At 36.4% G+C, this 72,089-nt stretch overlaps 3 protein-coding genes and 2 long non-coding RNA genes across 6 annotated transcripts; 2 read left to right on the forward strand and 3 right to left on the reverse strand.

Annotated features, from left to right (window-relative positions):
- The first annotated feature begins 474 nt into the window (after positions 1-474).
- Positions 475-2,214, forward strand: LOC103454651 (NAC domain-containing protein 6-like). The gene is made up of 3 exons (XM_008394252.4): positions 475-817; positions 1,018-1,286; positions 1,424-2,214. Exons 1-3 carry the CDS (start codon positions 628-630, stop codon positions 1,847-1,849), a joined length of 885 nt encoding a protein of 294 aa, XP_008392474.1. The 5' UTR covers positions 475-627; the 3' UTR covers positions 1,850-2,214.
- A 9,240-nt stretch (positions 2,215-11,454) lies between these two features.
- On the reverse strand, positions 11,455-12,661 carry LOC103454679 (uncharacterized). Its single transcript, XM_070806241.1, has 2 exons — positions 12,545-12,661; positions 11,455-11,976 (listed from the first exon to the last, which is right to left on the reverse strand). Exons 1-2 carry the CDS (start codon positions 12,659-12,661, stop codon positions 11,455-11,457), a joined length of 639 nt encoding a protein of 212 aa, XP_070662342.1.
- A 5,355-nt stretch (positions 12,662-18,016) lies between these two features.
- On the forward strand, positions 18,017-20,868 carry LOC139188773 (uncharacterized). Of its 2 annotated transcripts, none has more exons than XR_011572052.1 (2): positions 18,017-18,606; positions 18,668-20,868. It is a non-coding gene; the product is annotated as an uncharacterized lncRNA (long non-coding RNA). The 2 variants fall into 2 exon arrangements; XR_011572053.1 differs by having other exon boundaries at positions 18,017-18,386.
- Positions 20,869-38,034: 17,166 nt separating this feature from the next.
- LOC139188855 (uncharacterized) lies at positions 38,035-42,883 on the reverse strand. The gene is made up of 4 exons (XM_070806859.1): positions 42,742-42,883; positions 40,659-40,811; positions 39,463-39,546; positions 38,035-38,317 (listed from the first exon to the last, which is right to left on the reverse strand). Exons 1-4 carry the CDS (start codon positions 42,881-42,883, stop codon positions 38,310-38,312), a joined length of 387 nt encoding a protein of 128 aa, XP_070662960.1. The 3' UTR covers positions 38,035-38,309.
- Positions 42,884-62,581: 19,698 nt separating this feature from the next.
- LOC139189061 (uncharacterized) lies at positions 62,582-64,889 on the reverse strand. Its single transcript, XR_011572549.1, has 5 exons — positions 64,593-64,889; positions 64,383-64,447; positions 64,203-64,259; positions 62,904-62,996; positions 62,582-62,801 (listed from the first exon to the last, which is right to left on the reverse strand). It is a non-coding gene; the product is annotated as an uncharacterized lncRNA (long non-coding RNA).
- Positions 64,890-72,089: the final 7,200 nt, after the last annotated feature.

Here is a 72,089-nt window from a genome sequence, read left to right on the forward strand (position 1 = left end):
TAACTAGAAGGTTTGTGGTCATAATGCCAGTTACTATTTAGTACTGGATTCCAAAGTAACAAGGGAGACAACTCAAGAAATTAGACTTGCTCAAACTCCATACTAAAACATTGAATGGACCATGGACTAGCTTACCACCCCCTTGAAGTTTGAACCTCTGCAACTTTTCATACTTAAATCATTTCATTTGCTTCAAAAAATCAAACATTTTGTGGCAGATATTTCTCGGAAAATAGCATTGATCGATCTGCGTCATTTGTGGAATTTCCAAGTAAAAGTCCAAAACGCCCAGAAAATAGAGGTCAAGCAATTGGCAAAGACTCCACATGTCCATGTCACCATTTTCTCACGACTTTTAAGAAAACCGTGTGGGTCCATCGTGTTTGCTAGGTCCCAGTTCCCCACATAACTCCCGTTTCTATGGACTGATAAATTGAAGACTTGGTCTAGTGGGTCCCATAGTCCCCAAGACCTCTCCATCGTCCAACATTTGAAGTCATGGGGGCACCTCCCACCCCTTATAAATGCATCATTTAAGAGTATGTCTTCAGTGCACCAAACATTCATTCTCTGAATTATATAGTCTCTAAGCAGTACACTATAATTTAGCCACTAATTGCATCTCCAATGGCAGCCAACACTATAGAACCTGATCACCAAATGACCCCAGAATTCGAACTTCCAGGGTTTCGATTCCATCCCACAGAAGAAGAACTCCTTGAATTCTACCTGAAGAGTATGGTTTTTGGCAAGAGATTGCGTTTCGACATAATTGGTTTTCTCAATATCTACCATCATGACCCTTGGGACTTACCTGGTACGTACACACATTTCTTATTATTTTTTTTTTTTTTGTACAAATGATATTACCTATATTAAAGGATTGAGGGAGTAGACTAAGCTTATGGTTAAAATTTTGCTCATGCATTTATACCGTCTGAATTGTACTAATCACTGCATGGTTGTGCTTAGTTATAATGTATAATTAATTAACGGGTGATTGATTAATTTATATAGGGTTGTCAAAGATTGGAGAAAGGGAGTGGTATTTTTTTGTGCCCAGGGACAGGAAGCATGGCAGTGGAGGAAGGCCTAACAGAACCACTGAAACTGGGTTTTGGAAAGCCACAGGCTCTGACCGGAAGATTGTGAGCCTCTCGAATCCAAAGAGGATCATAGGGTTGAGAAAGACTCTTGTTTTTTACAAAGGGAGAGCTCCAAGAGGAAGTAAGACTGATTGGGTCATGAACGAGTATCGTTTGCCTGATAACTGCCAGTATCTCAAAGTAATTACTTGTTAATGCTCAAAATAAAATTGATAGGTGTCACCTTCACATTTAAGTAATCTTGATTAGGTATTTTTATGGTCAATTCTTGGATAGTGATCTAATGAAACTTTCACTTTTTCTATTTGTAACTGCAGGATATTGTGCTGTGCAAGATATATAGAAAGGCAACTTCCTTGAAAGTGTTAGAGCAAATGGCAGCAATAGAGGGAGATCAGATAAAGAACTTGCATGCTTCCCCTAACTCATCACCTCCTCCAACATCCATGGATACCATCTCATTTTGCAGCCAAGCATTACAGGAAGATCTGACTCCGCAAATTTCCACAAACCATGTGGTATTCAAGCAAGAAATAGAAGATGCAGCTCTGGTAATAGCACAGGAGCAAAAGGATGAGAATGCAATGGAGATCAAAGGGTCTCCTCCTCCTCCCATGTACAATCTACCAGAGCTCCAAGTGCCTAAATTTAGCATGGACTGGACCCAAGACACAGTTTGGACCCAAATGAATAGCCCTTGGCTTCAAAACTTGACCCCTTTGGCCAATATTCTCAACTTCTAATTATTTCAATGCGTTATGATAAAAGTTTGGTCAATGTTAACCTAGACGAAAATCCATTATTTAGGCTTTAATTGGTTATTTGAACCTAAACGTGGTAAGGCATATAATATTCGGGTCCAAAAATTCCTGTAGATAGATTTTTTTTTCACAATTTAGGCATCTGGTTATCCCTTATCCTGCGAGTGATCACGTGTTTTATTTTTTCTAGACTTCTAGTTAAGGAACAACCTCTCTGTTTTTTCTTTTTTCATTCTTCTTGTTTTTTTCTTTTTCTCTTGAGAGAGGGAGAAATGGCATGTTATCTTATATCTCATGGACAAATAGACCTGCAAATATGGCAATTAAGGAATTTTTATTCTGTTCCACTTTGAGCTTTTCTGTTTTTCTTTTCTCTTTTGAATGCGGGCTACTACAAGTACATAAGTCTATTTGCTTTGTACGAATAATATTGCTTACATCTTGGGTCTCGTGTCTTAAATTAAATTGGATAATTGATGAAATTTATGATATTTATTGAAAGTACAAGTTAGATTTTTTATTTTGAGGGAATTAGAAGGCATTACACGACAGAAACTTACCCTTTCTCATCCTTCCATTTTTTAAGGATTCTAAAGGAATAATGCTTTTTCTGCCTTTTAGTTGGAACGCATTTCTTCATTTCTTCACTCAACGTACTTTAAATAGTGAAGCCGAATTAAATTTACAAGTAAACAATAAGCATTAAGCTATAACCGAACTTTTTTTTGAACGGGGGCTGACCAAACTCTGAAACACATTCACTGGTAAAATGTAACTCTAAGTTTAACTATGAGAAGTAAACTAATGCAAGGCATAAGAAATGTTCTCTTCAGATAAGAATGCAATACAATTTAAAATGCAATGTAACTATACCTCTCATATCAATGTCAAACAAGTTGCTTCTGTCTTCACTTTTGAATCTGAATTGCCACTACTTAAGTACTGTCTAATCTATTAAGTGATTTAGCAGATAAACAATTACAAGTAAACAGTACAAATATCTAAGGTATATTATTAATGCACTAGCATGCAGGTGGTTTTCCACTTGTAAGAGACATCAGATTCGACTAATTTAGATGGCAAGTTTGATATCTAATGTAGAATAGCTAGCAAAGACGTATCAAAGTACACAACAAAAAACGGAATACAAAACTATGAATAATATTTTACTTAACGAAACAAAGAAATACTATGAAATTTGTTGAGAATCTGAGATGGCTACATAACTTGAAGGACTAAATCTTGACAAACTTATTATTCAAATTAAACTATACGCTATATTTATACAGAACAAAACCTAGAAACCTTCATTCAGATGGGCTAGGCTCAAATCCTAAACTAACAAGCAAACCCAAATAATTAAATAACCAATTTTCCAAAATGCTAGTCAAACTCATAGCGGATAAGCAGGCAAGCATATGTTGCTATACGGACAGGCTGGCGAACTAAACTGGCTAACTGAACTTGACTTGATTTGATGAATTGGCAAATTGGCGAACTAGGGAACTAGCGAATTGGCAAACTGATTATGGCTAGCAAGCTAGTTTTGATTCACACATGATGATGTTGAGAGTATGAAAAGAACGTATATGAGTTCTCCCCATCACTAAACGGATGAGATTTTCATATCCTAATTGTAGTAATGAACAAACAGAACAAACACTATCACTTGAGTGGTCATAACTCCAAGCAGTTGAGTGACAAGCACGAAAAATCGACAACCAAACAAACAGACCTCAAACAAATCACTAATAGCCCACCAACAAACCGTGTGGGCCTCAAACAAAAAAAACACAGTATGCTGTAAATGATCTTCTTGTGGCACGATAACCTCTCCAACAGGAATCACAAAGGCCTTTCAAGGAAAGCATATTAGAAGCATGAAATAACAGACCTTGACCAGGAGTGCCTTTGATGTATATGAGGACCATATATAGGTAGTGTCCCAATGTGGTTTCCGAGGCTGATGCATGAATTGCCTAAGCATTCGAATAGAGTATACTATATCTGGCCTTGTGACAATGAGATAGGTTAACCTGCCAACTAGTCTCATGTACTAAGTTAGATTAATCAGCAGCTCTCCTTCTATGGGAATGAGTTTTAGATTCTGTTCCATTGAAAATATGTCCGGTTGTGCACCTATAAGTACTAAGTCTTGCAAAATATCGAGTACGTATTTGCGTTGAGACATGAAAATACCTTTCTTGGAACAAAAATATTAAATGACGAAACAATACTTCAAACCTCCAAGGACATTGATATGGAAGCGTTTGAGAAGAAGTATGTCATCAACGTATATAATGACGCATGACAGAATCAAGGGTCTCGAGGAGGCAGGGGATAGAACCTGAGAATCACTCAACCAGGGGCAACCGAATCACTCGACGTCGCTAATCGTGGATTCACTCAACACGACCAAGCCAAACACTTGATTGGAGAAGGAGAAATCACTCTCTTCAAATGCACTAGACAAATATAATTTTTTATTAATCAAGTCTCCTTTCTCAAAAGTTTAGTACATGATATTTTATATTTATAAGGAATACAACACAATGAAACTCTAGTCCGAATTGGACTTTTACCCTACCCCAAAAATATTTAAAATGTTCTTAAATGACTACTTAATTATTTGTGTTGCTCTAAAACTCAATTAAATATATTTGATGGTTCCAATACGCATGAGACTCCTGTTAGATTGCAATACATGCAGAAGAGCCTTGATTACTGCATCATTCTCCTTTTCTTTGAAGAAACTCATCCTCAAGTTTAAATGTTTGTTGACTCCGTTGTAATCTTGAAATTGATTTTTCCCCTTCCACGCGAATAAATACTTGGAATATCTTCGTATTCTTGAAATGGTAGATTCATGCTCCATGAAAAATCTTGCAATCCAACTTATATCAATCTTCATTTGATTGACTACAACTAAAACTTGAGAAGCCTTCCAATTAAAAATATCAAAACCAACAAAATCAATGTTTTCATAAATACTACCTTCTTTCATATCAACAATATCTTGAAATTTGATATCTCCCACTCCATCAATGTCATCTCTCATATATGCAATGCGGTATTGACCTACTTCCTTCAAATATTCTTGAAATGAAGACCCTTCTTCTCTACCACCGAAATTTTTGTAAGATACCCATTTAGCATGTCGTGGGTTAAGCTTTTTCTGAGCACTAAGAAAACGAAGTGCCTCATAATCAAACTTCAATACGAATTCCGCATTTTCTCATGCCTTTGCAATAGGCAGCACCGAATAACGTACACTGGAGCTCGACAAATCATCATCAACATAATCATCGTAAATTGGAGGAGAATTCCAATCTACCAAGCTAATCTCTTCAACCATTTCGTTTTCAAACGGATAGAAAAAATCATCCATGGTCTTCTAATGCAGCGGAAAAGTTATGATAGTTGGTGTGTCTTCTCGTTCTTCAAAGAATATGATTAAGGCTCTCTTAATTAGGTTGCATTGTAAGTACAAGATGCTTTCTTTAGTTTTAATTATCTCTTGTATCAATGAGTATGTATCTCCCTATTTAAAGGGTTCCATATGTAAGGTTAAGTAGTGAATTTAGTGAATTATAATAAGTCTAAGAAGAGAGTGAGTTTTTCCTCTTAAATTAAGTGTTAGACTTGGTCATGTTGAGTGAATCCACAATTAGCAACGTCAAGTGAATCCGTTGCCTCTAGTTGAGTGATTCCCAGGTATATATTTCCCCATCTCCGCAAGACCCTTCGTCCCCTCCGGCGTCATATCAGAACTGCAATAAATAAAGTACCTTGTGTCTTGGTAAACAGAGAATAATCCGCTTTTGATTGATGATAACCAGCTCTGTGAATGGTATCAAAGAAGGTGGAAAAATAGTTTCTGGATGCCTGTTTGAGTCCATAGAGAGTCTTGTTGAGCCAACATACAACGTTCTCCCCCTATCATGAAAACCATGAGACGGTTCCATATAAACTTCTTCATGCACATAACCTTGAAGAAAAGCATTTTGGACATCTAATTGGTGGATATGCCAATGACGGGCAGATGCAATATTGAGGAGACATCGAAGGGTGGTGAGTTTGGCGGTGGGCAGAAAACATTTATGGTAATCAAAGCCCTTAACTTGAGTGTAACCCTTGGCAAAATGACGGGCTTTGTAACGGGCAGTGATGTTGTCGGATTTGTATTTTGATTTTATAGACTCATTTACAATCTATGGGTTTATGACCAACTGGCAGAGGAACCATACCCCAAGTGTCACTGCGTTGTAGAGCCTCTGATTCTGTTTGCATAGCTCACTGCCAAATTGGATCGTGGATAGCTTGAGCATGGGAAGTGAGTTTAGTGTGACCTAGAACGTTAACTAGAAAAGCACAATGTGCAGAAGAGTGTGCCCTTATAATATTTTTGTAACATAGAAAATGATTGCTTATTGTTAACTTGGAAAATTCAAATGGGTATATAATTAGTGCAATCCTGATAATTCCACAAAATTCTCATAACATATTACTGTTCTGCAATGAATACTTAAAATAGGAGAGGGTAAAAATTTACTCAATAGAATGTATCAATTTGATATCAGATGATGTATACATGTATAATTTTCATGTGTGAAATTTGAAATCTATTTCTAGTAGTTTAGGACGTTGAGAAATGAGACTTTTGTTTTGATCAACTGCCTATACAGGGTTTCAAGTCGTTCTTCGTGATCTTGAATGCACGACTCCAGATTATCAAGCTGGTTTTGGGGATTAGATTTGCTTGTCTTGAATGTATTGAGAAATGATTTCATTTCATTGATTGAATTATAATTAGTTACACTGAGGTATATATATAATCTAGATTTACACAGGTAAAGAAAATAGTTACAGTGGTAACTATTCTAACAACTAACCAACTTTTACTAAAGCTAGCTTTTACTAGATTCTTTTACAACAGTAACTTGCTCTTCATACCCCCTCAAGCTGAACGGAGAAGATTGAAGGGAAAGCTAGGATCTAAGCTGAAGAAATCTTGGTCTTGGCAGAGATTTAGTGTGAATATCTGCTAGTTGATCTGCACTACATACAAACTGAACAGTAAGAAGCTTTTAGCCAAAATGAGCTCTCGGATGTAATGATAATCAATTTCAACATGCTTTGTTCGAGCATGAAAAACTGGATTGGAGACTAAGGCAATAATAGAAACATTGTCACTCCATATTTGTGGCAAAGATGACAGTTTGAATCCAATATCAGTGAAAAGTTGACAGATCCAAGTAATTTTAGCAGTGGTATGTGCTAGTGATCGATACTCAGCTTTAGTAGAGGATCTTGCAACTGTGTGCTGTTTCTTTGCACTCTAACTAACAATGCAATGACCAAGAAAGATGCAAAAACCACCAGTGGATCGTCTATCCCAAGAGTAGCCTGCCTAATCGGCATCTGCAAAGGCTTTGAGAAGTAGAGGAGATGTAGTTTTGGGAAACCATAATCAATAACCAAGTGTCCTTTTTAGATACCTGAGTATTCGTTTCACTGCTTGAAGGTGAGGTTATCTGGGAGAGTGCATGAATGGGCACACCAAGTTAATTGCAAAAGACAAATCAGGCCGAGTCCATGTAAGGTATTGGAGGGCTCCAACAATGGATCTATATTCCTCTGGATTTGATAATAAAGAACCTGTGAGATCAAGCTTGGCTGAACTAAGTGGAGTGGCATATGGCTTTGCCCCATCCATTTTGGTTCGCTTGAGAAGGTCTAGTATGTATTTGGATTGATGAATGAAAGCTCCTGAGGTTGATTTCTGAACTTCCAGACCAAGAAAAAAAAATGAAGATCTCTGAGATCCTTGACTGGAAATTGAGAACTCAACTAAGAAATGATGTTGTTACAAATAATAGAAGAGGGCCTTGTCACTATGATATCATCCACATAAATAAGAACCAAAATCAGAGTAGGTCTGTGCAGCACAAAAAGACTATGATTAGAGTGCGAAGCTTTAAATCCCATGGAGAAAAGTAGATTGAAGTTTTTCATACCAAGCATGAGGTGCTTGCTTTAAGCCATATAAGGATTTCTTCAAGTGACAGACATGAGTGGGATTATCTTGATCTATGAACCCTGATGGCTGAGCTATATATACATTCTCTTTCAAATAACCATGCAGAAATGCATTACTTACATCCAACTAATGTAGAAACTAGTTTGATTGTATTGCAAGAGTGAGAATGATTCTTATAGTCACATGTTTAGCAATTGGGCTAAAGGTATTACTATAATCAATGCCCTCTTGTTGATTGTAGCCTTTAGCAACTAGCGGAGCCTTGTAGCGATCCACAGAGCCATCTGGTTTCCTCTTAATCCGGAAAACCCATTTACATCTAACTAAATTATGATTGGAGGTAGAGGGAACAAGCTGCCAAGTTCCGGTATTTTGTAAAGCATTGAATTCATCTTGCATTGCAGACTTCCACTGAGGATGTTTTGAAGCTTCGATATAAGTAGTGGGAATAAACTCATTGTCTAAATGAGATGGCACATGATGTTCTGTGGCAATAAATGCCTTAGGTTTGTGTATCCTTGACTTGGATCATGTTTGCATCGGGTGAACAGATGAAACAAGAGGTACAAGATGTGGTTCAGGGTTTGGAGAATGAGGGACTTGTATAGGAGAAGATTGAGGTGAGGAAGATTGAGTAGGTGCAGTAAAAGATGTAGGAGAAGAAACTTGCTCAGGTTGAGTAGGTGAAGAATGTATGGGTGTTGTAACAGGGGAATTATTAGGATTAAGAGAATAAAGATTGGGGAATGTGAGTGAAAAAGGTGAGTAAATTTCCGTGGTATTTGGAGTGGAGGATTTAAGAAGATGTGGATCATGAAAGAGAATAGTTTGTTCATCGAAATGGACATGTCTAGAGAGATAAACCTGATTAGTAAAGGGATCTAGACATCTATAACCCTTATGAGCTAAACTGTAGCCAATGAAAACACACATCTTGCTCTTAGGTTCTAACTTGGATTTGGTGTATGGTTTCAGCCAAGGAAAACATTGATATCCAAAGACCCGGAAAGAATTGTAATCTGGAACTTTTTGAAAAATTGTTCCCAAGAAGAGGACTTGTTGATTGGAGGTAGGCGATTAATAAGATACACTGCAGTAAGAAAAGCTTCAACCCATAATTTATGAGGAACTTGTGATGCAATGAGAAGAGTTCGAGCAGTCTCAACAATGTTTTTGTGCTTTCTTTCAGCATAGTTATTTTGCTGAGGAGTGAATGGACAACTTAATTGCTGCTGAATGCCATGTAAAGACAGATGATGCTTGAATTCAGAACTGATAAACTCACCCCCTGAGTCTGACCTTAAAGTGCCAATCTTGTGTCCAGAAAGATTCTCAACAAGAGCTTGAAATTGCACAAAAATGTGAAACACACCTGATTTATGTTTGAGAGGATACAACCAAGTATATTTGGTAAAATCATCTACAAATATGACATAAAAGCAATAGCCACTAACAGAGCATACTGGAGTTGGCCCCTAAACATCCGCATGAACTAATTCTAGAGACTTAGAAGTAGTACAGAGAAATTCATGAAATGGTAACTTGGCACATTTGCCTAAAACACAATTTGAGCAGAAAAATTGTTGAACAATATTAGAAATAGGCAGTGTAGACTTTGATAGCAGTGACCAAAAATTCTTAAACGTTGGATGTCCCAAACGTTGATGCCAAACATGAGAGGAGGTCCTTATTGTAGAATGAGCATGAACCTTTGTTGCATAAGATGCATAAAATGGATAGAGACCACAGCTGACAGGAGCTCTAAAAAGCATCCTCCCTGTAGTAAGATCCTTGACATTGAAGTAAAAGGGATTTAGGGTTAATGAACACCAATTATCATGCAAAAATATTTTGGCAGAAAGAAGATCATGCTTCAATTGTGGAACATGTAACACATTCTTTAATTGAAAGTTTGCAGAGGGTGTTTTAAGTAAATTAGAACTAGTATGGAGAATTGGCAAACCTTGGCCATCTTTTATATAAACTTAATTTGGAACAGTATAGGGCTGCAGATTCTGAAGATTTTGAATATTGTTGGTTATATGAGAGCTTGCTCCGGAATCAAGTAGCCATGGTGGAGGAGAAGAAGTGTTGGAAGATGCATACATCGCAAGTTTAGCTGGCGGAACACGCCTTTGAAAATTTGGATTCATGCGGTTGGAACAATCAATAGCAAGATGTCCAGTGTCCTCACAAATTTGACATGGAATTACTACAGAGTTGAAAGATCTGAAGCCACGATTTCCACCTCAATTTCCACCACGGTTGGTTGAGGTATTATTGTACCGATTGTATCGATTATGGTTGTTGTAGATGTAGTTCCTCTGAGAGTTGTTCCGCTGAAAATTACCTTGATTATTGCTATTGTAAGAATTTTGAGAAGCATTAGATTGAGTATTGTATGCTTGAGGCTGTTGAGGTGTAGGAAGCAAAGGAGGAGCATTTGAAGCTGCTGGAATAGAGGTGAAGGCCTGATACGGTTCAGAGGAACCTTGAGTTTGCTTTCGACGAGCAAGAGCCATTTCTTTGCTGAGAAGAAATCCATGTAAATCATCAATATTAGTATCAGCAAGATGAAATTGAATGGAATCCACGAAGGAATCATATTCATCAGGCAATCCATTAAGAATGAGGTGAAGGAGATCTGAATCATCAACTGGTGCACCGGTAGTAACGAGAGCATCTATAATTTCTTTGAGGCGTTGCAAATATTCAAAGATTGTGGAAGTTCCTTTTGACATCGATAGCAAATTCGATCTCAATTGATGAATGTGAGAACGAGAGACTCCACCAAATCGCTTTTCAAGATTTTGCCAAAGTTCACGCACTGATTGAACACCAACAGTAAAAGGAATCAAATCCTTAGAGAGAGTGGAATTGATCCAAATGATGATGTTTTGATCCTTTTCATACCAAATCTCAAAGGCTGGATTCGGAATCAAGGACAGATTTCCAGAAATATTAGCAAGAAATTGAGGTAGTGGCAGTTCAGATCCATCAACGATGCGAGTTAGCTTGTAGCGGCAAAAGATCGGCTCGAACAGAGAACGCCAAACAAGGTAATTATGACGCTTGAGTTTTGTTTGAATCATACTCCCGATGTTTTGGATCGTGATGGAGTTGATTGAAGCTTGAACGGAGGAGTTAAGGTTTGTGTTCATTGGAGAAGAATTGAGATTAGTAGGCAACGAAGAAGAAGGATTCGCGATCACCGGAGAAGAAGCAGCGTGTGCGGCCACTGGAGAGGAAGAATTAGAAGAATTTGTTGCCATTGATGAACAAGATTGAAGGTTTGCAGACGGAAGCTATGGTGTTTGGTAGGTAGGAAAATAAGCAAGAAAATAGCCAAAGAGGATCGGAGTTGGTGGACTTAGTCGAGAGATACCATATTGAGAAATGATTTCATTTCATTAATTGAATTATAATTAGTTACACTGAAGTATATATATAACCTAGATTTACACAGGTAAAGAAAATAGTTACAGTGGTAACTATTCTAACAACTAACCAACTTTTACTAGATTATTTTACAACAGTAACTTGCTCTTCAGAATGCAACATCCGCTTCAGCAAATTCATTTATTTCTGTTTCTTCGTCACTAGCGACTTTTTTCGAGTGCATCGTCTTGGAGACCAATGACCAGCTGCTTGGCTTTGACTTTGGCCCGGAGATGAATGACAGTACTGATTCAAGCACCATGACGGTGACTGCTTCAACATCTCTCAACTTGCTGACAATGACAATAGCCTCTTGGTCCTTGTTGAGGGCAGAGTAGGTGGATCGGTTTTCGATGCCCTTAAGATTCTTCAAAGCCTTTCGTATTGCCTTTTCCACAATCTTCTTGGAGCTTAGAGATTTGTTAACCTCACTTGTGAGAGCTCCTGATTCACCCCCTCGTGTTCTTCGTAAGGTTGATTGAAGATCCAATATGCATTCCTTGGTTTGCAAGACGACATCCTTGGCAGTGGCACAAGCATCCAACAGTCTGATAGAGCCATCTAATAGCTCGTTAGTCCATTTCTCGTTCTGCTCTTGGGCTAAGGCTTGCTGAGTGAGGGGCAAAGCAACCTATAAACACAATCTTGCAAATCTTGTAAACCATTTAGCTTGCGGCTAATTGATGATGATGTAGAGGTGGCATCGGAAGACCTCAATCTGCACAAAAGTTCATCAACTTCTTGAGCGATCAGGTGTGGCCTTGAGGGGAAGCTGTTTGAGAAATTGAGAGAAAATAGAAGAGAAGACTTTGTAGTTATGTATTATTGTGATTGATGAGTTTTTTTTGCATATGCGTATGCTTAATATAGTGTTGGTTGAGGAAGGGGACATGGAATTTCATCCACTACCATCACTAGCCAAAAGGATAACATGATTTCGATTGGATCTATTTGTTTCCCTAGGAATGTCTATGCCATGTCTCTTCCTACTCCAGCATTCCAACTCAAGAAGTGATATGTTTAGCATGTATTATCTTAGAGTATCAATATTATAATTTAATTAAGCATTCATTCATTGATATCTAACACATAGAAAGTTCCAGCCATCCTTCCTATATGCTTGATCATTATTTAAATAAAAAATCATTTATGATGATCTATGTGATTAGTTAATTCATCTTATTTTGCACGTCCCTGACATGATTGTTGCGCACGGAGCAGACAAGAACTGCAATCTGTATTAACTTGTGACTGCGATGTAGAAAACTGGTAAGTGCTGGATTAGTTAGGCGATGTCCATGCAGTGTTTCCCCCATCACTGGTTTCTCAGCTCATATAAAATCACTTATCATTCAAGCTTTCGGATGATGCTCCATAATATTTATATTTAGGTTGACACCTTTTCCTCACACAAGAAAAAGCAAACACCTATTATTTTTCTCTTCTGTTTCATGCAATAGCAATGATGGGATGACATGTTTGAACTTTCACAAGAAAGTAAGTTTAAAGCTTTGAGCTAACTGCCATTGTTGAACTATGTTTGCATGAACAAGGCAGAGATGAAACCATCTGTGAATGTTTCCTAAGTTTACAAGGAGTAACTATAATCTGTGGTCATAGTCCTTAAGGTTTGACTGTGCTTGTTGTGAATCATACATGAGTTTTTCACCATCACGTTGATATGCTAAGAAGAGAAATTAAAAAAAAAAATATATTCAAACATGCCAACATTTTTCTTTAGACAAATATAAACAGGCTGACTATAAGCACAAAATCCTCCATGAGACTGGTGTCAAAGAAGGTGAACAACTAGTGAGGAATCACACTCAATCCATAATGAATGCATATCTATATCCCAAGCTAAGGATACAACATGAATAACATCATGTAATTCGGCATCCAAAGAAGAGGACAAACATATTGAACCCAAAACATAACCAAGAGAATGGCTCATAAAATCCTGAAAGATACCACCAAATGCAGCCAATTAGGGGAACCTCTTGCATCGCCGTCAATATTTACTTTGATCCAAGAATGAGAGGGAAGGCGACACAATACCTCGATAATTTTGAAGCCTTAGCATAATGTCTATGAACGCCAATAGATGAATAATGCAAAGCTCGTCCACAAAATTCTTCATAAAGCCAGATTAGAGAGAATCATTTTCAAATAGTTGGAATTTAATAGATCGTACAACAAAATTAATGGAAGCGACCTCCGTTTGACAATGAAGAGCGTCGCAAGCATGCTTAATAGAATAAAAACCAAATCCAACCACACTCCAACAAAGTAGCTTTACTTCGGCACCAACTATTTTGTAAAGGAGAAAAAGCTAAAAATATCTTGAAAAATATATTGAACTCTAAATAAGTCCAAAACAGTAGATCAAATTTGACGTGCACAAGAGTACACAAAGAAAATATGCAAACTAGTTTTCATACGTTCACAACAAAGAGAGTACATAGACACTATAGAAAAACCTATTCACCACATGAGATTGTCAGTTAAGATCTTACCATTAAATACTTCCACAGTATAACATAATTACAAGGATGAAATCAAGAGTGCCAAACCCATCGATCCTATTGAACTGCTTGTTGTTTACTACGGACCAGGATCCTCTCCTGAGCTAAGGATGAGGATCCTCCCCATCAATCAGTGTGGGCCGTTGGATGAAAATCAACGGCTACAAACAGGGAGGTCCCTTTAAAGTTATAATAATTGTAGCCGTTGGATTTTCATCCAACGACCTACATCTCTTGATGAGGAGGATCCTCATCCTTAGCTCAGGAGAGGATCCTGGTCCGTTTACTACACTTAAATATCATAAGTAAAAGATAAAGAAATATCTCAATTAGAAGTAGACATCCAAACCAATTAATTTGTCATCAATCCTAGACACCGAAGGAAGTCCAGTAGAAGAAATATCATTCCAAATGAGGGCTGGCCATGAATGTAGAATAGGTGGGGAGTCCAACAACCATCTACAATATAGTAAAGAATTTAGCTCGTAAAGTCTTGCATAATGCTGGTGGAATACCAAGCCCATCAACAATTGGAAAATCTATATCACACCCCAACCCATGAATAAGGACTATTCACGAGTTAGGGTGTGAGCCATATCTTAGCTATATAAATAAATTATATAACCAACACATGGTTGGAAAGAATGAAAATTGATATTATTGTAACTAAAACAAAGTACACCAGACAACACTGGTTAATAACTTTTACATAATAAATGCTTGAATTTACCAAATAAAAATTATCGAATACACAACGGAATTACAGTAGGGCACAAATTACTTCACAAGTGAAAGTACTAACCAAATAATAATTGAAATGAGTAATTCTTGCAAATGCATAAAATTAATATATGCAAATGAGATGGATGAATGTACTCACTCCCCTCTAATCTCGCTAACACAAACCTAAGGCTCCCAAGCCTGCACATCTCATACCATGCTTAAGTCACTTTGCTCCGAATACCTTAGAATGTAAGTCAACTGCCGTTCATCCCTTAAGCCTAATTTTCATAATTTAATTCATAATTTCCACTTTATATATAGGTACTTTCCCCAACGTCCAATTGTATACTCAAGCCCTTTCCCCTACACCTGACAAATACAGGATTCAAGATTGAATAAATACACAACTCCACACTTTAGACACAACTCAACACCACCAAACACTTGAACACAATTTTTCTTGCTTTGTGATGCTTATGCATGTGTAATGTAACATAGATATCAATAACCACATTTTATCTAATTTTTTTTTTGTTTTTTTTATAAAACCTCGATGATATGAGGGGAATTTTATTGATATCAAAAAGAAGTTACACCTAATATGGGGGGAACATAAACCTAACCCCTCATAATATAAGAAAAATGGATAAAAATACATGACAAAGAAGGGGGGCATAAACCTTACCCTTCTAGAAACACAAACAATTAAAATACAAGGAAAAAAGGGGGGACATGAAACCTATCCCCTCTAAAACCAAACCTAAAAGACTAAACCTGCAAAACAAATTAAGCAACATCACAAGGTTAAGAAAAAAAAAAACCAAGAAAGTGAGTCAAACATGTATGCCGATATGCAAAATAATTTATGAAGCAGTAGCCAGGAAATCCACCATAGTCTGAAAACAAAGCAGCACGAGCCGCCAACGGAGGGGAATCATGCCATATTAAAGTTGGTGAAGACAAGCCCACGTTAGCAAAATTGTCCGCAACAATATTTCTTGGGCGACATGTGTGAGAGGCATAGAAAGTCATCTTCCGAATGCGGTCCAAACAAATAGACCATTGCATACAAAGAGGCCAAGGAGGATCAAAATCAGTTAATTGGAGAGCAGAAATGACACTAGAAGAGTCACTTTCCATCTAAAGGCAATGCCAACCCTGCTGATATGTAAACTCTACACCAATAATAATTGTTGATAATTCTGCAAAGAAAGAGTTGCAATGACCAATCCCTTGGTAAAAGCCACCAAGAAATTGACCATGGCAATCCATAAAAACTCCTCTACAAGTAGTAGGACCAGGATCTCTTTTGGACAAATCATCTGTATTAAGTTTAATCCAAGGAAACCAGGGAGAAGACCAAAGCACATGAAGAATAGTTGGCGCCTTGCGAGAGATAGGTTGGATCCCCAAAGAAGAAATGATACGAGTGTCAAAACCTTGGGAATAACCAGGTATAAATTTCCCACCATGAAGGATCCCATAATTGATGGACATGCAAAAAATAAACTTATTTCGAGCTTTCCAAATATCCAAAATAGTATAAAGACCCGCAAAATCTACTATTGGAAAAAAGACTTATGTATGTAGGCATCCCAAAAAGAAACCAGAGAATATGAAAAAAGACAAAGAGGTACCAAGTTGGTATGCTAAGATATCCGACAACTGAAGAAAAGATGAATAGTAGATTCCTCAGAATTATGACAAAAAGAACAAATGGACGCTAAAGAAATACCACGTCGTTGTAGTGCACATTCGGTAGGAAGTTTATCATGAAAAAGCCGCCATGCCAAAATAGACAGTTGAGGTGGGATAAAATGTCACCAAATAACCTTTGCCCAAGCACAATCACTATGTTTTCGTCGAATAAGATGATAGGCAGAAGAAAAGGAAAATTTCTCAGTAGATGTAGGCTTTCAGATCAATTTGTCATCCTTTTTATTTAACAGCAAAGGTAAATGTAGAATCTACTCTACTACAGAATAAATCTACACAATAATCTGGCAAAGACCAACTTTGAACTTCAATAACATTTGAAACCCTAGGAAGAACTATAGGTGCATGATCGAAGATAATGAAGAACCAATAATCGGGCTATCCACCCATTTGTCAAACCAAAAGGAAACTGACTTCTCGTCACCAATAACCCAATGACTATTATTATTCAAAATATGCAAAGCACGCTTCAACTTGTGTCACATAGAAGACCATAAAAAGGTATCTTGTTTTTTATAAGGTGCAAGAGAAAAATGTTGACGAACGAATGAACCCCACAAAGAAGAGGATTGTAAAGCATCACAACCAAAACTAATCAAAGCCGTCAAGTTCAAAGTAATCAAATCACGAAGACCAAGGCCACTTTCATGCTAAGGTCCACACATCATACTCCAATCAATAGTTACTAGCTTTCGTGAAGCCAAGTCCTCTGACCAAATAAAATTCCATGCACAAGCAGAAAAATGCTTTAAAAGGCAAATGGGCCATTGATAAACTGAGAAGCTATGGAGAAACAAGCTTTGATAAACACATTGCACCAATTGGAGTTGTCTATCCATTAAGAGAAGTTTACCTTTCCAACTTGAAAGACGAGCTTACCACATTTTATTTGATAAGCTTGCAAGCTTCAACTTAAATCAATCTGATCGAGTTTTATCCAGCTATAAATTTTCTTTGAACTAACAGTGCATGTGATAAATTAGAATGAGCTTGTAATTCAGGCCCATAACGTTCATTAGTAAAACCCTCAGTGACATTTCCAAAGACATTAGCATTCCAAAGTTTTAGAATAAGTTTGAACAACGTAAGCTTTTGTTGAAGAATAAATATAGGGCACCTATAAATTTGAATAGATTGCCGTGAAATTTTAATCAAAATAATAAAATAAGGATGGTCTAACCACATGCGATGAAAGTGAAAGGAGTAGGACCTTGAGCTGCAAATTTCTGATAAGAAACTAAAAGAGGATTATGGTCTGAAGAATGACGAACCAAAGTAGAGCAATTGGTGATAAGCCATGCATACAGCCATGCAAGAGAACAAAATCACCGATCTAATAACATTTCAAAATGAGATGATATGCCATACCCATAGTCCAAGTGAAAGGAGATCCCTTAACATCGGAACGAAACAACACTTATCCACCAGAGCTTGAAACTTCTCACATGCTATTCAATGAGGTAGAATACCCCCTGTTTTCTCATGGATGCCAAGAACCGCATTAAAATCACCCAAAATAAGTAAAGGACCAGAAAAGCCAGCACAAATTTGAGAAATAGAAAGCCATAGTGGTCCACGTTCCACTGCTGTAGTAGCACCTTAAACAAAAGTATTACAATGGCAGTGCCAGCTACCCAAAGTTGATAGTAAATGTTGACTTGAAGAAGATAATACCGTAGGGGATAGAACATTAGTTGTGTGAAAAACCCAAATATTAGGTAATCTTATTAAGTCATGCTTTGTTGTGTAAGCTGATCTTGGAGTGCCAAGTGTCACAATCCTAGAAGGGGAGTTGGTTAGATGATTAGCTTAGTCATTAAGCTAACTAATATGTATAAATAGGCGACTGAATAGGATTGTAAATACTTTTGAGACTGAATGAAATAACTCTTCTTCCTCTCTCTATTTCTTTCTGTAAGTTTTCTTACTCACAAAGCATCAATGGCGATACTTTCTTTGGTCTGTTATGATGGTATCAAGAGCCAAGGTTCATCAAGTTCCTGAATTTTTTGCGGTTGGTAGTGATAGCAGTGGAAGATTTGCGGTTACGAGGCTCCGAAAGTTGATCTAAAGTCAGGTATGTTCTTCAGAGGATCTTGAAATTTTTTTTTCTCTTCTTTCAGTTCGAGTTGATGTGGTTGATAATTGCGGCACGAAGCTAGAATTAAATGTGTTTAAGGAAAGATTATGTGATATATCATGATGAATTTTAAGCACAAAGCTTGTTTGTTCTTGGATTTGAGTCGGTGTCTGTGTAATTAGGGCACTGAATTGAATATTGGCCTTGAAATGATTTTGTTTGTGAAATTTAAGAAGAATTGTTAAGCACGAAGCTCTTATTTGCACATAAATTTACAGATTTGGAAAATTTAGGGTAGGAAGCTTGTCTTATCTATATACGAAGATCAGTTTCTTTATGAGAAATTTGGGGATTCTTTATAGCACGAAGCTCTCATTTGGTTTGATATACAATGCACGAAGCGTGTAGATTGATTCTTTCTGTATTCACAAATGGAGTCTTTTTCTCTCAAAATTGAAGGCTTATTGAGAATGCTCACGATCCGATTACAAGATGACAATTTTGCAAAGTGGTCATTTCAGTTTCGATCTGTCCTGGAAAGATATGATTTGTTTGATTTCTTTGATGGAACTAATGTTTGTCCACCAAAGTATGTGATTTCTCTGGAAGATGGTGTAACCAAGGAGATTACAAATGCTTATCGAGAGTGGGTTAAAACAGATAAAGCCTTGTTAAGTTTGTTGATTGCTGTTCTGGGTGATGAAGCCATTGAGTATGTGGTTGGTTGCAAGACCGCTTATGAAGCTTGGACCAGTCTTACTGATAGATATGCAATAATGTCTTAAGCGAGAATCAATCATCTCAAGACTGAAGTTCACACTATTAAGAAGGGTGCTGACACTATTGAGAAATACTTGCTACGTCTTAAAAGTTTAAAAGATCAGTAATTTGCCGTAGGGAAAACTGTTTCAGACAATGATCTAATTGTAGCTGCTTTGGCTAAGTTGCCATTTGAGTACAACATGATCAAAATTGTGATTATGGCCCGATAGTCTTCCATTACACTTAAAGAGTTCCGTGCACAGCTCTTGAGTGCTGAGAAAATAGCAGAAGAAGTTCAGAGTGGTCCTCAATTCCCTATGATTGGCATGTATTCACATGGAGAATCTTCCAATGCTGCAGCTCAACGAGGACAGGGATTTAATGGTGGATATGGAGGTGAACAGTATTATTTAGGAGAGTTTTCAAATGCTGCAGTGCATCATGGACAAGGGAATAAGGGTCGTCAGTTTTATCCAGAAGAATCGTCCTATGTTGTTGCTCAACGAGGACAGGGGTTTCATGATGGAGGTTTTGGCTTTGTTAGTCAAAATCAGAGGGAAAAAGGTAGTGGTCCTACTGGTGGGGGCTTTAATCAAGCTAATATACCACCACAGTTTCATTCCAATCGAAACAATGGTAATGGTCAGAGGTATAATTCACGACCACGATTCAATGAAGGAAACGGGTTTAATTCTGGCTATAATAACAGAGGAAGTGGCTATGGTAATTCTGGTGGGAGTTTTTAGAATAAGGGAGGTTTAAGTTGGAAAAATTGGAATGGTAATAATGGTCAGAAGTCTGCAATTATTCCTGAATGTCAGATTTGCAACAAATGTGGTTGTACAGCTCCGAATTGTTACTATCGAAATGAACAGCCACCTGTGATACATGGTACTATATCTGAATGCCAAATTTGTGGAAAGCGGGGGCACACTGCTCTCACTTGCTTCCATCGCAGTAACTATGCGTATCAAGGTATTAATCCACCCTCAACCTTGACTGCCATGACTACTCAGTCTTATTCCCAATTTCAATCCTAATCAAGCGTGGGACATCGGCACCAATCATCATATGACTGGAGATCTTAATGATCTGGACATGATTGCACCATTTGAAGGCGATCAAAGTATCACGGTTGGCAATGGAGAATGTCTTCCAGTGAAGAATATTGGTTCCCATTCTTTACATACTCAGTCTAAAACATTATATCTTGCTACTGTTTTACATGTTCCTTCCTTAGCAGCTAGTTTATTATCTGTGTATACATTGTGCAAGGATAATAACTGCTATGTGATTTTAGATGAATATGGTTTTTGGTTGTAGGACAAGGCAACAAAGACAATATTAATGAGAGGAAGGAGTAGTGGAGGTCTGTATTACATTCCCAAAAATATGTCTTTCAAGAATAACAAGCATCTGTCAGTTACAACTCCAAAGGCATTTCTTGGTCAAGTGGTGAAGGCTTCTCTTTGGCATCATAGACCAGGACATCCTAGTAATGATGTATTGCATAGTATGCTTTCTAATTCTCAGATTGTGTATAAACCAGATGTGAATAAACATGTATGCAGTTTCTGTCTTAGTGGGAAAATGTCTAGGCAAGTGTTCACTTCTAGTTCACATTTGTCCGTAATACCATTTCAACGGATAAGTAGTGATGTATGGGGACCATTTTCTGTTGTTTCACTTGAAGGATATAAATACTTTGTTAGTTTCATTGATGACTATACAAAGTTTACATGGTTGTTTCCTTTGGTATATAAATCTCAAGTTCTATCTGTTTTTGAGACTTTCTATGCCTTTGTTTAGAACTAGTTTCATGCATCCATTCAGTATTTTCAGTCTGATGGTGGTGGAGAGTATATGAGTCTTGCATTTAAGAAATTTTTAAAATTCTAAAGAAGTCGTACATGTTGTTTCTTGTCACCATACACCTCAGCAAAATGGAACTGCTGAGCGAAAACATCGCCATATTATAGAGACTGCTATTACATTACTAACTGCTGTCTCTTTGCCTCATAATTTTTGGATGCATGCTTGCTCTCATGCTATCTTTCTGATTAATAGAATGCCGTGCAAATCCTTGGCTATGCAATCTCCTTATTTCAAGTTGTTTGGGACTCATCCATTAGTCACTTCACTTAAAATTTTTGGAACTGCTGTATATCCATATCTTAGACCTTACACTTAGCATAAATTGTATCTTAGAATAGATCAATGTGTTTTCTTAAATTAGTATCCGGTCCCTAGTTTTTAGGGTTCATTGACTAAGACCTTATTAGTTCTCAAATTTTGATTCAAGTCCCTAGCATTAATGTGATAATAAATTTACTTGTTTATTATATAATTTTTTAATATAAAAATTAGTAATTAATTTAGGGTTTAATACTCACACCTCTATTAAACTTCTAATTAATTTTCAATTCAAACATTTCCAAAATAATAAAAAATTAAATTAAATTAAGTTTGTACCTATTAGTTTTTTTTTTATATATAAAAAGATTCTTAATGTTTTAATCTTAAATGTACCCATTCATATAATTTTTCAATTTTTTTAATCTTAAATGTACCCATTCTCAAATATATCAATTTGTTATATGTAAAATGTACCATTTTTTTAATATAAAATCCATTCAAATTTTTTAATCCATGTTTAAACTTATATGGGTACATTCTTTTTCGTTGATTTGAGAATGTATCCATGTTTTGGTACAATAAATTTTTTTGTTAATTTTGGTTAATGTACCCATACATATATGTACACACATACACAATATAATAGAGAGTATAATTTATATTTTATTATTTTTAATCCCATAAATTATGAGTTTTATTTAAAATCTCATTAATATAAACAATTACAAATTCAATTTTTAATTTTTAATTAAAAAAATATAGTAACTTACATTATTACATTAATGTCAGGGACCTCAATCAAAAACTAAAAACTAACAAGGTTTCAATCAAAGAATATTGATAGCTAGGGACCGCATCCAAAGTGTGCGATGGCAAGTGCCTTCGCCCATGAGCGGTAGGTCTCGGGTTCGAGACTTGAGAGCAGCCTCTCCATAAATGGGGGTAAGGCTAGCCGACATTCACCTCTCTCAAACCCTGCGTAAAGCGGGAGCCTTGTGCACTGAGTACGACATGTTTTAGGATACAAAGGGGTTGTATATTATCACAGAGGGAAGAGAAGGGTGTTTATCTCGAGGCATGTGGTTCATGATGAACACGTATTTCCATTTCAACAAGGTTCTATAGTGCAACACACTGTTCATAACTATCAACCTCAGTTAACACATCCAGTGGTTGTTCCAGTTGTGTTACCACAGTCTTCAGTTGGCAGATTTGATCACCATAACCATCATGCAATCTTAGTGCATAGTGGTGTGAATTCAATGGTTCAGAATACATCCTCAGTGCATGCTAGTCCAGTGTCATCTGATATTAGTTAGGATGTAAACTCATCTTCTCATATACAGACTTCCTCTCTCAATACTACTCCACACTCCTCTCCTCAAACTGCATCTTTGTTGCCTATCCACCAATCTGCACCATTGAAAGTATCTCTTAATCTCACAAATACTAATGCACTGCCTTCTGATTCTGTACATACTGAAAATTCTGATTCTTCAAATGTTCATCCTATGACTACTAGACTTAAATCTGGGGCTATTCATAGAAGAGATTATAGTGCATATGCAACAACAACTAGTCCTAAATCTTCTAGTTCATCTCCTTATCTTGATGATACTATATGTCTTGGTTTCACTGCTGTCCTAGATATATCTGAGCCTATTGAACTTGTATCTTATAAACATGCTATTGTGCATTCTCATTGGAGAGATGCCATGTTAGAAGAATTTTCTGCACTTCAAAAACAAGGGACTTGGGATCTTGTTCCTTTGCCTTCTAATAAGAACATTATTGGTAGCAAGTGGATTTATAAGGTCAAGAGGGATCAAAATGGTGCAGTGTCTAGATACAAGGCTCACCTTGTGGCTCAGGGTTTTAGTCAAGAACATGGCCTAGACTATGATGAAACTTTCATCCCGGTTGTTAGGCACAGTATTGTACGAATTGTATTGGCCCTTGCATCTTCTAACAAATGGTCTTTAAGGAAGTTAGATGTCAAGAACGCCTTTCTTCATGGGGATTTGCAGGAGGAAGTGTTTATGAAACAACCACGAGGGTTCCAGGATCCTCAATATCCTGACTATGTTTGTAAGCTCAGAAAGTCTCTCTATGGGTTGAAACAGGCGCTTCAAGATTGGAATTCCAAGTTTACAACTTATTTGCATACATTGGGGGTTCAATGTTTCAGATTTAGATCCCAGTTTGTTTGTTAAAACTTAAGAAAGTGCAGTGGTTATTCTTCTCTTGTATGTTGATGATATAATCATCATAGGTTCTGATGTAGTTCTTGTTTAACAAGTTATTGATGAATTAAGCATGGTATTTGACTTGAAAGACATGGGTCTACTCACTTTCTTCTTGGGTTTACAAATCTCTTATCAAGACAATGGTGACTCGTTTGTGTCTCAATTAAATTATGCTAAAGAGCTCATCAAAAAGGCTGGTATGGTCTCTTGTAAACCTTGTCCAACTCCGTGCAAGCCACACACTCAAGTACTTAAAGATGAGGGCATAGAACTTTTTGATCCCACTGAATTTCGAAGTTTGGTAAGAGCATTACAGTATCTTACATTCATCCGGTCTGACATAGCTTATGTTGTGAATTATGCTTGTCAATTCATGTCCAATCCTACTGATGGCAAATGGCCTTACATACGATATCTTCAAGGTACTATGGCATATGGCCTTACATACTCATCTGCACATACTTTGGATTTGTTAGCATTCAATGATGCCGATTGGGCATCCGATATCAACACAAGGTGATCAACTATTGCGTATGTGGTGTTTTTAGGACATAATTTAGTATCATGGCAGTCAAAGAAGCAAGGAAGTGTCTCGAGAAGTTCAACAGAGGCGGAGTATAAAGCTTTCGCCAATGTTGCTGCAGATGTTGCATGGATAAGATTAATTTTGAAAGATTTACAGGTCTTTCTGCCCTCATCTCCGGTCTTGCATTGTGATTATATTTCAGCGTTGGCTTTGTGTTCGAATCCAATGTTTCATACTAGGATTAAACATTTGGATACAGACTTTCATTTTGTTCGTGAAAGAGTGAAAAAATGAGACTTACAAGTTGATTATATCTCCACTAATGATCAGGTTGCTGATATTTTGACAAAGGGTCTTCATGGTCCCTTATTTGTTCAACATTGTATCAATCTCAAATTGGGAATTCCCAGTTGAGATTGAGGGGGGGGGGGGTAATTAGTCATGCTTTGTTGTGTAAGCTGATCTTGGAGTGCCAAGTGTCACAATCCTAGAAGGGGAGTTGGTTAGATGATTAGCATAGTCATTAAGCTAACTAATATGTATAAATAGGCGAGTGAATAGGATTGTAAATACTTTTGAGACTGAATGAAATAACTCTTCTTCCTCTCTCTCTATTTCTCTCTATAAGTTTTCTTACTCACAAAGCATCAATGGCGATACTTTCTTTGGTCTGTTATGAAATCTCTGGCCTCTGTCATTTACCTCACAAAACGCATATGAATAGATTTCCCAAAAAGATGGACGAATTTTCATTGTAGAAGTCATAGATTCTGCCAAAAAAAACATGTTTGGAGAATATTTTCTGAGAAGGCTCTGTAAAGCTTGTTGAGTGGGGTGATCCGCTAAGCCCTGAATATTCCAATAAATGGTCTTCACGTATCATGAGGAGCCATAGCAGAAACCCTAGCACGAGTTTGAATAGTCTCACACTTGTGCGTATGATAACCAAATTCCTCCTATTTTTTTTCGTAAGTTTCCTTTAAATGTAATTAACTGTTCATTATTAGTTGTCTTCCCTGCGACAAACAATTGAAATCTTAACGACCTTGACATATCTGATATGATTTACACAAATCCATGTGGGCTCGTTCATAAATCCTTGTGAAATCACATTTATTTGATTCTTTTGCAATTGTAATTAGACAAAAAGGAAGTTCTTGTCTGAATTAATTTCTATTATGGTACCGTGGATATTATTATAATTTGAACATTTGTAACACTACTGTAGAAACAAAAGTAAATGAGTTTTCAAAGGTATTTGCTGCATTCCTCGCAAGCTGCTTGGTTGTGATTTTGGCCCAGAGATGAAGGACAAAAGTGATTCAAATACCGTGACTGTTTCAACATCTCACAACTTGCTAACGATGGCTATCGTTTCTTGGTGATTGTTGAGGGAGATGGGTTGGATTTCGATTCCCTTGAGATTTGACATAGCCTTGTTGATTGTCCTTTTTACCGTCGTCCTAGATGTTAAGTACTTGACCTTGCTTGTGAGTGCTCCAGATTCAACTCCCCGCCTTCTTATGATTGATTGAACGTCCTGAACACATTCCTTGGTTTGCGAAAGGGCATCCTTTGCACTTCCACAAACATCCAAGGGCCTGAGAGAGCCATCTAATACCTCAGTAGTGCATTTCTCATTCTGCGCTTGTGCCAAGGCCTGTTGAGTGAGGGGCAACTGATACTGAAGCAACCTCTCAACAGAATCATGCAAGTCTTGGAGACCACTTAATTTTAGCTGATTGATGTTGATGATATGGAAGTGGCCTCGGAAGACCTCAATCTACACAAATGCTCGTCAATTTCTTGAACAATCGGGTGTGGCCTAGAGGGGAAGTTGTTAGAACGAGTGGGAAAGTCATTTCTTCGCGTTTTGGTTGATGTACAATTCAAACTTGATGTGTTCCTTTCCATCTGCATCTGGTTAATATATAGTGTTGGTTAAGGGAAAGGGGACATGGAATCTCATCCACCTCAATCTCCAGTGAGAGAAAACGCGATTTCGATCTGGATCTATACGTTCCCTATGTAATGCTTTTGCAATGTCTCTTGTCCCACCAGCATACCAACTCATTTTTGTATATAAAGTTTCTGTTTGGGTTAAAACTTAAACTTTGGGCTCAAAAGGGAGTTGGCCCAAAAAGATGAGAGAAGCCCGAAATCCAGCCGAAGCCCTGAAGGCAGAAAATGCCTTTCTCGACTAGGTGCAGGTCATTTGCACCACTTGCTCACCTACCCAAAGACCAAGTGGTATAGACTAGCCATCTAATTAGCCCAAAAGTACTTTACAGTGGCAGTACAAGTAAATAGCTAATGAGTCACTATCCTTCAAACCGCATTCGGGCAAGATTACTGCTACAGGAGGCCAAGCCAAAGTGTCTATAAAAGAAGAAAGAGAAATCAGAGTTGAGGACACTCAAACAAACAAACAAATACAAGCACAAACTCTGCTCAAAAGCCAGATTTGCTTTCAAACAAAGCTGTAGTCAGCCCAAGCCTTCATCCATTTCGGGATAAACCCTCACTCAAGCCTTTGTAATAGCTCTGCTACCCTGTTCAACTCTTGCTGTAGTATCGATTTCTTTCTGTAAACTTATCTCCCTACCCCTCTTATAAAGCTCTCAACCCCCTTGATAAACCACAAAGATAGGAAGTTGCAAGACAATCAGCCTTGCCCGACCCTCTTTGTTTTTGTTTTTTTATTCATTAGCCTAGCAATATGTTGTATACTTCAAGTTGTATTCTAGTTATTTCTAGTAAGATGACTATTAAAAGACTCTCTCAGTGCTTGAATTCGATTTGAATATGTCTTCACAGTTCAAACCAGATCTAAGTTCGAAGCCCTCGGGCATGTAAGATTTGATCATTTAAAAGTCATTGGCCTCAAGGCATAAAAAAGAACCTTATGTGGACTTAACCCATCCACGACAAGCTTTGATAACAAGAAGTCCGAAGTTACTTGGGGCGCAAGTAATCGACCTATTCCTTAGTTTTATTTCTATTATATTATGATTACCATAAAACGTTTGAGTATGGAATGAATTCTGATAGGAAGCATCAAGGCCTACACCTAAGGCCCTACAAAGGCACCTATTTGGATTCATTCTATTCCTCGGGCTAGAACGTTTGAGTATAGAAGTAATTCTGATGAGAAGCCTCAAGGCCTATATCTAAGGCCCTACAAAGGCACCTATTTGGATTCATTCTGCTCTTCGAGCTCAAGTAATCGTATAATGGTTATAAGACTCATACAATCAATGAAGAGGACATTATATGTACGAGTACTTAGTTATTGACTGGAAGCCTTAAGGCCTACACCTAAGGCCCCACAAAGGCACCTATCATAACTAACATAGTCTCTCGGATATATATACAACTAAAACTCAACATCCGTTTTACATCTGCCATGTTGAAGATGGCAGTGGCACGCCTGAGCACTTAAAAGTTAATCTTGATTGTGAGCCTCAAGGCCTACACCTAAGGCCCCACGAAGGCACCTTTCAAAGTTAACTCTGTCCTTCTCTTTCAGCTTTGCCCGACAAGCTTTGCCCGATAAGTCCACCAGTGAAGCAGAAGCCCGACAGAAAGCATCAACCGGCGCCAACCTCTCAGGGAGCTGTGTGCTCATCGGCCAGGGAACATCCCCGACGGAAATTCCTGCCACGAACAGTTTCATAGTATGCTTTCTTGGATTTCTGAAAATAAATTATGTGATTGCACGAGTGGGATCGACCCTTTGTGCAACAATATTCATCGAGAGGCGAGAAACCATCTTAGCCAACCTTCTTATATGCTTAAAAGCCTCATCTAAATTATGCTAATGAACCCTTTTAGTCCACTTTGTTCGTGTTAGGGCTATTCACTAATTATCCACATCAATCTTTTTATTAAAATGTGATAAATGTCATCCCTTAGGGCTATTCACTAATTATCCATATCAGTCTTTTTATTAAAATGTGATAAATGTCATCCCTTATTTATAGGTTTATCTTTTACTGAATTTAGAATTGAATATTATTTCTCCTTTTTCTTGCTCCTTATTTGTATATCAATTTTTTCTTTTATCTCCATCATAGGTTAATTATGTTAACTAATTTATGTGTTGTATCACAAACCACTTTTTATAGCATTTTTATAGCATTCAATAAATTCTATACAAAGTGTGTTAAAGAAATCAACCCCATCTCATTGAAATACCCTACACAAATCTAGAATAAAAATTTCTAGAACATTCACTAAAGTTGGTTAGCTAGATTATCCAAGTTATAAAGTAGTCCTTTGTAGAAAGGACTAGAAGGTTCTTTCTTAAGTTGGTGGAAGAGTCTAGAAGAATGGTGAGGTTTCCACCAACATGCAAGATTAGTGTAGGTAATTATAGCTTAGGAAGTTACTGGAATTATCTACATATCTCTAGCATTATGTTTCCATGCTTCTCCAAGATTCCATCCATGCCTATAAAAGGAGAAGGCATCCACACCATTTGTATCAACCAATGTAACCAACAAGAAAGAAAGAAGTAATCAAGCAAGTAGACAACCAAGTGAGAGTGAGAAGTAAGTGAGTAGTCTTGTGAAGAGTGTGAGTGGTCTAGAGTGTCTCTAGAAAGAGTGAGTGTCATAGCTTCTAAAGAGTGTCCTTGAGAGTTTGTGTGTTGCAATATTTTGTGTGTGTAATACAAGTAATTTGTTTACTTGTTTTGTCTTTCCAACACTTGTGTTAGAGTTGTGTACTCTAATTTTTCCTCGACAAAGTGTTCTATAGCATTTTCTTTAATGCTATGGTGGACCGCGCTATAGAAAGCTTTACACCTTCAATACTTTTTCGATTGCTATAAAGAAATTGCTATGAAATGTTTTCTATAGCATTTTCCAAATGTTATAAGACAATCTATAGAATTTTTTAAATGCTATAATCACGCTTTGTAGCATTTAAAAATACTATGAAAAATTTGTCATAGCAACTTCAAAATGTTACAGTAGACTTTTTTATGGCATTTTCAAACATTTCATAGCATTTGGTAGCATATAGGAAACATCTATTACATTTATGATATCGTTGTACAATCTATCACTTCGGAAACAATAAGTGAACTAAGAAATTTTTTTTTATTACAAATCACCAATGTAATATCACCATTCAATCATTTAAAATCATATGATATCTATACACAAATAGAATTGAACTAAACGAATACAACCATATTTTAATTAACCATTGCATCTCGCGCTTATTGTAATATAAATCAACATAAACAGACATGTTACGCTCAACGAAAGCTTAATTAAAAGGGAAACAACCAGAGCAAAATTCCAAGAAGTATTTACAACAAGAAGCAAAGATTGAAAATAGATATGCTACTAGGTCGCTCAACAAAAAATAAAAAATAAATAAATACCAACTACATAAAATCCTGACACATTATGACTTACCAGAGATTGAAAATAGATATGCCAACATATGTATGGATTAGAAAAACAATTTGGACAAAAAGAGGAATAACAAGTCGGAACCCAAAATACAGCCTACACTCTTACATTTCAAATGTCATTTTGACAGAAGCTACAACCTGCAAATTTACAGAGAAATATATAAGAGGAATTATTTGGCCCCATATAACCTCTTTCTGCACCCAATTTAAACTTTAAATGTAAATTATTTTTTTCTTTTCCTTATTGCATAATTACGAACAAGCACAAATATAATTAACAATAAAACTAATATTTATCCCATCCCAAAAATTAAACCCTACCATCATACAATGTTTATCCTACCTCCATTCCGGCTGAAACCCTATGAGCTCTCATAAAAAAAAACAAGCTTTTTTTAGAATGGAGAAGATGAGTTTTTGGGTTTCAATTCATGGCTATCAACGCTAGAAGTTGAGAAGTTGGGTTTTGAGTTTCGCATCGTATATGGTGGCGAAACCTCCCCTGCCAATTTGGTTTCCTCGAAGGTTTAGGCAAATCTTATAATTCCAAGTCTCTCTCATCCCTTCATGAAGTTTGGTTTCCCCTGCCAATTTGGTTTCCTCAAAGGTTAGGCATATACTACTTGCCTCATCTCTTTCATGCATTTTTGGCAAATATTATAATTCTACGCTTCTCTTATCCTTCCATGCAGTTTTGGCAAATATTATTTTCTTCTTCCTGTTTTCTCTTTTTTACTTGATATATATGGAGAAGTACACAGAGAAGTAGCAATGGCATTGAGTTAATGAGGATGGAGGCTGAAGGATTTTCACCCTTTTAACCTAATGTTCTTTCAAATTCAACCAAAAACAAACTCTAATATTCTTTCTGGATATACTTTTAATTACTATGAAGTTTGTTTTAACTTTTTTGCCATTGTCATGCATCTAATATTCTCAACAAACACAACAGTTCCTCAAATTCAAGCCGTACAATCTGAAGGGGAAACTAAAAAAGAAATTATTATTAGTATATGGAAGATTCATAAACAAGTAGAAACTTCATCAAATTATTCAGCTTGTCCACAGAAGTTGAACTCCATAAAGCTTTCATAATTCCCATAAACAAGTAGAAACTTCACCAAATTATTCAATTTGAGATTTTATTTTCTAAATGGGTGTCAAGATAAATTTACATTTTGAATTGGGTTTGTGCGGTTAGTTTAGGTAGTAAATGTGGGTTTAAAGAGATATTAAGTATTGAGAGATACTAAACCCACTCCATTGTCTTATTTCCCCACTCATGTTATATTTACACCCACTATAAAAAGTTACAAAATTAAAATGTTATTTTCCCACCCACTATTATTCCTAAAATAACCCTATATATAATTAGGTATAAATTTCTCTTAAAAAAAGAATATAAACAAACCTTCTAAAAAAGGGAAAAAAAAGAAAAAAAAAGAAAAAAAAACCATGTTTCCTTTCCAAATTCCAATTTGAGTGTCCTTTTTGAGATGCATTGCAATTCGCATTGTCATTGACGAATAGTATTTTCAAGCTACTCAGCATCAATTAATTTAGGGAGCTTTAATGAAAAAGGTTTGGGTTAACTTTTATTTAATGAAAACCCACCCTAAACCATTATTTAATAAAAATGGCTTAAATTTTAATCAGAAGGACACAAAATTTTTATCCTAGGCCCTACAAAACTAAAACACACGGGCTCACCAAAAAGCCCAAACCGCATAACAATTAATATTCCAAAATTGCCCCTAACAGAGCTTAACCCAGGCCCGTTAGCCAAAGTTACAGTTACTAAAATTCATCATCCCTCCCAACGCCATTAATGTTCACCAACCCCTTCACACCGTACCAAAAAATCGAAACCTCCATTGCTCCAAACGTCAAGATCTCAAAGCATTTTCAAGTTTGATTCAAGTTTTCAAACAATAATCTACACATCAAATCCGGAATTTCTCAACCCAAAAACTTCATTTGAAGACGAAAAACTGAAAACATTCGAATTGTATGTTTGCAGAGTCGAAATCAGACAAACACAAGTACGAACCTATAATTTATGATATTCTTGATGATTTCTTACTTTAATTTACTAAATATGTACATTTGCATGTTTGAGATTTTAAAAAATGAAATATGTTTCTAGTTTAGAGTTCTGATTTGCATCCAAACGAAAACACACAAAAAAATTGGGAAATAAAAGCAACAGAGAAGAAATAGAGGTATGTACCACAAAATGTCTGATATTTTCAGTGATTTTACAGTAATATGTAAGTTTGCATGCTTCGAATTCATTGAATGAGCAATGTTTCTGCAAAATGGTGTATTTTTACTTCACTTTGATAACTGCTCATTTTCTTATAACCTTTAAATAGTATTTTCTTGCCCTCATATGTTTGTTTCTTTGCTTAAATAACTTCAATATAAGAAAAACTAATGAAAAGGGTTTTAAAACTTTGAGTTTTAACGATAAGGACAAAATAAAGGGTAAAGTGAATAGTACCAATATTGATTTTTTAGTGTAAAAATGTGGTTTTTCGTTAAAGTGAACAGTACTGGGAGCTTTTCGTTAAAGTTCCCTTAAATATAATCAACATTCTATTCCGGTGGTGTTTTAGTTTAATAGATAGTGTTTACAAAATAGTTCACGATTTTTAAGTTTAATAAACAGTGTTTACGAAATAGTATACAATTTGCTTCATTTGTAAATAGAATTGAAATGTAAGGAAATAGTAAAATCTGAGATGCATTCACGAACGAGTATAAACATATATTATGCTATTACACGAACTAATGTGATTCTCTGTTAATAATTTGTACATTCAACAAACAGTATAGTTTGATAAATAGTGTAGTTTTTTTGTTTCTGTTTGATAAACAGTGTGGATTCAGAATACATATGGTGTTTTAGTTCATTATCTTAAATAGCATGCCTGACTATGATGTAAATCTATCAATACTTTCAGTATTTTAAGTTTACGTTTCGTAAGCACTTTGAGTTATTTTGATTGATAAATAGTATGGCCATGTTGTTGTGTGACACACTCCGATCCTAGAATCAAGGCGTGCTGGCCATCACGTGAGTGTGACGTAGCCAAAAGTGCGACACGGAAGCAAGATATAACAGAAATATGAAGGAATTTAAACCAACCACTAGCAGCATAACCTACTAGCATACAAGAGAGAGTTATAAAGTAAAACACACGAATTCAGAGCGTAGGTATAAGTGCAGTCAAGTAGGACCATAATTAAAGTACAACACCCGCAGGTGAGTCCTACATGCAGAACGTCTGTCAGAATGTCGAAAAAGACCTCGTGAGCCACCAACTGCTAACTAGAACCTGGAGGGGCGCAAAACAAAGATGAGTGGGTCAGTAAAACCAAAGATTTTCCAAAAACATTTTATTTAAAACGTTTCTAACCCCTCACCGTAAAACCTGTATACTTTCCTAGAAAAAATAGTATATAAACATATATATATACATATATCATCAAAACTCAGCTTACCATCTATCAACATAACATCTCAGAAAGAATATGCCATGCCATGCCAAAATATAATATGAATGCATCAATATAATCAGGTGAAATAATAAATCAACCGGAGACCCTGCAATGGTCCTGTACGGCTGATTCTATAGCTCACTATCCCATCCAGCCGGAGTCACCAACTGTGACCTGTACGGCCCTGCCGGAGTCACCAACTGTGACTTGTACGGCACTACACTGCACATAAGTCGGAAATACCTATAGTAGTCTGTACGACTAAGATGGTGAAATAATACGCTCTAGTGCTTCTCTCATCAATCATCTGTGCACATAATCTAAGGTCACCCACTAGTCGGAACCCCTCTAATGGTCTGTACGACTGGCATGTCGGAACCACCTCTAGTGGTCTGTACGACATCCACCTACTTGGATCCAAGGCGAGCGTGCGGTTTGGTGAATAATATAAGCACTAACACCAAGGGTGCATGTTATGAGCTTCCAATGCAATTCACATAAAATAAATCGTCTGAATGATGTAAAGACTCACCTGTGCGTCCACCGCGTCAATTCACATATATATGCATCAATTATCAATTTAAATATCTCAACAATTGCATGCATGGCAATTTAAATCATATTTTCATATAAACGCATTTTCTGGAAAAACAGTAGTATATAGGTAATACGAAAACAAAACTGCCCACTCACTGATAAGTCGATGGGTCGTAACCCCCGTGACGTCCCTGGATGCGCTCGTCCTCGGGATAGGTGTCACCTATATGCAAAACAACTATAAAAACGTTAATTTAAACACATAACCAACAATTCGAAATAACTTCTCATACGATGCTCAATTTGGGTATATGAATATACCACATCGACCTACTCGACGTCCGTGACGTCGAGGAATTTTTGGATAAATTTTTAGACTTGCCACGCGCCCTCACGCGCCGTGGGTGGCACGGGCCTACGCGCCCCCACGCGCATCATCTTCCTCAGCCAGTCGCCGGACTGGTTTTTCCGGTGGGGGCGCGTAGTTTCACACTATACTACTTTAAGGCTCTAAAAACAACTAAATCTCACCGGAAAAATTCCAAGCAAAATCGGCCAAAATAGAACCTAGTGATCTCGACGTCCAAAACCTTCAAACGAAGCACTCCGAGCTTCCTTGGGAGCTCACTAAGCTCACTATGAGCTTGAAATTCCCTGAAATACAACATAATACGATTGCATGAACAGTGACAAAAAATGAGGGTTCGAGTTTCACGTTATTTCGAAGGTTTCCCTTCCTAAAACTAGCACCAAACGACTCAGAGCATCACAAGGATGAAGAATCTTACCTTGTTTGCTTCGATCCACGGAGTTTTGGATGGTTTTGGTGAGGTCCGTACAATCGGGGTGAGAGAGAGAGAGCAGGGAATCGTGAGGGAAGAGAGAGAGAGTGATATGGGAAAGAGGGAGAGAGCAGGGAGTGTAGGTGGTCCAACACCAAATCCTCACCATCCATTTAATCCCTAACCACACAATATTTTACAAACCAATAATTTTAATCCAAAACTTATATAAAGTTAATCCAAATAACGTCACACACACATACCTTAATACCCGCTAAGGGTAAATCCATCATTTCACGTCCCCAAATATAAAATCCCGGGACGGACTGTGACATTGTGGATCCAGAATTAGTGTGGTTTTCCAGTTGTAATCTATTCAGATATAGATCAATAAATAGTTCAGTTTTCTGGTAAAAAAATTGTGGGTTTCTTGTTCAGTTTGCTAAATGGTTCAATTTGCTAAATAGTTCAGTTTGATAAATAGTTCAATTTGCTTTGGTTAAAAAATGTGGGTTTCTAGTTCACTTTGATAAATAATTCAGTTTGTTTTGGTAAAAAAGTGTGGTTTTCTACTTCAATTTGCTAAATGGTTTAGTTTGCTATGGTACAAAAGTGTAATTTTCTAGTTCACTTTGATAAATAGTTCAGTTTGCTTAATGGTTTAGTTTGATAAATAGTTCAGTTTGCTTTGGTAAAAAAATGTGATTTTCTAATTCACTCTGATAAATAGTTCAGTTTGCTTTGGTAAAAAATTGTGGTTTTCTAACTCAGTTTGATAAATAGTTCAGTTTGCTTTCATAAAAAAGTGTGGTTTTCTAGTTCACTTTGATAAATAGTTCAATTTGTTTTGGTAAAAAAGTGTGGTTTTCTACTTCAATTTGATAAATGGTTCAGTTTGCTAAATGGTTCAGTTTGATAAATAGTTTAGTTTGCTAAATAGTTCAGTTTGCTTTGGTAAAAAAGTGTGGTTTTCTAGTTCACTTTGATAAATAGTTTAGTTTGCTTTAGTAAAAAAATGTGGTTTTCTACTTCAATTTGATAAATAGTTCAGCTTGCTTTCATAAAAAAATGTGGTTTTCTAGTTTATTTTGATAAATAGTGTGGGGTATACAAATATGGATCATTAAATAGTTTACATTTATTTGTTCAGTATCACAAAGTATTCTGGTGTAATTTTGTTCTAATTTAAGGAACAACATAATTTTATTTTCGTTCTATTTGATGAACAATGTAACCTATTTTGATGTGAATTCAAAATTAGTGTGTTTTCATAGTTCACTTTCATAATAAAAAATTTGTGGTATATTTTGATATAGGTACAAAAAATAGTTGTAATAATTAAACTATGTTTATTCTTACATATGGACGGAGCAAAGAAACCAAGAATGAAGACTTTCCCTGTAAAGAGTCCACATAAGAAAGAGAATAAAAGACCTGCAACTTCTTATGTGCAATACAGATGCAATGTTTTCGGGTTTGCAAATTCAATGCAATTGTACAAACCAATGCTTCAACAACGCCATGATGTCTGCAATCATTTGGCCAAGACACCATTTTGGAGTCTGATCAAGTTCTACATGGATGATGAAATTGTTGCAACGGAAAGAAAAAAGGAGTCTGATATGGATCTAATTAAGATTATACAATGCTATGACTCCAAGCAACAAAATTCAAATTTAGAGATCATGAGCCAAAAGCAATAACAAGTGAAGACGTTGTTGAAATATTTGATTGAACAACCAAGGAGTTGAACTACCAAACACAGACAAATCCATAAAGAACATAAAGGACAACTTTGTCAAAACATATTTCATGAACAAAAATATTGTGAAAAAAGGACATTCTTGAAGCATACCAAAAATCAATCCAAGACGAAACTCCTAAAGGGGCCAAAGCTATTGCTTCAATCATATGCGTGCATCTGCTACAATCCCTCTTATTTGCAACCTCCGGAACTTACATCACATGGAGCTTCATAACAATTTGTGGGGCATTGGACCAAATCAGCAAATGCAACTGGGCAAAAGGAATGAGGGACTACTTGTTCAAGAGGATTAACAAATCAAAGAAAAAGAGGAAAAATGGAGAAGAATCAACAAGTGGATGCATTGCCCTTATTTTGGTAAGAAATAAGAACTATATTTTAAAAACATGAATTATGTCTTATAAATTACACAAGAAAGTAATTCAAAGTTCTTATTTCATGCAGTATTGGATTTGTCTTCACACCAATTTGGTGAAGACAATCAGTGGGCGAGAAAACATGATTTCTGTCATTGGAAGATGGGACATAACGAAAATCCACAAAGCAATAAGAGACATTCGAGTTGAAGAAATTGAGGTAAGGACAAATAATAAAAGTATTTCAATAAACAATATATTTTTGCACTTTACAGTTTCATAACATAGTGATCTTTATAGTTTAAAGTTTCAGAAGTGGTAGCTTCATAATCATACATAAATAGTTCAAACTAGTAATAAGCCCGCGCGATGCCGCGGGACTTGAATTCACCAGCCTTAACTACATGAATAAAACACATTTAACCTGAAAGACATTCAACATAATCATGAACGAACAAAAATGATAGATCTAGGAAATTATAAAAAGCATTGTAACCGTAGATCCAAGAAATTATAAAAATCCATCCAATCAAGAGACTAATAGTTGTGGGAAGGTGAGTGTGCAACCAAGAATCTTAATATATATTTGACTTGCAATTCCATTATAATTTCACACAAAAAAAAAAGGATCAAATTTTGATTGAAACATCAAACAAAACAATCTCATCTGTTACAAATTGGACCAACTAAATAAAGAATATATCGATAAGATTTTCAACCTAACTATAAAAAAGAGCTTTATAACAGCGCAATCAACATTATTTGAACTCAACTAAACAGAAACTAATTGCATGTTATAAATTCCATAGGTAATTGAATGGCAGCGTAGCCCCTACATAATGTTTTTTAATCGATTTAGTAGTTAACATTGGACAATTGCACAATACAAATCTTAGAAACTATTCCAACTTAGAGAAAAAATTACCTCTAATCTTTGTTTCTCTTGTACTTTGGTATTGGGGTGAATGAAGTCCTGAAAACACAAAGAATAAAAAGCCTCTGTTTCAATTAACTGAAAAAAAACAAATCATAAACAAAGTGAGATATCTGGTAACCAAAAAATGAATCTCGGAAAGCAGACATAAACAAACTTCCATCAACATTACTTTAATACATTTGGATATCAAGGAAAATTAAATTGATTCAATTTCGATATAAAAAATTAATTAATTAATGCAGGAACAACATTTGTGCCTCAATGACGTGAGAAGTACTCAAAACAAACATTGTTTTCTTTAAGTCTTTAGTCTATCTCTGCAAATCGCAATAACTCATATCCATTGAGAATCAAATTAACTAATTAACTTACTAACCCGTCCTGTAAATTTCACATCTATGCTCTAAACAGATTTTGTAACTAATATCCCAAAAAAGGGGCAAAAGGGAAGGAAAAAAACTTTTGTATGGTACACTGCAATGTTATTTGTGTAACCAAAGTCAAGCGTTGAAACGCCAGCAACCTCATTGTATTCTTGGAAATCTGTTGCAGATTTTATGGCTCCAAAAGAAAATATATCCTGCAGCATTAATATCATTTAGACTGACGTATTTTTTCCAAGTGAATACACATGCAAAGTATCAAAAAGAGAGAAAGGAGAAAAAATTATCAAAATAAGAATTACAAACCTGTCCTATAATATAAACAAAAGGTAATTACAGAAAAATAGCTGGAAAACACAAAATAAGTAGAAGAGAAAACAGACAATCAGCATAATCTAAAATTACTTAAACAATTAATCCACATTGAAAAGCATAATTTACAAATCCAAACCAAATTACATCATCCAATAGATTTTTTTTATACATTTGTTATTGTGCCTTTAAATTGATTTCAGCAAAACTTGTTTCTTTTTCCACAGTTTGTGAAGCTCAAAATTTTCAAAAACCTACAATCATTACACAACATTGTCACATCATAAGTGTAGAAGAAATCAACGCTACCAAAATTTATAAAGACCAAAACAGTTAGCACCCAAAAATAACATTGATTAGCAAAGACCAATTTGCCAACAAAAGTTGAATAGGAGATACCCAGAAAATTTCCTTAGTTTTTACAATTCTTAAAAATATGACCTAACTTTAACCAAGACTCAAATTTTATTCAAGGATCGTGTTAAGCTAAGCAGCAAATTATAAATTCACTAATCTTGTTCTTAATTATAGTAATTTAGAAATCAACAGATACAAAAAAAAAGTCACAAGCTTAATAAAAACTCATGAAAAAAAGAAGTTTTAAACAGAACACCTGCACATGACCCTATAATTTGGCTAATTTACAAACGCTCAACATGCTCAGCAGATGTTAAACTTTTCAGTAGTATATAATTTGAAACTAATAAAACCATCTCTAACTTTTCAGAAATATTTAAACTGAAATGAATTGATATTTTTTTCTATACACTGATAAATCAAGGTTTGCTACAGAAAAGGAATCTATAATTTAAGCTTCAAAATGCATTATAACATCAATTAATCCAAAGAGAGCAAGCTGACGATAACAATTTGATTAGCTTTGGAAATCTCTTTGCTTTATCACTTCAAGATACTAAATTTTTCAAGCCGTCTTCTCTCTCTCTCTAAAACGCCTTTTTTTTTCTAGCAACTGGCCTAGAAAAGACTAAAACCCAAATGCATGGGGTAGAATTTCACCCAAAATATTGGGAAAACTAAATAAACAAATAAAATTAAAAGATAAGTGCATGAAAAATCAAATCTTTCACTCCTATAAAGTGAAAGCAATTTTTTTTGTCGTTGATGAGTCTAAAATCCCATCCTCATAATACTCAAAGGTAAAAGAAATATAGCAAAAAGATAAGATGTAACTACGGTCCCTGATGGTGCGCAACTGAAGAAAGAAAGACAGCGCTCATAAAGAGAGAAAGACAGAGAGAGAGAGAGAAGAGAAAGATGATATCTCCATTTGGTATTCTGGAGCCAAAAGAAAAGCTGCAGACGGAAATAAGCTGGAAAGAATCAATTTAAGATAAACATTCAACAACAGAAATCAAGAAATCAATTTAAGATTACTGACCCAGGTAAGTAAGCTGTTGTGAAGGTAAAAGAGGCCCAAGAAGCTCATATGAATGAAAGGATTTTGCTTGCTGCACACATAGACCTGTAAGCTCGAGTAAACCCAACGTCAATCAGACCATAGGCCAAAAATCTCAACAAACAAAAAACTGAGCATAAATTAAAAAATCAGAAGTCAGAGAAATTTGTGACCCTAATTTGTGAAACTGCAGAGATCTGAGATGTAGAGAGAGGGGAATATATCCCAAACGACCCTATATTTTGGAACTGCTTTAAACCAACCTACTATGAAATTATAGCCACTTGAGAAATCTTCAAATCAGAACAGAACAGGCAGCAAGGGGAAGAATTTGCAAATCCCTGAAATCCCTCCATCTCTCGCTCTGTCTCTGTCTCTCTCTATCTCTCTCCATCTCTATCTCAGAGGCGGCATAACCTCCTGTTTGCCCTACAATCCCTTCAACATTAATCCCAATTTTTGGCCGACCTCCCTCTCCCTTAGTCTCCCTGACATTCCACACCCTCATCCCCTTCTCCGTCTGTAACTAATCCAGCCCCATTCCACAAACCCAGCTCAAGCCTTACCCCCACTCCGGCCCCCTCACTTTCTCGAAACCAACTCTCAAACCCTAGAACACAGCACTCTCTCGCAACCCTCTGAATGATACGGATGCAACAACCCTTGCCCTCCCTCATGTCGTCGCCTAACCCCAAATCGAGCATCACCACTCAATCCCCTCTCTCTCTCCCTTGAATCATACACCCCTGTGACTCTGTCTGCCTGCAAGCCGCATGCCTTCCTCTCACCAAATCCATCTCTCCCTCCCTCCCTCCCTCCCTTCCTCTGAGTGACACAGTTTGAGTTACTTCTACTGTGTTTGACCATTTTTCTTCAAATCACATAATAAACATTTTTCATTATCATCACAATCATTTTGGGAACCAAATCTTAAGAAATATAAGAATCACCCTATTTATTTCACTTCTTCACAAGGGATAATCTTATATAAAAGAATTCGAAACGTATTCAAGGTAGAGCAAGCTAAGGATTTAGAAGATAAAGACCCTTTTTTAGCAATATCTAATTTAAGCATTAGTCTATACTGCATGAATACAATATATAACACTACCAAACAAAGGAGATGAAGTGGAGAATGAAACACATACAGACTGATTAACAGAATAAGAATCATTTACCCTTCCCTACACCATGTAAGGTGCTTATGGGTTGCCAAAAAGCGGAAAATGTAATTCCAATGCTAAACAAATGCACTATACTCCCAACCATCCATATCATGAAACCATCATCGCCAAATTCTTGAATGGGACCTGTGCGACTTCCCAAGCTTTCTGCTAAACACAAAGAAACCATGAGATGATGAGATCACATAAATCCAAACCTTTAAGAAATCAGGTTATACTGTATTTTATAATTATTTGCATAGTCGAACTCAGAAATCAGGTTATGCAAAACCCTAAAAATTAGCAATTAATTTCTTTGATCCTAATTACAAAATGTATTGGCATATGAAGTGGGATCCCAAAATATAGTTTGAGAACTATATTTGGAATCCTGAGATCATGCACCAACAGAGTCACAGATTACCAAACGCTTTAATCGAAACACAAAATAACCACCAAACATTAAAATTCCAAAAACCTAAAACACAAAGCAAACAATTACGGTAAAATTAATATTTAGCAAAATAAAATGAACGAACAATGTATACAAATTCCTTTGCCTAGCTTCTTGCACATTCTAAATCTGTGGGAACCATATACAAATTTTTTTATTTTACAAAATTTATTAAGCATTTAATTAACATAACAACATTCAGAATTATAGTGGTTCTCTATGGTGCAATTATAAATTACAGTGGAAATGTAAACTTGCAATTCAAGTCTATGCACCTGGTTGAATTTAAAATGCTTACATGCTAATCGTCTACAGTTAAGTTGTTAAACTCTAATTGATGATGTTGAAGTGAATAATTAAAACGAAGAGTAAACATAGTTATACAACAAATTAACAATGCCATGCAAAAAACTTGCTCGTTGGACAACTAAACCCTGTATTCCATCTCCTTATCTGTCATACCAAAAATCTGCACAATTGTTTAAATCCAAATTTAGGTCTTTCCAAAACCCGCCTGAATTATTTGAAAAACACAAATTTAGAACAATAATTCAAACCCAAAGAAAAGAATATCCATTACTCAAAGTAAAAATTAACCATCTCGTTGCTTCCTAGCTCTAAGGAAGTGCCTAGGTTTCACTTTTACTAATGTCAAAACACCGCCATAATTGACCAATTAGACAAATAAGACCCAATTCGATTACGCCCAAACTGACAGAACACCCAGATTCCCAACACCCATTGAGCAATCTAACCATAATTCAGCACATGAATAAAGTGAAAACATAAAAGATGCATGGGATAAGCTGACAGCCAGGCATCCCTGCATAATACATTCACTTCTGAACCCCAAACACAATGAAACAAAAATCCACACACATGAACTACTGCTCCCCTATGTAATAAGAATTAAAAGCATCTCAAAACAAAATGGCAAACTATAAGAGCACTGTAAAAGTAAAATTGCAAGAAATCTAATACTTGGAGGGCAAGTACTAATCAGACCAAAATGAAAGATTGAACTACCTTGCGTGGAACTGTGCCTTGGTTTTTTCCCATACTTACAGGAAGCTTTGCACTGAGCTCTTATAGCCCAAATTTTCTTTGAAGGGAAAAACACAATTTTGAAATAAGATTTTCATATTATACCTTAAAGAGAAGAATTAGAAAATGAATAAGAGAACAATGAGTACTTTTCATCATATATTGTTAGAGTATGTGGTCCTCTGGTCCAATGGTCCTGCAGCCATATTTACTTTATAACTCTTTCTTTTAGTCTAAAAAACATCTTGGATCTCTAATTAATATGAATACGGATTCATACTTTATAACTAAAGATCTTACTGCTACTAATAAGATGAACAAAACGTCATTTATCTCATGCATTGCATTACAAACACAATGGAACATCTCATTAGACATCCCCACACAAAAAGTTTTTATTGCTACTTTGATTTTTGCTTATCCTTTTCCTGAAGCATGAGGGAGCTAATTTTTTATTTATTCCAATAACGTTATAGGGTTGCAAGGATATTATCAATTTAATTGATTGTATTTGATTGGTGGAACTTCTACATCTATATTTCAGGTTTTCAATTTTAGCACTGGGAGAGTCATTCAGAAAATGTTCGACATTGAGATTACCTCCATGGATTATGCTCACAATGGACAGCTCATGTTCTACGGTGATGGGACAATATTTTTTAGTCATTCGCCATTCAATCAATTCAAACTGAGGAACAAGCAACATCAAGAAGAGGATCTGCCATGTCAGGATCACTGTCATCCAATTAATACAAAAAATGGAGATAAAAACGATCAATTTACATAACAGCCTTTCATTTTCTCAACAACCAAGCAAAAGAAAATACCTATCCGTTAAACACTCGATTTGGGAGTAAATGTCGCTGAAACTGGGCTTCAATCCCCTCAACCGCAACAACCGAATCGAAGTGTGCAAGTCATTGAAAAACTCACCCATGATTTCAAAGCTGCATAAAGAAATAAATAAGCACATAAATTAGCCAACCCAGAAATCAAAGAAATCAAAATCCACCCAGATTCTAAGAAATCAAAACCCATCCAGAACCAAAGAAATCAAAATCACAAACAGATACGCAAGATAACCCAAATATGAAGCCTTACTTTTCGGGTAGCTTGGCGGCTAACATGAGTCTTCTTCAGTGTTTCATCCATCCATGGATCCATTTTCTGCTGGTCACTTCTGGGTCGTACAATCTTAAGATCTACAAAAAGAATTTAAAGAATCAATTTTTACGATTGAAAAGCCAAAAGTGCTACAAACTCCAAATTAATGAGAACCAAAGTGGAGTAACACTTACAGGTCGTGAGAGGAGATGAGGACGTTGTCGGATTTCAGGCGAATCGGATTATGGAAATTGCATCTCGGATCGGGCTTTCGAACTTCATGGTGGACCCAAGCAACTCTCTTTCTGTCCCCCTAATCGTGCATCTGCCCTCACCCTCTCTCTGCACCCAACCCCCACCCCTATCTCCCCCAAATCACGCCCCCACAACATCCCATCAGTGAAGAATCAAATCCAAAAGTAAATTGTAGTTACCTATTATGGTAGGATTTAAATAAGAGTCTCCAAATAGAAAGACAAAGGATATAATACAACAGATAGCTCACCAAAAAGCTGCAGCCCTTTCACAGCGGTGATACATTTCCGCTTATCATGCATGGCCTTTTCAATTGTAATTTCTTGCTTTTCATATAGAAAAAACACAACAGAACAGATTTCAATAACCACTCATACCTATTCCATCTCTGGAACTAAAACTTTCAGTTATTTATCTATATATAAATATTGATTATGATCACATTTTGATCATCGACATAAAATACAAATCATTGTATATTTGCACAATCAAATATTTATGGAACTCACAACCGAGAGCCAGAGCTTCAATTCCAGTGAAACCACCCTTTTCTCAAACCCTTGGCGACCAATTCTTACATATCTATATGGTAAAATTGATCAATCAATCAAAGATTTAAAAAACTTTTGAACTTTAACCTCAATTACAACATGCAGACCCAAAATCGATCCAAATCAAAGTTGAAGAATCCTAATAAGAACAAAGGCACTAAACTATAGAACTTGGTATTTCTTAAAACCCCTAACCCATGATATTTTAAATCCTTAAATTTTCTGAGCACCGAAACACTATTAAACTAACATGATTAAAGAAATTGCTAATTACAAATGGGGGAAACTACAGCCCATGGGTAGTTCCTGAAATCCCATCATGTTTTCAATTCCAAAATTTCTCGTCATTTAGGAAAACCACTAAGCTTGTCTACCCTGTACTGTGCACCTAATAATAGCGCAAGGAAAGAAGAAAAATAAGATAAAAAAAAATACATAGCTATACGGCCATAACTGCATCCTATCTAAAACGCACTAAAATGTTAGAGATAAAGTTTGGAACTCAACATTGTATAACATTTATAGATGACAACCAGTGTAAATTTGTGAAAAGCGAAATCACTCCATTGTTTTGAATGTTGTTATTTTGGGAAACCTTGCAAATCACATTTTTAGGCGAGGGCAAACTACCAAAAAGGAAAAGGATTTATACCTTTTATCAAAGATCTACAGCCTTGGTTCCTCCGCCATTGCTTGTCTTCTCCGGTCTGAGTTTTACTTTCCTCGCAGTCTCTTCCTTCACTGGTAGTTTTTTGTCTTGCAGAGAGAAAAAAAATTAGGGTTAAATTCTAAACGCAAGGTTCCTTGATCCTTCCGCTTCAGAAATTTGTTGTCGCATAGCCAAAAATTAGAGAAAATAAGCTTTGGTTCAGAACTTACTCTCTGTAGGCATGGGTTCCTCCTCAATTTTCGTCATCCTCCTCTTTCTATGATCTCTCTTTCTGTCTCTCTCCTTGTCTCTGTGCAATCGTTCTCTCCCTCTCTCTCTCTCTCTTTCTGCGTTCTTCCCTCTGTGCAAGCCCATACTCACCAACTCCCTCAATCAACTCTCTCTCTCTCTCTCTCTCTCTCTCTCTCTCTCACTCCCTTCCCTGTCTATGAATCCCTGTGCATCAATAATCTGAAAACCCAGTTTGATTTTTCATTGCTTGGATGGAGAAAATTGAGCAATGAAAGAACAAATTAGGGTTAGGACTAAAGTTGAGAGAGATGGAGAGTTGAGAGAAAGGGAGAGTTTGAAAGATAGTGAAAAAGAAAAGGCTAGAGAGAGGTTGAGTGTGACAGAGATGAGGGGAAAACACGGGATGAGATTACCAATCCCTGTAATTTCTCTTTCTGTCACTGTCACTGTCACTTTCTCTCACTGTCGCCCTCCCACTCATCCATGCCAGGATCGGCATGGCCTTGCCTGTGCCGAAGACAGACGAAGTGACGGGGAAGGAACCTAACCCCAATTTGAAACCCTAATGATAAAAAGACGATTCTACCCCTCTAACTTACCATCCTCACCGTGGGATCTGAAGATGAGATGGGTAGTCTCGTCATTTAACACAATAAAAAATTTCTGAAGCCCAGTGGCAATTTTGCAAATTTGGTGAAACCGATATATCTGTTTAGACAAAATTACCCCCCTAACTTTTGATAACTACGTTCCAACCCAGCCCCAAATCCCACGGTTTTGTTGTAAATAAAGCAAAATCGAGGGGGGAGGAATTGACCTCAAAAGACAAAATCACCCTCTAAACTTTTGAGAATTACCCCCAACCCAGCCACATTCAGCTAGCATTGTTGTAAATAAAGCAAAATCAAAACAAACATGAACAGTGCCTGCCCTCCCCCTACTTTAGAATAAATAATTTGAAGTTCAATAATAATTCAACTTTACATTTGTACAAACAATGAAACCTGCATAATCTCTAATACAACAAAACCAGTCATAATGTCATTTATATAAAATAGAAATAGTGTCAAATCCAGCAATAGTTTCTAAATTTCTTGAAGAGTCCATGTTTGCAGTCTAAAAGAAAAGTGTATTTCAATAAATAGTGATCTATCGATAATGTAATAATACAAAATCCAGAAAATAATGTCATATTACTAATATTGTTAGTTTACAAGTTCAGAAATAGTGTCATAATAATGATATAGGAATAGTTTAGATTTCACGTTGTATATATAGTTTGTTTTAGCATTTCTATAAACAGTAACATATATTACTCTATTACACAAACTAGTATGATTCTCTTTTAATAATTTGTACATTCAGTAAATAGTTTGCATTTTTTAAAGTTTAATAAACAATGTTTACGAAACAATGACATTATTATGTAATTTAACAACTATTTAATGTGTCACTGTGCAGATTGGTGGTGGTATTCCTTGTGCTGAACCAAATGAGCCGTTTGGTCGTGGTATTCCTTGTTCTGAAGAACCAACAGAGGAGCATTCCAACATAAACCAAGAAGAACGTAATGCCATTCCTTATCCTGAACAAAACAATGAGTCTTCTAAGAAAAAGTAAAATAAGACAACGGGAAGGAAAAGGAAGAGAACTGAAGTTGGAGCTCAAGAAGATCAAAACATCACCATCACTAAAGCTCAGTTATAGTTTGATCAACTGTACAAAGAAAAATTGATGAAATTTGATGCAATTTATCAAAAGGACTTCATTGGGATTGATAACACATTAGGTGTGGAAGGTTTTGAAAAGTTTAAAAGATGTGCGAGCATGGATCAAAAGAGGTATCTAGTCCACAGTCACATGATGATATATGTACTCGACAACCTACACACAGATTCAATTGTAACGAATCAAACAACTAGAGCCCTCAACAGAAACATTGAAAAACTTCTGCAATTTAGACATGAGAACAAGCAGAAGATTAGTTCAATGAAATTTGAAATGAAACAGTTGCAATTAAAGAACACATCAGTTTCTATGAAAGTAAATAAATTTCTGGATGAAATTGGAAGTTTGAAGAAGAAGCTATTGGAAAATCAAGCAATAGTACCAGATCTAAATACTTCAACCAAGGAAGATCCAAAAGAGGATGAACCACCTAAAGAAGATCCAGAAAATGATGATCAAGTGAAGAGCATACACATGATAAGGATACTGCTACTGAGGATCCAGTTCAAGAGAATGCAACTGAAAATGATGTGGCTATAGAGGATCCAAAACAAAGGCATGCAACTGATCATGATCTAGATGAAAATGAGGAGGTTTAAGCTGAAAAGGATCAAGAACATGAAGGAAAAGACATTGCCACTGCAAAAGGAACCTCTGGAGTTCAACAAGATGTTCAAATGTAGACTCCAACTATCAAGGATCCTGAAAAGCAAGGAAAAGAGACTACAAAAAAGAAGACGAGAAAACTGGTAAAAAATATTCAAAAAAAGGATGATCGTAAACCAAATTTCGATCCACAGTATGATTATATCCCCATCCAAAGAAAACAAAAGAAGGAAAAATACATATATGTTGTGAGTGACAGTGAAAACCCTTCAATTGTTCCGTAAAAAAGCCAACCGTTGGAACCAATAATTGAGAAAGGAAAGGAAAAGCCAAAGGTTGAATCACCCTTGGAAGAAATAGCAAAGAAACCTGCAAAGAAGGCTGCAAAGAAGGCTGCAAAGCAAAAGTTTGACAAACGGTATCATTTACCTGCATCAACAAAGGCGTACAAGTTACTTGATGTAAGTTTACATTATTAATCATAACTTAATACATGCGTACACACACACACACACACACAGATATATATACATAGATATATAATACGTTTTATTTTTTGATAGAGGGACTACTTTTGGATTAAACCAAGGCAAGGGTCCATGGCGACTGACCTTGTTGTCCTAAAATCAGATCTGACGTCATTGTTTGTGGATGGAGCAATTGACGCCAACATAATTGATGCTTCGTTCTACACAATGGTAGAAAACGAATAAAAAATAGGGCAACAACAAAATTTGTATCTTCCTTCATTCATCTTTGTAAGTGCCAAACAGTTTTATTTACAAAAAAAGTGTGGTTTTCTAATTCACTGTGATATATAGTTCAATTTTGTAAGTGCCAAACAGTTTTGTTGACAAAAAAAATTTGCCAAACAGTTTGCTTTGGTAAAAAAGAATGGTTTTCTAGTTCACTATGATAAATAGTTCATTTTGATATATAGTTCAGTTTACTTTGGTAACAAAATGTGGTTTTCTAGTTCACTTTGCTAATAGTTCACTTTGATATGTAGTTTGGTTTGCTTTGGTAACAAAGTGTGGTTTTCTAGTTCACTTTGCTAAATAGTTCACTTTGTTATTAGTTCAGTTTGCTTTGGTAACAAAGTGTGGTTTTCTAGTTCACTTTGCTAAATAGTTCACTTTGATATTAGTTCAGTTTGCTTTGTATACTTGCCTCCTACAAAAGGCCTTGCATTCACTTTAAAACTTTAAATGTGTATTATTGGTTCATAATTATATGGAGATTGAAACAAAAATGTGTATTCTTGGTTCAGTTTAAGAAATTAGTGTTACTTATTACTTAAGATTAATAAATAAATGTGTATTCTTGGTTCAGAATGATATGGAGATTGAAAAAAGTAAGAGTGATCAGGAGCACATTGACCAAACATTGAAGATAGTCTTACAAGATAATGTGGATAAAGTCAGAAACATCTTCATACTGATCAAGCATTACTTCCACTTCAACTTAATAGTTTGGGACATTAAAAATGGAAAAAATGACACACTACAATTCCAAACTATCGAGGGTACATGGGCATACAGACCAATACTTTGATCATGCTGTGCAAGTGGTAAGAACAAAACTATAACTCAATTACAAACTATATTCTTATGCTGATAGGAAAAATCAAACTTCATAATACAATTTCTTTTTTTGTTTTTTTTTTTTTTTACTTTTTATGTTATTTTTATTTGTTTTGGCACAAAGTAGAAGCATTTTACAAAGATTTCAAAGGAGACAGCAACCTCACAATAGATATTCAAAGATGCTTAACTTGAGCACAACAAAAGGAGGACTCGTAAGTACAAACAAGAAGCTGGTCTCTATATTTTTCAATCAAATTTATACATTCAAACACATAAGAAGGACCATGAAAATCATATATACAAACACAAGACTCATACTTGAAAAATAGTTTGCAGTTTGCAAAATAATGTCATAAGAAGTTTCAGAAATAATTGATTTTTCACTCTTTACACTTTACAAAACAATATTACAAATCAACAAATAGTTCATTTTTTCAGTAATTATATGTCACCTAACTACAAATATATGGAAATGAGACACAGAAAACAGAAAACAAAATCATTCTAGGAAAATATACTATAAATTTAGACTTTGCAAAATAGTGTCATAATATAGTTTCAGATATAGTTCTAGTTTGCATAACAGTGTTACGAACAAGAAATAGTTCCATTTTTTTCAATACTTATCTGTTGTCTAATTAAATTATATGCAAAATAAAACAAAAAACAAAAAACAAAATCATTATGGGAAAAAAATCATTAACGAAAAGCTCCCGGTACTGTTCACTTTAACGAAAAAACACATTTTTACACTAAAAAGTCACTATTCACTTTACCCTTTTTTTCTCCTTTTTGTTAAAACTCAAAGTTTTCAAGCCCTTTTCATTAGTTTTAGAAATAGTTTCATTTTTCACTTTTAATATGTCATCGAATGTTGTAATATGATCTCATTATCTGTCATACTTATTTGTTTTTCCAAAAAAAAATGCAGATTGGATTGTGGCATATTTGTCATATTTGTCATTTAATTTGCAAACCAAGTGCAAGAGGGCAAACCAATAGAAGCCACCTTTGAGAAGGAAGAAGTATTTGCCAAAAGAGCTCAAATTGCAACTACACTTGTGAATCACGAGAATAGTTATGCAAATGGACTGAAGAAGATACTTGAAGACAGAAGACGACAAAATAAACATGGTCAATATGATGACATTCCTGATGAGGATTTTATTACATTAGCATGAGTTTTACAAATTACATTTTATATCAATGTACATCTACATACAAAACCCCGAGCTTAGGTGGGCTTGTATGCTGGTGCCTATCCCATACTTGCGTACGTTTTATAATTTTTTTGCCCTAGGGGGCCTAACACCATTACTCATCTAAAGAAACAATGTAAAAATGAAAAAGAAGTAAAGTTTAGTATGAAGCCAATCAACTTCACATACTTGATTTTTTGAGTTATAACTTATAAGAATGAGAACTATATTAAAAAATTTCACATGCTTACATTTTGACACTTCTTTTTTGTTAAAGTTCCCTTTTATTATCCAAAGAATATAGTTACCAAATTAGATAAATTTATGCAAAACAAAAAACTAGATAACTTAAACTGTTTCTGAAATACATGTGCACACTATATCTAAAAAATGAAAAACAACAACTTTTTCTTTTTTTTTTTCCAGTTCCAAATCAGCACCTAAATTTCCCATCCTTCACGCATAATTAACGCCCAGCAAAAATCATCATTTCACTCTCGCACTAACTTCACTTTCTCTCTCTAACACCAACTCCCATTTTCACGCACAAATAAGCCATTCACGATGAAGAAACTGCATACACTATTAAAAAAAACCAGAAACCTAGCCCCCAGCTCAAAGCATCCATCCTCATTTCCCCATTTCATACATCATTTCAGTTCTTTTACGGACGAATTCACGCAAATTTCAATTTCGCTGAGCAATTTGGTTGTAGAAATACCCAGAAAATAAACAAAAGGTAACAATCTTACAATTTTTCTCAACATATTTCACAAAATCATACGGTTCATTGTTTTTATAACTAACATCTACTGGAATCAAGCATATAGAATAATATGTATCAACTTAAACAAAACCCAAATTATACTATTTGCTTAAATTTATTTTGTTATTTACTCTCAGTACGAATCCATCACAGATCCACAAAAAAAAAAAGACTATTTACTAGTTAATCATTCAATATATAAACATACATTATGCTATTACACGAACTAGTGTGATTCTCTGTTTGTAATTTTTACATTTGAGTAAAATAGTTCCCGATTTTTAAGTTTAATAAATACTGTTTACGAAATAGTTTACAATTTGCTTCATTTGTAAATAGAATTGAAATGTACGGAAATAATAAAATCTAGGATATATTCACGAACAAGTATAAACATATATTATGCTATTACATGAACTAGTGTGATTTTCTGTTAATAATTTGTACATTCAGTAAATAGTTTGTGTGTTTTTAAAGTTTAATATACAGTGTTTACGAAACAGTTTACAATTGCTTCATTTATAAATAGAATTGCAATTTTCCAGATCTTACACATAATACACCTTCTATTGTACATTTTTATTTCTAATTTATTTAGTTATATGAATCTTATAAAGATTTATACAGTTATAAAAATGATTACTGAACGGCTGAAACTACAGATTTCAACTATTACAGAATAATGGTGTTGAAAGAAGACCTGCATAATTTGATGGCAAATGGACTTACATCAACTCAGAGTGTTGATTCTTTCTACTACTTGAAAAGAGAAAAAGAGAACATCATGAAACAAATGAACTTTTATGTCTCCATAACAATCTTTGTGAGCAAACAAAACAACTAATATTCTGCAAAAAAATATTTACATATGCATATAAAAATTAGAACAATTAATCTATAATTATGATTTTAGATGATTTTCAATTTCAACAGCACAACATCAATGAATAAAGCATTGAAACAACTTTGCGAAACAAGGAAAGACTCTACAACCAATTGATGAACCAATATGGAAAAGTATCAAAGATTTTCTTCCCATTGTTTCATTACAACCATTTCTCCTTGGTAGTTTTGGACGCAAAAAATGCAGAAATGATTCACTACAATTCTCTTCGACAAAGCACAACAGATGAAGATTTGGACTTTGATTGCTATTGGGAAAATGCAGCAATAGTGGTAAGCAAAAACGCACAACCAAAAACTCTGTCATATTTATAGAAAACAAGCATCTTATTATTACATTATAAATTTTTGCAAGGCCACTTTGTTCAATATTGGCTTGATAAAGCAAGAAAATCATCAAGCAATTCAAATATTATGGATTCAACTCAAGCCACAATGAAGAAAATCAATTCCATCAAAAGTGACTTTGAATTCCAAGTCAAAGAAGATAGAACCTGTAGACAACAGAAACCAACATCGTAGGTTATAAAATTAAAGAATTTTAGTTATATATATGTATAGTTTGTGCTTACTGCAGTTTCAGAAACAATATGAATAATTTGATACAATTATATAAATAGTTTGTACCACACACTTCATTTCATTTTAATACTCATAATCATTCCATGAATTTCTTTGTAAATTAGATTAGATTGCGGCTTATACATAATGAGCTTCATTGACCAACTATCAACTAATCGGAAGGTTCAAGGATGTATCAAAGATTATCAAGTAATGAAAGCAAGGAAAGATATCCTCGCGGATTTGATGAACCATGATTTCAGCTGGACAAAGGAACCAGAAGCATATATCGAAATCTCACAACAACTCACAAGCATTGGACATTAAAATAAAAAATATGCATTATATGTAATTTTGATGCGGATGTACTTTTGAAGGTTGAAGATGAAAATCTGAGAGATGGTGGAAAGTATTGGTCTAAACTAAAGCAATACTTACATGTTCAAGCTTACTTTTGCTATGATTTACAAATGTCATTGTCAAACATGTTTGACACAACTCTATATATATATATGTTTCATGACTTAATCTAAATTTTAATCTATTTTGATAAGTAGTTCATTTTACTTTGTTAAAAAAGTGTGGTTTTCTAGTTCAGTTTGCTTTGGTAAAAAAGTGGTTTTTTGTCATAAATAATTCATTTTGATGTATAGTTTAGTTTGCTTTGGTAACAAAGTATGGTTTTCTAGTTCACTTTGATAAGTAGTGTGGTTTTTTTTCATTTTCTCTTACCTAAAATGGAATATTAACTAGATCAAGAATGAAAACCAACATACTTGCCTCCTACAAAAGGCCTTGCATTCACTTTAAAACTTTAAATGCAACACACAAACTTACATACAACCTACAAAACAGATACTAAAACCACAAAGCCATAAACTTATATATGTAATCACTGTTTATCAAACTTAACATATTGTTTCGTAAAACTGGAAATACTAAAACATTGAGTTCATATTTATTACTCGAGCATAATTCCAAATCAACAATTACATACTCCCAAACACCAATTGAAACAAAATTAAAAAAATATCGAAAATGAAAATCTGTTACATATCACCAAAAACTCTTGATTGTTTTCTTACAAGTTCTTGTATAAAAACTTTACATGAAACCTTGTTATGTCCCGAACAACCACACCTATTACAAGTGACAGTCTTCTTACTCCCACTGATTTCTCCAACAAATTTGATCCTAGTTTTCTTTGGTCTTCTAGACGGAATCTTTTTAATTGGAGGCCTCACACCATTTATGATAGTATCAACTTTCGGCTTTTCCAAATCTGAAAATGGATGCATGACAAATTGATATGTTTTCCGATAAAAGCTTGCTTTCCAGTAATCATCAATGTAATAAAAAAACATCACGATTATCATGTTGCAACACTTGCAAAGCATGAGAACATGGGAAACAATTATGTTGCCATTGCACACAAGAACATGTCCTATCATCCAAAAAAACAACAAACCGATTCCACTCCGTCCTAACTTAAAAAACATCCGCATTAGAACGACTAATCCTCCAATGCATGCCCTCATTCAACATCAACTTCATCTCATTTTCTTTCTTTGGACACAAAATCGTATGAATATTCTAACCAAATATTCTTTTCTCAGCCATACTACCCATCAACCAAACTCTAATGTCTTCAAGAAGATCCATAAGTTGCATACAACGACTATTCGACACCATGGCGTCAAAAGATTCTGAAAGTGCATTGCTCATCGATCCCCATCTCTTACCAGGAAAATGAGCAATAACATAGTTCTCTCTTGGCAAATCACACAAAAAATTCTTCACATGCCCTTGCCCATTATCCTTGAATTCCACCATGCAATCATCAAAATCAGACGGAGTACATGCGTACGCACAATTTGCCAACAGATTCATGATTTTCTTCTTTAGTCCTTCACCAGCAGCCTTTGGAAATAAAGTACTCACATTCTGTTTTAAATGAACAATATAAAATGAATGTGGACACTCGAATTCTCTTCAAAATATCATCATGTCTATCTGACTTAAATGTGATCACCCTCCCTTAAGGCCTCAATATACCAGATAATATTGCCAAGAACCATCTCCAATTTGCTATCGTTTCTGAATCAACAATAGCATAAGCAACCTCAAAAATCTCTGCACAACATAAGTGAAAATGAATTGTCAAATGTCAACTACTTCTGAAACTGCAATTGAACTATTTAGTATATTCTATTTGAGCTACTTCTGCAAGCTTTTTTCTTTATTTGAACATAAAATCAAAGACCAATACAACAACAACAACAACAACAACAACAACAAAGCCTTTTCCCACTAAGTGGGGTCGGCTATATGAATCCTAGAACGCCATTGCGCTCGGTTTTGTGTCATGTCCTCCGTTAGATCCAAGTACTCTAAGTCTTTTCTTAGAGTCTCTTCCAAAGTTTTCCTAGGTCTTCCTCTACCCCTTCGGCCCTGAACCTCTGTCCCGTAGTCACATCTTCGAACCGGAGCGTCAGTCGGCCTTCTTTGCACATGTCCAAATCACCAGAGCCGATTTTCTCTCATCTTTCCTACAATTTCGGCTACTCCTACTGTACCTCGGATATCCTCATTCCCAATCTTATCCTTTCTCGTGTGCCCACACATCCCACGAAGCATCCTCATCTCCGCTACACCCATTTTGTGTACGTGTTGATGCTTCACCACCCAACATTCTCTGCCATACAACATCGCTGGCCTTATTGCCGTCCTATAAAATTTTCCCTTGAGCTTCAGTGGCCTACGACGGTCACACAACACGCCGGATGCACTCTTTCCATCCAGCTCGTATTCTATGGTTGAGATCTCCATCTAATTCTCCGTTCTCTTGCAAGATAGATCATAGGTAACGAAAACGGTCGCTTTTTGTGATCTTCGCTAGATTGCTCCGGTCATTAGTGTGGATAAGTATATAAATGGATAGAGATAGGAAAGCAAACACAAGATGTACGTGGTTCACCCAGATTGGCTACGTCCACGGAATAGAAGAGTTCTCATTAATTGTGAAGGGTTTACACAAGTACATAGGTTCAAGCTCTCCTTTAGTGAGTACGAGTGAATGATTTAGTACAAATGACATTAGGAAATATTGTGGGAGAATGATCTCGTAATCACGAAACTTCTAAGTATCAGAGTGTGGTGTCGTCTTGACTTGCCTTATCTGTCTCATAGGTAGATGTGGCATCTTCTCTGGAAGTACTCTTCCTCCATCCAGGGGTGGTATCTTTAACTGGTGGAGATGCACAAGGTAATGTATCAATTTCACTTGAAGCTTACTTGTAGTTTCAGGCTTGGTCAAGCGCGATACAAACCATGTAGTAGGAGTCCCCCAAGTCGCCGAGCTAGGGGGTCTGCTGAAAGAGGTGACAGACAAGGTAAGCAATCAGAGCTCCGACTGATTGTTCACCTTCTCCCCATCTTGCAGCAGCATGAAGGATAAAGAGAAGAAAAATGAGAAGAGATGATATGAGGTACTTTTGCTTTTGAAGAAGTAACTTTCCACAGGCTTATTCTTGAACTGAGCTGGAGGGTTTTCTGGTTTCCTCCAGAGTATAAGGCCGACTGAAGAATTTGAGGGTCAAAACAAGTCCATCAAATCTAGAGTACGTTCCACCCTGCTGATATGGGATACTTTTGCTTTTGACAGAGTAATGGATGTATCGGCACGTGTGCTGTTACGCTTGTCTCCACATGCTTCCTTGTATCCTTCGCACTTGCCCTATCTGTTCCTCAAGCAGATGCGGAATCTTCCCTGGAAACATAAGATGTTGAAGATGAGTACTCGAGAGCAATGCCAGGTAAGTAATCAGGTAAGGGGTTCCAGGCAGTCAGTTCCTGGCTGGAAGCTTGATTCCAAGTGCTGACTGATTGCTCTCTTTCTCCTTGTCTTGCAGGTAAAAACAAGGTCAAAAGAAAAAACAGGGAAAAAGCATGATATGGGATACTCTTGCTTTTAACCCTGATGATATGAGATATTCTTGCTCTAGTATAGCTTGTTTGCAGAGGTATTATCGGGGGGAAAGAAAGCTGAATATTTCGAAAGGCTTTGTTGGGAGTGCCCTCTCAGATATGATGAAGGGTTGAGCATTTTTGCAGGTCTGCCTGTCCGTTGGGGATGGAGGTCGACATATATAGGAGTCTCCCTAACAACAAGTAGTAATGCTATTCCTTTACCCTGCTTGGTCATAGCACGGTAGTGGGAGCTGCCAGTTTCACATGTTTTAACTCTGTCAGAGCACTTTGAAAAAGTGGTCTGTGGTATCTGGCTCTCGAGATTCGGAGAACGATGCCTCTTCGATTTTTGAGAAAGCAATCATGTTGGGGGTCTGACTCTCGAGATTCGGAGAGCAGTGTCTCTTCGATTTTTGAGGAAGTAATCATGTTGGGAGTCTGGCTCTCGAGATTCGGAGGGCGGTGCCTCTTCGATTTTGGAGCAAGCAATCTTGTTGGGAGTGTTGTCTCGAATGTGAGTAAAGGTTGGACATGTTTGCTAGTCTACCTTGCCACGAAGCACAAAGGTTGACACATAGGGACTTTCCAATTATCCAGCAATGGTACTGTTCCTTTACCCTCTCTTCGATTTTGAGAAAGTAGTCATGTTGGGAGTCTGGCTCTCGAGATTCGGAGGACGGTGCCTCTTCGATTTTGGAGCAAGCAATCTTGTTGGGACTGTTTTCTCGAATGTGAGTAAAGGTTGGGCATGTTTGCTAGTCTACCTTGCCACGAAGCACAGAGGTTGACACACAGGGACTTTCCAATTATCCAGCAGTGGTACTGTTCCTTTACCATTGTGGGTAATAATATGGTAGCTAGACCTTCAAAATTTATGTGTCTAAACTTTGTTAGTGCTGTTTCTTTGCTATTCTTTTACATTTCTTGGTCAGAGCGATGTAGTGGGAGCTGCAAGCTTCACGTGCTCAACTTTGGCAGAGAACTTTGGCAAAGTGATCTGTGGTACCCATGAGTTATTGTTGCGTGTGGGAAGTGGGTGATTGAACAGTAAGATTCATGTGCTTTCTACTTCACCAGAAGTCTTCGACAGAATGCCCATAATTTCTGCAAAGCTGAGTGTGCGTGTGACAGGTGCTGACAAGGCTAGAAAAGTAGGTGCCTCTTTGATTTCTGAGATCGGCCCTCGTGGTCTCTGAGCAGCCCAGCTTTTGAGAAAGCGAGCGCCTCTTCGATTGATTCGGAGAACGGTGCCTCACCGATTTTTGAGAAAGCAATCATGCTGGGGGTCTGGCTCTCGAGATTCGGGGAGCAGTGTCTCTTCGATTTTTGAGAAAGTAATCATGTTGGGAGAGTGGCTCTCGAGATTCGGAGGGCGGTGCCTCTTCGATTTTGGAGCAAGCAATCTTGTTGGGGGTGTTTTCTCGAATGTGAGTAAAGGTTGGGCATGTTTGCTAGTCTACCTTGCCACGAAGCACAGAGGTTGACACACAGGGACTTTCCAATTATCCAGCAATGGTACTGTTCCTTTACCCTCTCTTCGATTTTTAAGAAAGTAGTCATGTTGGGAGTCTGGCTCTTTAGATTCGGAGGACGGTGCCTCTTCGATTTTGGAGCAAGCAATCTTATTGGGAGTGTTTTCTCGAATGTGAGTAAAGGTTGGGCATGTTTGCTAGTCTACCTTGCCACGAAGCACAGAGGTTGACATACATGGACTTTCCAATTATCCAGCAGTGGTACTGTTCCTTTACCCTTGTGGGTAATAATATGGTAGCTAGACCTTCAAAATTTATGGGTCTAAACTTTGTTAGTGCTGTTTCTTTGCTATTCTTTTACCCTTCTTGGTCAGAGCGATGTAGTGGGAGCTGCAAGCTTCACGTGCTCAACTTTGGCAGAGAACTTTGGCAAAGTTATCTGTGGTACCCATGAGCTATTGTTGCGTGTGGGAAGTGGGTGATTGAACAGTAAGATTCATGTGTTTTCTACTTCCCCAGAAGTCTTTGACAGAATGCCCATAATTTCCGCAAAGCTGAGTGTGCGTGTGACAGGTGCTGACAAGGCTGGAAAAGTAGGTGCCTCTTCGATTTCTGAGATCGGCCCTCGTGGTCTCTAGGGAGCCCAGCTTTTGAGAAAGCGAGCGCCTCTTCGATTTCTGAGATCGGCCTTCGTGGTCTTTGAGCAGCCCAACTTTTGAGAAAGCAAACGGCTCTTCGATTTCTGAGATCAACCCTCGTGATCTCTAAGCAGCCCAGCTTTTGAGAAAGCAAACGCCTCTTCGATTTCTGAGCAGGCGCCTCTTTGATTTCTGAAGCTCCGTCGAGTGCAGATTTTTATAGGGGCTGGCATTAAGTTCCAAAGCACACTTGAATCTCCACCAGTAGAAGCTTCATTCTTGCACTTCTAAGATCTTGATTTGTCGGACCTCTTCTCTCTTCAACACCTTTGAAAATGTCTGGCCCCTCCGACCGTCGTTTTGACTTGAACCTTGTTGAAGAGGCAGCCCCGCCTTCTCCAGACAACATATGGCGCCCATCCTTCGTCTCCCCAACTGGTCCTCTTACCGTTGGGGATTCCGTGATGAAGAATGATATGACCGCTGCGGTGGTGGCCAGGAACCTTCTCACTCCCAAAGATAACAGACTACTTTCCAAACGGTCTGATGAGTTAGCTGTTAAGGATTCGCTGGCTCTCAGTGTTCAGTGTGCAGGTTCTGTGTCTAATATGGCACAACGCCTATTTGCTCGAACCCGCCAAGTTGAATCATTGGCGGCTGAAGTGATGAGTCTCAAACAGGAGATTAGAGGGCTCAAGCATGAGAATAAACAGTTGCACCGGCTCGCACATGACTATGCTACAAACATGAAAAGGAAGCTTGACCAGATGAAGGAAACTGATGGTCAGGTTTTACTTGATCATCAGAGATTTGTGGGTTTGTTCCAAAGGCATTTATTGCCTTCGTCTTCTGGGGCTGTACCGCGTAATGAAGCTCCAAATGATCAACCTCTGATGCCTCCTCCTTCTAGGGTTCTGTCCAGTACTGAGGCTCCAAATGATCCCCCTCCGGTGCCTTCTCTTTCTGGGGCTCTACCGACTGCTGAGACTTCTCCTAAGCAACCTTTGTGAAGGCTCCCTCTTGTGTGTTTATTTTGACTCATGTATATGTACATATTTGTAGCTTATCGGGGATATCAATAAATAAGCTTTCCTTCATTTCAACGTATTGTGTTAAATACACCAAAGCCTTCTTCGCTAAGTTCTTTGAATTTTCTTTTGTTGAAGCTTGTATGTTGAAGCTTTCTGAGTGGAGCATGTAGGTTGGGGTAGTGTTCCCTTAATTTCCCGAGTGAGGAAAACTTCTTGGTTGGAGACTTGGAAAATCCAAGTCACTGAGTGGGATCGGCTATATGAATCTTAGAACGCCATTGTGCTCGATCCTGTGTCATGTCCTTCGTTAGATCCAAGTACTCTAAGTCTTTTCTTAGAGTCTCTTCCAAAGTTTTCCTAGGTCTTCCTCTACCCCTTCGGCCCTGAACCTCTGTCCCATAGTCGCATCTTCTAATCGGAGCGTCAGTAGGCCTTCTTTGCACATGTCCAAACCACCGTAACCGATTTTCTCTCATCTTTCCTTCAATTTCGGCTACTCCTACTTTACCCCGGATATCCTCATTCCTAATCTTATCCTTTCTCGTGTGCCCACACATCCAACGAAGCATCCTCATCTCCGCTACACCCATTTTGTGTACGTGTTGATGTTTCACCGCCCAACATTCTGTGCCATACAGCATTGCCGGCCTTATTGCCGTCCTATAAAATTTTCCCTTGAGCTTCAGTGGCATACGGCGGTCACACAACACGCCGGATGCACTCTTCCACTTCATCCATCCAGCTTGTATTCTATGGTTGAGATCTCCATCTAATTCTCCGTTCTTTTGCAAGATAGATCCTAGGTAACGAAAACGGTCGCTCTTTGGTATTTCTTGATCTCCGATCCTCACCCCTAACTCGTTTTGGCCTCCATTTGCACTGAACTTGCACTCCATATATTCTGTCTTTGATCGGCTGAGGCGAAGACCTTTAGATTCCAACACTTCTCTCCAAAGGTTAAGCTTTGCATTTACCCCTTCCTGAGTTTCATCTATCAACACTATATCGTCTGCGAAAAGCATACACCAAGGAATATCATCTTGAATATGTCCTGTTAACTCATCCATTACCAACGCAAAAAGGTAAGGACTTAAGGATGAGCCTTGATGTAATCCTACAGTTATGGGAAAGCTTTCGGTTTGTCCTTCATGAGTTCTTACGGCGGCCTTTGCTCCTTCATACATATCCTTTATAGCTTGGATATATGCTACTCGTACTCCTTTCTTCTCTAAAATCCTCCAAAGAATGTCTCTTGGGACCCTATCATACGCTTTTTCCAAATCTATAAAGACCATGTGTAAATCCTTTTTCCCATCTCTATATCTTTCCATCAATCTTCGTAAGAGATAGATTGCCTCCATGGTTGAGCGCCCTGGCATGAACCCGAATTGGTTGTCCGAAACCCGTGTCTCTTGCCTCAATCTATGCTCAATGACTCTCTCCCAGAGCTTCATTGTATGACTCATTAGCTTAATACCCCTATAGTTCATGCAATTTTGTACGTCGCCCTTATTCTTGTAGATAGGCACCAAAGTGCTCGTTCGCCACTCATTTGGCATCTTCTTCGTTTTCAAAATCCTATTGAAAAGGTCAGTGAGCCATGTTATACCTGTCTCTCCCAAAACTTTCCACACTTCGATTGGTATATCGTCTGGGCCTATTGCTTTTCTATGCTTCATCTTCTTCAAAGCTACAACCACTTCTTCCTTCCGGATTCGACGATAAAAGGAGTAGTTTCTACACTCTTCTGAGTTACTCAACTCCCCTAAAGAAGCACTCCTTTCATGTCCTTCATTGAAAAGATTATGAAAATAACCTCTCCATCTGTCTTTAACCGCGTTCTCTGTAGCAAGAACCTTTCCATCCTCATCCTTGATGCACCTCACTTGGTTTAGGTCCCTTGTCTTCTTTTCCCTTGCTCTAGCTAGTTTATAGATATCCAACTCTCCTTCTTTGGTATCTAGTCGTTTATACATATCGTCGTAAGCCGCTAACTTAGCTTCTCTGACAGCTTTCTTCGCCTCTTGCTTCGCTTTTCTATACCTTTCACCATTTTCATCGGTCCTCTCCTTGTATAAGGCTTTACAACATTCCTTCTTAGCCTTCACCTTTGTTTGTACCTCCTCATTCCACCACCAAGATTCCTTTTGGTGTGGGGCAAAGCCCTTGGACTCTCCTAATACCTCTTTTGCTACTTTTCGGATACAACTAGCCATGGAATCCCACATTTGGCTAGCTTCCCCCTCTCTATCCCACACACATTGGGTGATTACCTTCTCTTTGAAAATGGCTTGTTTTTCTTCTTTTAGATTCCACCATCTAGTTCTTGGGCACTTCCAAGTCTTGTTCTTTTGTCTTACTCTTTTGATATGTACATCCATCACCAACAAGCGATGTTGATTAGCCACGCTCTCTCCTGGTATAACTTTGCAATCCTTACAAGTTATACGATCCCCTTTCCTCATTAGAAGAAAATCTATTTGTGTTTTTGACGACCCACTCTTGTAGGTGATCACATGTTCTTCTCTCTTCTTAAAGAAGGTGTTGGCTAAGAAGAGATCATATGCCATTGCAAAATCCAAGATAGCTTCCCCATCCTCGTTTCTCTCCCCAAAACCATGGCCACCATGAAAACCTCCATAGTTGCCTGTCTCCCTGCCCACGTGTCCATTTAAATCTCCTCCTATAAATAACTTCTCCGTCTGAGCAATTCCTTGCACCAAGTCTCCAAGATCTTCCCAAAATTTCTCCTTCGAACTCGTATCCAACCCTACTTGAGGTGCGTACGCACTAATCACATTGATAAGTTCTTGTCCTATTACAATCTTGATTGCCATGATTCTATCTCCTACCCTCTTGACATCTACAACATCTTGTACCAAGGTCTTGTCCACGATGATGCCAACACCGTTTCTCGTTCTATTTGTGCCCGAATACCAAAGTTTAAACAAAAAAAAAAAAAAAAAAAAACCAAATACAATCAAGTATCACCTATTTATCAGACTGATTGAACTATTTCTTAAACTGTTCTTCAACTAGTTATGGATATGTTTCTTTTGCACAGTAAGAAAACAGAAACAAATAATATCCAATATAAAAGTCTGAAATTATTAACTCACCATCGTTGACATTTTTTGCACAACAAGACAGAAATGTTCCCTTGTATTTGCTCTTAATAAAAGTACCATCAATGAATAACATCAGGCGACAAAACATGAAACCTTTAATCCATGCATCATAAGCAATAAACAAACGAAGAAATCTATTGCTCTCCGATACAACTTCAACCTCAAAAACAAATCCAGGATTGCTTGAACGAACAGATTCAACATACCAAGGCAATAACTTGTAAACATCAACATCATCACCATTTAACCCAAAAACTGCCATCTGTTTGCCAAAATATGCAGTAGAATAATCAATATCTAATCCATAAAACTGTTTTAAGTTTGAAATGATCTCTTTCGGTTTAATAAGAGGAGTTGACTGAACCTTATCCTTGATGAGAGAAGCAACAAACTGTCGTCCAACAACTTTGTTTTTCTTCTTTCGAATCATACCCTTGCATGTATGCAGATTATGCAACTTCCGAATAACAAAAAAGTCATTAATATCACACTTGGATGCATACACACGCCAAAGACAACCTTCAGATGCCTTCTAATAACACTTTGCACTAATGCGATTCTTATCATTCTTCAAATACTTCAAATCAAAACCACATTCAACAGAAAACTTCTTCAACTTATCTCGGAAATCAACACAACCTCCCTTAAAGACTTGCCCCTCAGATTCTATGTAATTGTCTCATTCACATGACATATAAGCTTTCCGTAGGTAACTAAATTATGGAACTATCACATTTATCTATAACCAATATTTCTATAATCGATTTCCTAACAACATTAAGAACCATCAGCATGTTCAGAACATCGGCATCACAATCTAACACGCAATTAGGATTTTCATTCAAACCATATCTCATCTCAAAACAACCAACTCTCAAACCCTTAAACCTAGAACAAAGATCAATGCAAATCTGATTGAAGGTAGAAGTTGATAAAATAGAACTAACAACGCATAAACCACCATATGTAAACCGAGCAAGTTTACCATTCTCCATAACTATTTATTAATAATTAACAATTGTTTATTAATATGTTGCAAATCTAAATTCCAATCTTTGTAAAACAAATCAGTACCTAATAGTTAAACAATATGCATATAAAGTGAACAAAAATAACACTATTTATAAAACACAACAATCACAAAAAATAAAAAATAAAAAACAAAGAGTAAATTGAAATATCCACTGTTTCGTAAAAAAAGGAACACTATTTCTGAAAAATGTTAAAAACATAAAATGTGATGAACACCTATTAGTTAAACAATATACATATAAGGTGAAAAAAAATTACACTATTTATAAAACACATCAATCACAAAAACAAAAAAGTAAACTGAAATATTAACTGTTTCATAAACAAAAAGAACACTATTTCTGAAAAATGTTATAAACATCAAATGTGATTAACACCTATTAGTTAAATAATATAATATGAAGTGAACAAAAATTACACTAGTTATAAAACACAACAATCACAAAAACAAAAAATAAACTGAAATATCCACTGTTTCATAAAAAAGAACACTATTTCTGAAAAATGTTAACAACATCAAATGTGATGAATACGAATTAATTCATAATAAATTTCTAAAAAAGGAAAACAAAATCAAGATGACCAATATACAATATAAACAAAACAAAACAAAAAAAAAATCAAAACTTACCTGAGATTCTTCGAAATAAGATACTCCTAACTGAAAATTTCACAAACCGGAATCAATCTGCTAATTTGAAAACAAATCAACAACAATATATAAGTCAAATAAAAAGCTAAGCGTATTACATGCAAAAACAAATTCAAAATTGAATTCAATTAAAAAACAAAAAAACAAATCAAAACTTACCTGAGATTCTTCGAAATAAGAAACTCTTATCTGAAAATTTCACAAACCGGAATCAATCTGCTAATCTGAAAACAAATAAACAACAATATATAAAGTCAAATAAAAAGTGAAGCATATTACATGCAAAAATGAATTCAAAATCGAATTCGAATTAAAAAAAAAAATCGAATTCAAAATCAAATACAAAACTGCAAAAACAATGTTGATTACCTCCAAATGAAAATCTAACCAAATATGAAAGACGATCACTCCAGTTAAAATATTCAAGCACAACAAACAACACCGATGACAACGATTCGATAGAATCTCAAAATATGCAACCACTGCAAATCTGTTCTGAAACAAAGGTTTATTCTGGAAAAATCCCCCTAACAAGGATGAAGAACAATGGCGATCACGATTTCAAAATGCGCTCTCAACATTCGTCGGCAAGCATTACTCAAACCACTCAACCAGATTTATAAAAAAATTGAAAATCTCTTTGAAATTGGTCTGCAAAAATTAAAATTCAATTAGTTTATAGGTTCGGCTAACGCCAAATGCCAAACTGACTAATCTAACAGAATAGTTAAATTAGGTTAACCACATCCGCTAGGGGTAAAATTGACAAACCACCATGTTATTTAGTCTGGGCTATTGTATTTGGGCTGATATAGAAATGGGCTTTGTACTAACCATTAAATAAACTTTCAATGTGGTTTTTGGTTAGAAGTTAAACTTTTCAAGCCCTTTTGATTAGTTTTCCTATTAATTTATCTGTCCGCTATTTTCAACTTTAACTATGTGGATGTTGTATGCTTCTAATAGATGTGGACATGGATGTTGTAATGAAAGAATAGCTGCATCGAAGCCTGCTAGTGAGGTAAGTAAACAATCCAAAAGGGTGTTCAAGGTGGGCCAAAGAAGGCACCACGGCAAGGGAGGAAAGGTGAAGAGGCGTCATATTTAACTCTTTGATAGAATAACATAATGCCCAATTGTAGCCCAATACGATAACATTATCCTTAAGGTTGTCTTGTATTCGATTTTCCAATTATAGATATTTGAGAGTTATCTTTCAAAAATTTTACTCGAGTACATCATATATTAACTTTGGATTTAAGCAGCATTTATAATGATCTTCTATTGAAATTACCCTTCTTCTCTAGGAATCCAAACTGTTAATGCCATTTTCTTCTGAAGCCATTCAACGGACCGGTATGCTGTAAGTGATTTGTGCAAACTTTGCCATGCCAAGGTGATATTCCCTGTTTGTTTTTGTTCTTCTTGTCTTCAAGGTGGTCAATTGGATCTAAAAGAAGAGCACGAATTCTAAAGCAAAACAAGACATAAAAAATCTCAATTCATATTCCCTGAGCAACAAAGCAAGAGCAATCTAGTCTGAAAAATATAGAAAAGCATCGAAACGCGAGAGTTTACTGGAAAAAAATATTATGAATAGAATCTGGAATTGTCTGACGGATAAGCACGGTGGCGCTGCTTACCAGCTTCAATTTTTGTCAAGCTTCACGATCTCTCTAGTTATAACAGTAGACCCTACAATGAGTTTGAGCTGTTGTATACAATCAATGTAGGGAGTAGCCCATTCTAAACTCCATGGTTCACAGTATCTTTCCTAATTTGTCGTTATAGGAGGAATTGGATGACCTAATTTCAATAACACATGCATAAAAGTACAACTAAATTAAATTAGACTACAAGACATTTATAACTTAAAGTAAATGCATTCAATCCTTATAAGATCACATGCAAAAATTTCCAACAATAAATCCTTATATACATACCTGCACAAAATGATGATTGGTGAATCCAATGGCGATCTCCTTACATGCTGCTAGTGGTATAGGTTCTGTTCTCAGAGGTAAAAATGTAAGACAGTAGATAAGTACCACACCATAACATGATGCAATAATATGGCCCATGTCAGGCATAGTCATCCACCGATCAATGTTTGCATGAGTTTCAAAATATCTCAATGCATGCTTCAACTCATGGACCCTATTTTTAGACCCATATAGCTTGGAGTAGCAACTTGAGTAAGTCTCTAACTCTTGTAATAAATCTTTTCGCACTTGTACCCATCCATCCTCATTATAACCCAATAATGATGCAATTGCTCTGAAACCGCAATGTCCATCAGCTGCCACATCTTTTACAAGAATAATGTATGACCTCAATGCTACTGGAAATGCATTAATTAATTAACTCAATTGGCTTAACTGAAGGAGTGCGATGCACCTTCTCTTTTGGTCGCCTCTTTTGTTTTTAACTCATTTCAGGATAAAGATCACCAAGTGAATAACTTCCTTGCTTCGATTCCATAATCTCAAACAATGACAGATCATGATGAGTATATTTATCCGCCTTTTTACTTGGCCTACCTCTAGTCTTGGTTGTCACAGATGGTTCAACAAGTGAAGTAGTTTGTGGTAATGCTAACTCCATAAGTTTCCTTTTAAGGACCATTCTTGTAGTTGCATCATATTCTATCCAACGCCCATGAAACAATTCCATCTCTGCATCATAATCGTACTTTGCTGCATTTCTTATAGGTGTACACTTCATGTCAAGTTTCCTCCAATGGGGATCAATGCTCCCAAGTGGTATAGGTAGACCATCTCTTATGTATCTAACAATCTCATGAGCACATGGTAATCCATGAGTGTCTCATAAAACACAACCACATGCCTCAAAGTCAATACTGTTCATTTTGGACAACTCGTACTCTTTTAGGACCATATATAGTGCACTAATTGAGACAAAGCCATGAAGTTCCATGAAATCTGAATGTCTAAAATCATGATGCACCACTATCAAACTTTTCTCAAAAGAAGCCTTGATTTCAGTGTGCTGCAACCCAAGCAGAGCATGTATACTTTCCCATGATGTCTCAAATGTTCCTTGGCTACTTCCAAGATATTTTTTAATTTGGCATGTGAAGAATTGGCCTTGTTAAAGTAACAAGGGTAATAGAAAATGAAAATGAAAATAAAGTAACAAGTGATAAATGCTTACCTATTTGAGGTTGTATTCCCAAAGTGTATAAATTTATCGATCCATGCTGCAACAAAACTTTCTTTATATGGATTCAACCAAGTATCTATAACATATTGAAGCATCTCTTGATACATACTAAACTCATTGCATAGTTGTCTTGTCTGGCACATTCTTATTGAACTTGGCTAGCACATTCTTATTGATGTGCCATCTACATAATAAATGCTTACTTGTACCAAATATAAGTTCAATGGCCCTCATCAAAGCCATTTCTCTATCTGTCACAATAACATCAGGCTTAACAATACAATCCATGAGTCCTCGCAATATACTCAAGGCCCAAACGTAATTATCTTCTCGTTCTGTCGAAAGATAAACAAAACCAACAGAAAATGTCATATCAATTGACATAACTCCAACAATTTCTAACAATGGCATATGATACCTATTGGTCTTGTATGTACAATCCATAATCAAAATATGTGGAAATGCATGTAACAATTCTAAACAAGTCGGATGTGTCCAAAACAAGTCTAAAATAGTATTAGTCTTTGGGCAACTCCTATGCCACTCAGTGTACTTATGCTCAAATAGCTTACTCATCAATTGTTGCATTTGGGACCTCCCACCTTTCTCCAAAAGCCTCAAACGTTGACGTGCATTATAAATTGTCCTCAATGTAGATACGTTTCATTTGTCTCTTCATTTTAGTGTAGTTACAATCTCCTTTGGTTGCACCAAACTTTTAGACATATCAGTCAATAACAAAGTCTCTTTATACGATAATCTACCAGCAAATAAATAACCCTCATAATGGCCTGCTGATGTGTGATTATGCACTCCAATAACTACCAGCAATATCCAATTATCATCAGTTGCTAGCTTTTTACCTTTTAATTAAACGGGCATCCGCATTTTTTTCGTTCCAAAATTCCTTCTATCCTCATCCTTTGCCTTTTTTGTGAATTCAACTTACATATTGTCCACTCCTTTCACAACCCAATGTAAGTCTAGGGCTCCTATTATCTTTTCCACCTTGATCAGATCATAACGTCACAATAACAAAACCATTGACCTTCCCAATTTCTCGAGCCCATTGTATTAATTCTTCTCTACTCTTGAATAACTACGTACCAAAATTGCACATTATGAATAAACATACAAGAGTATAAGTGAATCAATTGCGAAGTTATGCAAATATTACCTTATTTATGGTAAATTCACTAGTACAGTCCACCACATGTGTAGATGTTGAATTATTACCAGATTCGTATTGTCACATTCCCTCCCGAGACCACATCCCAGGCTCGACTCTACCGTAGCACGATATTGTTAGCTTTAGGCCCTGACCACGCCCTCACAGTTTTGTTTTTGGGAACTCACATGAGAACTTCCTAGCGGATCACCCATCATGGGATTGCTCTCGCGTGAATTCGCTTAACTTCGGAGTTCCGATGGAATCCGAAGCCAGTGAGTTCCCAAAAGGCCTCGTGCTAGTTAGAGATAGGAATATACATATAAGGCTTACAAGATCCACTCCCCTGGACGATGTGGGATGTAACACGTCTACCAGCTGGAAACAAATTCCATCATATGTAAATAAATAGGCATTACATCAAGTTGAAAATAGTGCCAATTAACTTAGAAAATAATAAACCCCAGATATGGCAAGAACGCTTTTCCGAGCATGATGTATATATCGACCAAACAGAAGACAACAGTATGCACAACATAAAATGAAAAAAATCAGTCATTGGCACTAGATGAATATATGCTGAATGTAAATTGAGACATGCCTCGTAAAATTTAATGAAGCTACTCCCAACTCAGAAAACAATAAACCCCAGTGATATGTGAATGGTGATTTGGAGCTTCCTCCTCCTCCATGCCCTTCTTCTTCTCTCTCCTGTCTCCTCTGTTTCTCACTCTAAAATACCAAAAACTAAATTAACCATAAACCATAACCCCCAATATTTTTGTGATGAACAATTTTGTCTTTCTGAATGCTAGTTCAAAACAACCTTTATATGAGAGAAAAAAGCAGACACTACATCCCTTTGATTTAGATATACTTCGTGAAGCTTTTCTATTAAGGGAAACAACTTCTGTTAAATTACCTTTTGTAAGTCATTTCCTACATACGTGTTTTCTTAGTTTGGTCTTTTAAATTCTGTGATATAAGCCATTTTTGCATGGTTTTAATAGGCAGATAAGGGGATATGTACCTCAGTATAGTGAAGTCAAAAAGTGAGGATGATAAAAATGAGAGGAAGCATAAAAAGCACAAATACAAGGATAAAGATCATAAGAAACACATAAACTGTCACAAGGACAACAATGGCGATGCCGGTAGGAACAAGAATACTGCTCATGGCTTGAAAACTGAGCAGTTGAAGGAACAACAATATAGGGTAAGAACTTGACTCTTTTTATTGCCACCTAGGGATTCCATGGTCCCAATTTTTACCCCATCGCTAATATGACAACACCGGAGATGGTTCGTCATCTAACCTACACGTTGCCGCTTGGATACAATAGCAGCAGAAACATCCTGCAGAGAAACGGCGAGCTGTTAGCAAAAAGGTGTTAGTATATTATTTAGGGGTGTGATATCCACACACTCCTTTTTACTTCACTCACATCCTTTTAATTTTCGACCGTCGGATCAGATGAATTAAAGAAGATCAAATGACAGAAATTAACAAGGGGTGTGGGAGAAGTAAAAAGGGGTGTGTGGATAGCACACCCCATTATTTATCATATTATTGAAATTGGGAAGGATGGTTAGAGATTTCAATAATACATATATAAATTATTATTATTATTATTTTGTGTGTGTGTGTGTGTGTGTGTATAATAATGTATAGACTTGGTGTTGCATTGTGCAACATATGTCTATGTATAATAGGGAAAGGTTGCTACTATGGTGTGCAGGAAGCCTACGGACGGCAAGGTTGGATTTCATTCAACCTTCGTATATTTTGTTGAATGGTTACAACTTTTGGTTAAAAGACATGATGCTTACTCAAATTATATGAGTAAAACTAAAAGATGTAATAAGTCAAAATTATTTTCTGAAAATTCTAAATAGAAGACATGTCTTTTGGATCAACAATATTAAGAAAGGTTGTATATCTTCAACTAAAATGAAAGGACTCGATAAATGGATGCTTAATGCCTATAAATACCTATTGTGGCATAATATTTCATACACAATTTCAGAAATTTATTTCTACATTCCTTACTCTCTATTTTCTCCATCACATTAATACTTAGTTTGAACATCCCATCACAAGAATACCCCTTCCCAACAAACATCCCATTTTTCGACATTATTAACTTGTCGGACTCTAGAACAGTCTTTATACCGTTCTTACATAATAAATTTGCAGACACAAGATTCTTTCTAATTTCTGGAACATGCAGTACATTAAGCAATGTCAATTTCTTCCCAGAAGTAAATTGAAATTCAACGGTTCCTTTTCCTAGAACTTTGGCGGAATTATGATTCCCCATTAAAACTTCTTGATTGTCCGTTGATGCTTCATATGTCTTGAATTGTGCCTTGTCATTGCACACATGTATAGTAGCTCCTGTGTCGAGCCACCAATCAAAGGATTTTATTACTGCTACCATATTTAGTTCGGTAATCATACCGATATGCATTATTGATACCATTGCAACAATGTTATCAATTCCAGAGTTTTCCACCATATTTGCGCTATTGGTTTTATTGGCATATTCCTCACTTGCTTTCCTGTGTTTACAATCACAAATGTAATGGTCTTTCTTTCCACAATGGTAGCAGACACCATTTGCATTTTGGTGGCTAATTTTCAGTAAAGGGTTTTAGCCCCATTCCACTAGATGTACTAACTACCAAAACTCTTGAAAGTGCTTTCGTTAACGGATCCGCCAAGTTATTACTTGATTTAACATAAACATATTAATAACTCCATCAGTTATTAATTGCTTGATATATTCATGTCTCAAGCTAATATGTCTAGACTTTCTATTGTATACCTTACTGTATGTTGTAGACAAAGTAGCCTCACTATCACAGTATAAAGAAATGGATGGCATTGGTTGTGGCCACAACTCTATTTCCAATACCAAATTTCTAATCCATTCCGCTTCTTTACCTGCTGCTGCTAATGCTATAAATTCAGATTTCATAGTTGAATGTGCTATACATGTTTGCTTCTTCGAAGCCCAAGAAATTGATCATCCAGCAATTGTAAAAATCCACCTTGATGTAGACTTATTATCATTAGCACTTGTTATCCAACTTGCATTTGAATATCCTTCAAGTACTGCTGGAAACTCAGAGTAAGTTATACTCAGGTTAATAGTTCTTTTAAGATAACCAAAAATTCTATTTATTGCTTTCCAATGAGCAGTACCTGGATGACTAGTGTATCTAGAAAGTTTGCTTACTGCAAATGTGATATCTGGCCTGGTACAATGCATGGCATACATTAAACTTCCGATTACACTTGCATACTCAATCTGTGCAATAGACCTATCAGAATTATTAAGCAAAGTTTCACTAGGGTCATAAGGGGTATTTGCTTCTTTTATTTGTAGATGCTTAAACTTAAGAAGCAATTTTTCTATATGATGTGACTGACACAAAGCGTAACCCCCACTATGCTTCTTTACTTTAATTCCCAAGATAGTATCTACTTCATTCAAGTCCTTCATCTTGAA

This window comes from Malus domestica, chromosome 10 (assembly GCF_042453785.1).
Source record: "Malus domestica chromosome 10, GDT2T_hap1".
NCBI classification, from domain to species: Eukaryota; Viridiplantae; Streptophyta; class Magnoliopsida; order Rosales; family Rosaceae; genus Malus; species Malus domestica.

Excerpts from the sequence above, each read along its gene's own strand:
- LOC103454651 (XM_008394252.4), top strand. The coding sequence starts at position 628 with ATGGCAGCCAACACTATAGAACCTGATCACCAAATGACCCCAGAATTC. Across the intron at positions 818-1,017 it reads TGACCCTTGGGACTTACCTG|GGTTGTCAAAGATTGGAGAA; the intron begins GTACGTACACAC and ends TAATTTATATAG. Across the intron at positions 1,287-1,423 it reads ATAACTGCCAGTATCTCAAA|GATATTGTGCTGTGCAAGAT; the intron begins GTAATTACTTGT and ends TTGTAACTGCAG.
- LOC103454679 (XM_070806241.1), bottom strand. The coding sequence starts at position 12,661 with ATGGGGGAAACACTGCATGGACATCGCCTAACTAATCCAGCACTTACC. Across the intron at positions 11,977-12,544 it reads GCTCCGTGCGCAACAATCAT|GTTGCTTTGCCCCTCACTCA; the intron begins GTCAGGGACGTG and ends TTGTGTTTATAG.
- LOC139188855 (XM_070806859.1), bottom strand. The coding sequence starts at position 42,883 with ATGACAGTGATCCTGACATGGCAGATCCTCTTCTTGATGTTGCTTGTT. Across the intron at positions 40,812-42,741 it reads TGTGAGCATAATCCATGGAG|AAAGCTTGGGAAGTCGCACA; the intron begins GTAATCTCAATG and ends TGTGTTTAGCAG. Across the intron at positions 39,547-40,658 it reads CTTACATGGTGTAGGGAAGG|GTCTATGTGTGCAGCAAGCA; the intron begins GTAAATGATTCT and ends TCGAGCTTACAG.